The sequence below is a fragment of the Scyliorhinus torazame genome, chromosome 10, assembly GCF_047496885.1.
Source record: "Scyliorhinus torazame isolate Kashiwa2021f chromosome 10, sScyTor2.1, whole genome shotgun sequence".
Classification (NCBI taxonomy): domain Eukaryota; kingdom Metazoa; phylum Chordata; class Chondrichthyes; order Carcharhiniformes; family Scyliorhinidae; genus Scyliorhinus; species Scyliorhinus torazame.
The window spans coordinates 14,506,424-14,578,512 of NC_092716.1; positions in this window are offsets into that span (position 1 = coordinate 14,506,424).

The following is a 72,089-nucleotide window of genomic DNA, read 5'->3' on the forward strand; positions in this document are numbered from 1 at the left end:
GCGTCCACTTTTTTCATGAAATGAACTTGCCGAGCTGTAATTATACCCTTCTCCTGGCGCTGCCTTAGTTTTGTGTCAATTGCTGCTCAGCCTGTCCTCAGGAGACACGCATTGTTCCAACCGACCTAAATTTCTGTAAGTTTTGCTTTTCAATCACAGGATATACAAGCTAATGGTCCAGGATGTGATGAGAATTTCACAGTACATTTAATAGCGCTTGTTGTTATTAATGTGGAAGGCACGCAGCAATTGGTAGCAAGGTGCGAGACATCACACACAAATTGTCCACTTTTGTAATCCTCGTCAAAAACTGCGAGTCGCACTCAACCTACCCATGGGTTTCAAGGCATACAAATTAAAACCACGGCAGACATTTAGGGCTAGCACTTAAACCTCATCATTAAAAGGGTCCTTATGTTTCCTGCAATGCCGCTGAATCACTCTGGCTGAGCAAAAGCTGGGTCAATTAAAGATAACTGAGATGTGTGTCTTTACAAATGGTTTTCTGAATTATTTCTGTGACTCTGCTTGAATTATCCACTAATCCACCCCACCTGACCGAAAGATTATACCTGTGTTGACTGCTTAGGAGTGAGTGGGTGGCATGATTGCACAGTGGTTAGCACTGCTGTCTCGTAGCACCAGGGAGCCGGGTTTGATTCCGACCTCGGGTGGCTGTCTGTGTGGAGTTTGCGCATTTTTCCTGTGTTTGCGTGGGTTTTCTCCGGGTGCTCTGGTTTCCAACCACGGTCCAGAGGTGTGCAGGTTCGGTGGATTGGCCATGCTAAATTGCCTCTTAGTGTCTAAAGATGTGCAGGTTAGGTGGATTGGCCGTGTTAAATTGCCTCTTATGTCCAAAGATGTGCAGCTAAGGTGGAATGGCCATGCTGAATTACATAAGAACTAGGAACAGGAGTAGGCCATCTGGCCCCTCGAGCCTGCTCCGCCATTTAATGAGATCATGGCTGATCTTTGTGGACTCAGCTCCACTCTCCGGCCCGTACACCATATCCCCGAATCCCTTTATTCTTTAGAAAGGCATCTATCTTTTTCTTAAAAACGTTTAAAGAAGGAACCTCAACTGCTTCACTGGGCAAGGAATTCCAGAGATTCACAACCCTTTGGGAGAAGACGTTCCTCCTACACTCCGTCCTAAATCTACCTCCCCTTATTTTGAGGCTATGCCCCCTAGTTCTGCTTTCCCCGACCAGTGGAAACAACCTGCCCGCATCTATCCTATCTATTCCCTTCATAATTTTATATGTCTCAATAAGATCCCCCTGCATCCTTCTAAACTCCAATGAGTACAGTCCCAGTCGACTCAACCTCTCGTCATAATCTAATCCCCTCAACTCTGGGATCAACCTAGTGAATCTCCTCTGCACTCCCTCCAGTGCCAATATGTCCTTTCTCAGGTAAGGAGACCAAAACTGAACACAATACTCCAGATGCGGCCTCACCAACACCCTATACAATTGCAGCATAACCTCACTAGTCTTGAACTCCATCCCTCTAGCAATGAAAGACAAAACTCGATTAGCCTTCTTAATCACCTGTTGCACCTGCACACCAACTTTTTGCAACTCGTGCACAAGCACACCCAGGTCCCTCTGCACAGCAGCATGTTTTAACATCTTACCGTTTAAATAATAATCCATTCTGCTGTTATTCCTCCCAAAATTGATAGTCTCACACTTGGTAACATTGAATTCCATCTGCCAGACCCGAGCCCATTCACCTAACCTATCCAAATCCTTCTGCAGACTTCCGGTATCCTCTGCCCTTTTTGCTTTACCACTCATCTTAGTGTCGTCTGCAAATTTGACACATTGCACTTGGTCCCCAACTCCAAATCATCTATGTAAATTGTGAACAACTGCGGGCCCAACACTGATCCTTGAGGGACCCCACTAGTTACAGGTTGCCAACCAGAGCAACACCCATTTATCCCCACTCTCTGCTTTCTGTTAGTTAACCAATCCTCTACCCATGCTACCACTTTACCCTCAATGCCATGCATCTTTAGTTTATGCAGCAACCTTTTGTGTGGCACCGTGTCAAAAACTTTCTGGAAATCCAGATATACCACATCCATTGGCTCCCCGTTATCTACTGCACTGGTAAAGTCCTCAAGAAATTCTACCAAATTAGTCAGACACGACCTACCCTTTGTGAACCCATGCTGCGTCTGCCCAATGGGACAATTTCCCTCCAGGTGCCCCGCTATTTCCTCCTTAATGATAGATTCCAGCATTTTCCCTACAACCGAAGATAAGCTTACTGGCCTATAATTACCCGCTTTCTGCTGACCTCCTTCTTTAAACAGTGGTGTCACGTTTGCTACTTTCCAATCCTCTGGGACCACCCCAGAGTCTAGTGAATTTTGATAAATTATCACTAGTGCATTTACAATTTCCCTAGCCATCTCTTTGAACACTCTGGGATGCATCCCATCAGGGCCAGGAGACATGTCTACCTTTAGCCCCATTAGCTTGCCCAATACTGCCTCCTTAGTGATTACAATCATCTCAAGGTCCTCACCTATCATATCCTGATTTCCATCAGTCACTGGCATGTTATTTGTGTCCTCCACTGTGAAGACTGACCCAAAAAACCTGTTAGGCTCCTCAGCCATTTCCCCGTCTCCTATTATTAAATCTCCCTTCTCATCTTCCAAAGGACCAATATTTACCTCAGCCACTCTTTTTTGTCTTATATATTTGCAGAAGCTTTTACTATCTGCTTGTATGTTCTGAGCCAGTTTACTTTCATAGTCTACCTTACTCTTCTTTATGGCTTTTTTCGTAACTTTCTGTTGTCCCCTAAAGACTTCCCAGTCCTCTAGTCTCCCACTAATTTTTGCCACTTTGTATGTTTTTTCCTTCAATTTGATACTCTCCTTCACCTCCTTAGATATCCACGGTCGATTTTTCCCCTTTCTACCATCTTTCTTTTTTGTCGGTATGAACCTTTTCTGAACACTGTGAAAGATCGCTCGGAAGGTTCTCCACTGTTCCTCAACTGCTTCACCATGAAGTATTTTCTCCCAGTCTGCCTTAGCTAGTTCTTCTCTCATCCCATTGTAATTGCCTTTGTTTAAGCACAAAACACTAGTGTTTGATTTTACCTTGTCATCCTCCAACTGTATTTTAAATTCCACCATATTGTGGTCGCTCCTTCCAAGAGGATCCCGAACTATGAGATCATTAATCAATCCTGCCTCATTACACAGGACCAGATCTAGGACTGCTTGTTCCCTTGTAGGTTCCATTACATACTGTTCCAGGAAATTATCCCAGGCACATTCTATAAACTCCTCCTCAAGGCTGCCTTTACCAACCTGGTTAAACCAATCGATATGCAGATTAAAATCTCCCATGATAACCGCTGTACCATTTCTACATGCATCCGTTATTTCTTTGCTTATTGCCTGCCCTACCATCCTATTACTATTTGGTGGCCTGCAGACGACTCCTATCAGTGACCTTTTCGCCTTACTATTCCTGATTTCCACCCAAATTGATTCAACCTTGTCCTCCATAGCACCAATATCATCCCTTACAATTGCCCGGATGCCATCCTTAAACAACAAAGCTACACCACCGCCCTTACCGTCCATTCTGTCCTTTCGTATAGTCTGATACCCTTGGATATTTAACTCCCAGTCGTGACCATCTTTTAACCATGTTTCAGTAATGGCCACTAAATCACAGTCATTCACGATGATTTGCGCCATCAACTCATTTACCTTATTTCGTATACTACGAGCATTCAGGTAAAGTACACTTATGCTGTTTTTTATGTCTTTGTTATGAATCCTAACACCTTGATCAATAACTTTTCGCAATTTATTTTTCCTCTTACCCTTTCTCCTAATTTTCCTTGTCTTTGAACCATATCTCTACATAATAACCTGTCACGTAACCTGCTGCCTTGATCTCCATTAACCATTATACTGTCCATAGCTTTACACTTCCCTTCCCCTCTTAGTGTCCAAAGATGTGCAGGTTAGGTGGATTGGCTGTGTTAAATTGCCTCTTATGTCCAAACATGTGCAGCTAAGTTGGAATGGCCATGCTGAATTGCCTCTTAGTGTCCAAAGGTGAGGTGGGTTTGGGGATGGGGCGGGGGATTGGGTCGAGCTAGGGTACTCTTTCGGAAGGTCGGTGCTGACTTGATGGGCTGAATGGCCTCCTTGTGCTCTATAGGGATTCTATGAGTTGGGGCAATGGGTCAATGTTTCCTGGTCTCCTTTCATGGCATTGCTGAAGGTCGGTGAAGGATCGGTATCGATGGTTAAGGGTTTTTGCGTCATGGGCTACGGCATTATGGTTGCAGTCGTAGATTTGAAATCCCTGGTGAAAATTCTCGGGATTCATGATGGCAGACGAGGAATACATGTAGATAGTCATTTTCACATGTGCATAATACGCGGGAGAGATTACAGGGTTCCTGTGATCCAATGGTTCAATCCTGGAGCATTTCACATGGAGTTTGAATTCTCCCCTTAATGATTCCAAATATTCCCAACACAGGTAAACCCGATAGGAAAGGCATCCTGAAAGCTTATCCAGACCCAGTGGATGAATGAGTATAAATGTGAGTGTGAATGCAATTTGGAACAATTGTCCACATGGACGGCATACCCTTTAACCTGGTACTGCCACTGAAAGATCATTGACCCAAAAATGTAATAATAATCTTTATTGGGACACAAGTAGGCTTATATTAACACTGCAATGAAGTTACTGTGAAAATACCCTAGCCGCCACACTCCGATGCCTATTCGGGTACACTGAAGGAGAATTCAAAATGTCCAATTCACCAACAAGCACGTCTTTCGGGACTTGTGGGAGGAAACCGGAACACTAAGGCTAACTTTTGCCTTAGTTTAATCACCTTTGCTCTTGAGTCGCCAGGTATCTTTATGATACCGCCACGTGGTTCAAGTCCGAGTAATGATCAATAATCCAATACACCGCTTAGTAAGATTTAAATCAAAGCACATTTATTATACACAGTAATCACTACTCATGTACAAATTCTACGTCTAAGCTACTTCTACGATTAACAGGCCAATACTTAACTTGGAACTGGCCCACCAGGTCAGGGAAACAAATGGCCTTTCGTTCGGGTTCTGAGCCTGCGGGATTCGAAGTTGGTACAGATTGGTAGGTAGGAGTGCCTATCTCGTAGCGAGCGTTGAAGTAAGACTTACTGGATATCAGCGGCGGCTGAACCGGCCACTGTCAAGGGTTGGTTCGCGTTGCTGAGTGACCCGGTCAAGAAGAACAATTTGAACTTGGGCTTGATTCTTATAGTCCCCAGGGGCTTCCCGCCTTTCGGGGCGGACCCTGTACCTGGTCCCAAGCGATTGGACTTTGTCCCAATCACTTGGTTCGATTTTCTCCAATGCTGGAGCGGTTCCCTGTTCGATGGGCGGTCCTGAGGTGGTCGTTCGCCTCCCTTTGTGTCGGCTTCTGCTGGCGCCAAAGAGTCTGGTTTGGCTTTGTGTGTCTAAATGTTGCTTATTGTTCCCGGGGATTGCTCAATAATATGCAGATGGCTGGTGTTTTATTATGCTGATGGTTGCTGGTATCGATCTTGTCTGGCCTTTCCAGAGGTAAATACACACTCAACCTGCAGCTGCTCGTTTGTGTCCTGTTGGCTGACTTTCCCATCAGCCTTTGCCGTTCGCCATTTTAAATCAGGAGTTAGCAATTCTAAATCGGGTGTTAGCCATTTTAACTGGCTACACAGGAGAAAACCCACGCAGACATGGGGAGAACGTGCAGACTCCGCACAGACAGTGACCCAAGACGGGAATCGAACCCGGGTCCCTGGAGCTGTGAAGCAGCAGTGCTAGCCACTGTACGACTATCCACAGATGCTGCCAGGCCTGCTGAGAATTTCCAGAATGCTCTTTGGGCAGCCTCTTAAGTGACAGCTGACCACTGGTATTTTTGACTTGACCTTGAACCTTATTAAAGGCATTAAAATTTGAGCTATAGCATTAAAATAAAAGATCCAGAAGTTCAGGATGCAAGGCCCATAGCTTCAAATTAACTTTGGTCTCAAAATCACATTGATAATTTTAAAACTTAAGACATAGGTAAGGAGCAGGCCAAACATTTGACCAGGAAATATGATTGATGTTTAAAATCATGACGGGGGGGCGGTTAGAGTAATTAAAACCATTTCCAGTGGCTGAACGGGGCAATGACCAGTGGGCCCTTCACTGTCCACCCTTCATAGGCATGAGGCCCCTCAGGTCCTGACCCTTGGCAGTACCACCCTGGTGCATGGTGTTGCTAACTTTCCGGTTGGTTCAATTGCTCTGTTTTATTACCTTTGCTCTCGAGTCGCCAGGTATCTTTATACCGCCATGAGGTTCAAGTCCAAGTAATGATCAATAACTCAATACACCGATTAGTAAGATTCAAATCAAAGCACATTTATTACACACAGTAATCGCTACTCATGCACAAATTCTACGTCTAAGCTACTTCTATAACTAACAGGCCTATACTTAACTTCGCACTGGTCCACCAGGTCAGGGGAACAAATGGCCTTTCGTTCGGGTTCTGAGTCTGCGGGATTCGAAGTTGGTACGGATTGGTAGCTAGGAGCGCCTATCTCGTAGCGAGCGTTGAATTAAGACTTACTTCTTTCGGTGGTCACTGCGCCGGTCACGGTCAAGGTTGGTTCGCGTTGCTGGGTGACCCGGGCAGGACGAAGAGAGCGAGTTGAACTTGGGGCTTAATTCTTATAGTCCCCAGGGGCTTCCCCCCTTTAAGGGTGGACCCTGTACCTGGTTCTAGGTGATTGGACTTCGTTCCAATCGCTTGGTTCGATTTCTCCAATACTGGAGCAGTTCCCTGATCGGTGGGTGGCCTTGAGGTGTTCGTTAACCTCTTTTGTGTTGGCTCCTGCTGGCGCCGGGGAGTCTGGCTTAGTTTTGAGTGTCCCAAATGTTGCTATTGTTCCTGGGGATTGCTCATCAGTATGTAGATGGCTGCTACATTGTTATGCTGATGGTCGCTGGTATCGATGCAGTCTGGGCTTTTCAGAGTTAAATACACAGTAAACCTGCACCTGCTGGTTTCTGCTTGTGTTGGCTGACTTTCCCATCAGCCTTTGCTGTTGGCCATTTTAAATCGGGAGTTGGCCAATTTAGGTGGCTACACTTGGGCAACCTGGCACTGCCACCCCAGCAACCTGTAAGGCCCCTTCCAACTTGGCAGTGCCACCCTGGTGCTGGTGCCATGGTGCCAGGCTGCCAGTACCAAGGTGCCCGGATGTCAGAGGTAGAGCCAGGCGGCCACCCTGTCCTGTCCCCGGCCACACAGGGGTCTCTAGTGGCCTGGGAACCCCCTCCTCCCCGCAGCTGCCTTTGCGCCTGATGCACATTTGTGTGAACCAGTACTAAACAACTGGTCGAGACCCTGGCGCGAACCCCGTTTTCGGCCGAACACCCGATTCTCCATCCGACTGCAGTCCGCATTGCCGGCATCTTAGGGAGGATAATCCAGCCCACTGTTTCCTACATCTCAACGACATCCAAAAACCCTTCTCCTGTTGATTTTTTCTTCGAACGTGTGAGCAAATTCTGAGATGAAAGTAAAATGCTTCTTGGGTGTAAGACATGCATTTCCCCCCTCCCAGGTATACACAGGGAAATGAGTTAAAACTGAAGACCAGTGTGAGGCAGTGGCAGAGCAAAGGAAACACTGAGTAAGAAGGACCTCTTTCTGAAAAGAGAGTGCCTTTGAGAAACACAAAGAGAAGCAAGGAACAGGACAGAGTTCTCAGAATCCTGTTGGAAAAGCAGGATTTCTCTCTGTCTCTCTCTCACTGACACAAGTATTATATAATAATAATCGCTTATTATCACAAGTAGGCTTCGATGAAGTTACTGTGAAAAGCCCCAAGTCGCCACATTCCGGCGCCTGTTCGGGGAGCCCGGTACGGGAATTGAACCCGCGCTGCTGGCGTTGTTCTGCATTGCAAGCCAGCTATTTAGCCCACTGTGCTAAACCAGCCCCAAGAGTCAGAAAATGCTGGGCAATCTCAGCAGGTCTGACAGCATCTGTGGTGAGAGAACAGAGGTGATGCTTTTGTATCTGGATGACTGTCAATGAGTCTGGAGTCACCCTGATTCGAAACATGAACCCCCTTCTCTCTCCACAGATGCTGTCAGACCTGCTGAGATTGTCCAGCATTTTCTGTTTTTGTTTCAGGTTCCCACATCCGCAGTAGTTTGCTTTTATGTTATAACAGGGGGCGGGATTCTCCCAACGGGAGTCTAAGTGCCGACGCCGGAGTAAAAACCGGAGTGTTTTACTCCGGCGTCGGTGCCCGTTCCCAGACCCCTATTCTCCCCCCTACGTGGGGCTAGCAGGGGTGTTGCGCGATTTACGGAGGCGGGGCCTCGACGCGGCGTCAGAGACCCGGCGCCGCATAAAAGACACGGCGCCTTGGGTCCTGCGCATGCGCAGTTGGGCCGGTGCCAACTAGCCAAGTGCCCCAAGCGTTCGCGAAGAGTCCCCGCCGTTTGCGGCGATTCTCCGAACGGCCAGGCGCGATTCGCACGGCGCTGGTTTCGGGGGGGTGGGAGAATCGCGTGTGGGGGTCGGGGCGGCGTGAGCGCCCCGGCGATTCTCCCACCCGGCGGGGGGGGGGGGGGAGAATACCGCCCAGGGTGTCATCTCCAGCATATTGCAAAAGTAAACCAAGCCAACAAGTGTCCCCAACAGTCTGCGAAACCGCCAAAGTTGACTCCAGAGTTCTCCTGAAATCACCTGACTAATGGCCGCAATGTGCCAACATCTATTCCTCATTCATGTATTCTATTTAACTTTTATTTGGACTCAACTTTTTTATTTCTGATCTGTGTGTGTGTGCATTTTGTGGTTTTTATTATTTTTCCTTAGGTTTTAACAACTAATAAACTTATTTTGTTTCTCAAGCAATCCTGGTTGGATTGGCTGCTTATTAAAAAGTACATTAATTTGGACTGGGAAAGAAACCTTTGTTGTGACTCGCCAAGGAGGTTGGAAGAAAGAGGGGAGTTAGCTAAATCCACTGTAAATGGTTGTAATAGAACGCATTTCCATGGAAACCCAGGTGAAGCTCAAGCCTTGTGCTCAGATTAAGAGCTGAGCGTAGTCGGCGACCGAATTCTCTTTTCCCGTGGGTTTCCCGACGGAGTGGGGTGGCTTCAATGGGAGATATCAGAGACAGGCGGCAGGGGTACAGAAACCCGCCACCGGCGAAAGGCGCGCCACCGAGAGACCCGCGGCTGGGGGACCGGAGAATCCCTCCCAGTGGTGTTCAGTCAATTTCAAGAACCTCTGCAGTGCGTATGTTGTCGGTGGAGCCACAGTGCGATGAGGAGGTTGTTCCATGATTTTGACCGGCGACAGTGAAGAAACCGCGAGATCATTTCAGGTCAGGCTTGTATGTGACTTGGAGGGGAACCTGCAGGTGGCGATATTCCAGTGTGCCTGCGGCCCTCGTTCATTGAGACCGTAAAGGTCAATGGGTTTGGAAGGTGCTGTCAAAGGAGCCTTGGTGGCTGATTTGCCGTGTATTTCCAACACGCACATCAAAGGGGAGGCGGTGGCGTAGTGGTATTGTCACTGGACTAGTACTGCTCTGGTTCCAGGTTCAAATCCCACCCCTGCAGATGGTGAAATTTGAAATCAATGGAAAAAAAAAATCTTGAATTAAAATTCTAATGATGACCATGAAACCATTGTCGTAAACAGAACCTTAGTTAGGCCACACTTGGAGTATAGTGTTCAATTCTGGTTGCCACACTACCAGAAGGATGTGGAGGCTTTAGAGAGGGTGCAGAAGAGATTTACCAGGATGTTGCCTGGTATGGAGGGCATTAGGAATGAGGAGCGTTTGAATAAACTCGGTTTGTTCTCACTGGAACGACGGAGGTTGAGGGGCGACCTGATAGAGGTCTACAAAATTATGAGGGGCATAGACAGAGTGGATAGTCAGAGGCTTTTCCCCAGGGTAGAGGGGTCAATTACTAGGGGGCATAGGTTTAAGGTGCGAGGGGCAAGGTTTAGAGGAGATGTACGAGGCAAGTTTTTTACACAGAGGGTAGTGGGTGCCTGGAACTCGCTGCCGGAGAAGGTGGTGGGAGCAGGGACGATAGTGACATTTAAGGAGCATCTTGACAAATACATGAATAGGATGGGAATAGAGGGATACGGACTCAGGAAGTGTAGAAGATTGTAGTTTAGCCGGGCAGCATGGTCGGCACGGGCTTGGAGGGCCGAAGGGCCTGTTCCTGTGCTGTACATCTCTTTGTTCTTTGTTCGTTTGTAAAAACCCATCTGGTTCACTAATCTCCTTGAGTGAAGGAAATCTTCCACACTTACCTGCTCTGGCAGAGATGTGTCTCCAGTCCCACAGCAACGTGATTAACTCTTAACTGTCTTTCAAGGGCAATTAGGGATGGTCCAAAAATGCTGGCATAGCCTGGGGCGCCCACGTCTCACGAACGAATAAAGCAAAATAAAGTGCAACGCAACCATATATGCAATGTGATAAAACTTCCCAGTTCACCAAAAGCTTGATCAAAAAGACAAGTTTTAAAGAGCACCTTAACAGGAGCAGAGAGTGCAGCAGGTTCAAGAGGGAATTCACTAGTTTGCGGCCGAGATAACTAATGTCGGCAATGGAGGGGTGGAGAAAATCAAAATTGCGCCAGAGACTGGCTGACACAGACCACATTCACGCACTTGTTTTTTGATGTGATGTTGCACAGGATGGATTAGCTAGCGACCTTTTGCAAAAGTATGAATCAAGTTAGCCTGCAATCCTTTTGTTCCCGATTGGCTTCACTGGAAACAATTATCGGAAGGAATGCAAAATAGGCTTCTGCCTCGCTATCACTTGTTTTCTCCTGTCTTCTAGACTGAGGATCAACCCCAGTGATTTGCAGTTTGAGCATGTGCTATGCAGCGAGATTGGAAATTTCAAACAGATTCGGGATTGAAAATGAACATCGGAACAGTGTGCGTTACAAGTTTCTGCAACACTGGAGCAATGCGGATTTTATTGTCCTGCCAAAGCCGCATTTATGCAGCCAGGCTCGCAACACACATTTGCTATATATATATATATATATATATATATAAAATCGAGAAAGATGATAATTGGGGAAACTGGCTTGGAGTTAGCGAGCACAATGCAGCAAAGGACCTGAATCAACGCACGCAGACACCGTTGAAATGATATGATTACTGAAGCCCGCTGGGCTAATGAATGCATCATTACTGATTTTAATTCAATTGTCAGACAAAATTAGCAGAAAGAAAAATACACAAAAACAAGTTAAATTTAACTGCGGTCCTTTACAACTGCTCTTGGAAAGAATGCAATGTGGTTCATTTCTTATCTTCTCGGTCCATTCCTCAGTCTGTCACTGCCGGTTTCTGAAGTCAGATACCTACTGTCATGACATGAGGAACAATTAAGGTTGATAAAGTGGTGCGACAATGTTGGAGATGTTTGGATTTCCGTCTTGCCCACTCAGGTGACTTTATTCTGAATCGGAGCAACAAGTTATCCCCAGCACCTTCACCATTGCAATCAGCACCATAAAAAAACAGGTCACCTGGAAATTATCATATCGATTTGTGTGGGAGCTTACTGTGTCCAAATCAGCTTCCACATCTAATGTTATGTTATTCGTAAAGAGTTAGAAGCTAATTGTTACAGGAATAGATAGCCTGGGGTATCACACATTAGCACATGGCTGGAGTGCAGGAGCGAGTAAAGGTGGCCGGAACTTTTCCGCCGCCGAAGTCAATGGCCATTTGCATTGATCGCAGGCCGAGCTGCTGGTGATCCCGCCAGCGGGGGTGGGGGTGGGGTGGGGTGGGGGTCGGGGTGTCACCTTCAGTGGGACCAGAAGATCCTGCCAACAAAAAGGGCTGGAAAATCCCAGCTAACGGATCACAGCATCAGCTCACAGGAAGAGCAGCAATGAATACACTCGACGGAGACGGACAAGACTAGAAGACAGAAAGGGGAATAAGAAAGGTGATGGGCAGAGAAATCAATGGCCAGAATCAAACAGGCTCCGAGCAAAAAATACTGGGAACAAGACAAGGCGTGTTAAAAAGACAAGCCTTAAGGCTTTTTCTTAACGCGCAGAGCATTCGCAATAAAGTAGATGAATTAGTCGCTCAAATACTTGCAAACGGGTACGATATAGTCGGGATTACGGAGGCATGGCTGTACAGTAACCAGGGGTGAAAACTGAACGTCGAGGGACATTTCGTATTGAGGAAGGACAGGCAAAAAAGAAAAGGAGATGGGGTTACATTGCTGGGTAAAGAGGAAATTAATGCAATATTAAGGAAGGATATTACCTCCAACGATGTGGAATCCGTATGGGTAGAGCTGAGATACAACAAAGGGCAAAAAACACTATTGGGAGTTGTATAAATGCCCCCAAACTGTCGTGGTGATGTTGGGGATGTTATTAAGCATGAAATTAGAGACACATGAGATAAAGGAACATCTGTAATTATGGGAGACTTATATCTGCATATAGATTGGGCAAATCAAATTAGTAACATAACAATATCATAGAGGATGAATGCATTACCTCACATTTATCCAATTTAAACTCCATCTGCCATTCATCAGCACACTGGCCCAATTGATCAAGATCCTGTTGCAATCCTAGGTAACCTTCTTAACTATCCACGATGTCACCAATCTTAGTGTCACCTGCAAACTTACTAACCATGCCTCCTGCATTCTCATTCAAATCATTTATGTATATAACAAATATTAGTGGGCCCAGCACCGATCTCTGAGGCACACCATTGATCACAAACATCCAGATTGAAAAACAACCCTCCATAATCACCCTTTAGCTTCAGTCGCCAATTTTGGATCCAATTGGCCACTTCACCCTGGATTCCGTGATATTTAACCGTTTGCAACAACCGACCATGTGGTACCTTGTCAAAGGCTTTGTTAAAGTTCATGTAGACAACATCGACCTCATTGCATCATCTACCTTCTTGGTTACCCCTTCAAAAAGCTCAATCAAATTTGTGAGAAATGACTTTCCCCTTACAAAGCTGTTCTGACTTTCCCTAATTAGCCCTTGCCTATCTAAATGCCTGTAGATTCTGTCCCTCAGAATACCTTGTAACAACTTACCCACTACAGAAGTAAGGCTCGCCGGTCTGTAGTTCCCAGGCTTATCCCTACAACCCTTCTTAAACAAGGGCACAACATTTGCTACCCTCCAATCTTCAGGCACCTCTCCTATAAAGAACAAAGAACAAAGAAATGTACAGCACAGGAACAGGCCCTTCGGCCCTCCAAGCCCGTACTGACCATGCTGTCCGACTAAACTTCAATCTTCTACATTTCCTGGGTCCGTATCCCTCTATTCCCATCCTATTCATGTATTTGTCAAGATGCCCCTTAAATGTCACTATCGTCCCTGCTTCCACCACCTCCTCCGGTAGCGATTTCCAGGCACCCACTACCTTCTGTGTAAAAAACTTGCCTCGTACATCTACTCTAAACCTTGCCCCTCTCACCTTAAACCTATGCCCCCTAGTAATTGACCCCTCTACCCTGGGGAAAAGCCTCTGACTATCCATTCTGTCTATGCCCCTCATAATTTTGTAGACCTCTATCAGGTCACCCCTCAACCTCCGTCGTTCCAGTGAGAACAAACCGAGTTTTTTCAACCGCTCCTCATAGCTAATGCCCTCCATACCAGGCAACATTCTGGTAAATCTCTTCTGCACCCTCTCTAAAGCCTCCACATCCTTCTGGTAGTGTGACGACCAGAATTGAACACTATACTCCAAGTGTGGCCTAACTAAGGTTCTATACAGCTGCAACATGACTTGCCAATTCTTATACTCAATGCCCCGGCCAATGAAGGCAAGCATGCCATATGCCTTCTTGGCTACCTTCTCCACCTCCTTTCAGTGACCTGTGGATCTCTCTGACTTTCAATACTCTTGAGGTTTCTACCATTCACTGTATATTCCCTACCTGCATTAGACTTTCCAAAATGCATTACCTCACATTTGTCCGGATTAAACTCCATCTGCCACTGTACCTCGGTACACGTGACAATAAACAAATCCAATCCAATCCAGGTAGGCTCACACTGCAATGAAGTTACTGTGAAAAGCCCCTAGTCGCCACATTCCGGCACCTGTTTGGGTACACAGAGGGAGAATTCAGAATGTCCAAATTACCTAACAGCACGTCTTTGGGGACTTGTGGGAGGAAACCGGAGCACCCGGAGGAAACCCACGCAGCCACGGGGAGAACATACAGACTAAGCACAGACAGTGACCCAGCCGGGAATCAAACCTGGGACAGTGCTAACCACTGTGCTACCATGCTGCCCACTGACCTGACTGCTTACAGAACATGTAACCATCAAACCAATGGCTTTTGCTCAACCTTAAACCTTAATTGTGCAGGCTATTTTCTTTCACACCTCAATATGAATTGGATTGAAAAAACTAAATGCATGACTTCTACAAAATTCCTAAAACTGCTTTTTCAGCGTTGGTGTGTTCCCGAAAATGTTGTGACTCCGGCTTGACTATCATAGTAGGGGTCGACGGAGAGGTGGGGTAGGGAGAGAGAGTGAGAAGAGGCGGAGGGAGACAACGGGTTTGAGTTGATCTATCAAAGATAGACTCGCAATTGAGCTCAATGGCCTTTTTTCTAACCATCTTTATGTTACCAACACTATACATATCGATGCAATAATGGGTTGAGTCATCTTCAACCCAATGAGGGACTATAAACATTGTTCTAATGCGACACAGCCATCTGGTACTTCATAGAAAAGTATGCAGAGCTTAGTGTTTTTATTAAATCTGATGGTGTACTGAAGATGGTTTGTGAATGGTTTGTAATTAAGATACTGCACAAATGAGAAGCCTACACAGTGTGACAGCTGTTGATAGAATTTATAATTGTTGAAAAGTGAGTGGAAATGATGTCAGACGATGGAAAATTACAGGATTACTGTCACTTCATTATTAGGCACCGAAGTATGGAAATTAAGGTTTTTGTCAGTTAAACATCAAGCTCCTCTCAACACACCAAATGGAATACAAAAACATGTTGTATTATTTATTTAAAAGGCATGTTTTATTGTAATGCTGTGCTACATGAGTTTAAATCAAAGAATAGCAAAGGACAGAAAGAGGTCATTCAGCACAGATTCTGAACGACTCTTTTGAAGTTGCAATCACCCACTCTTTCTCTTTATTCCCATCATTTTTTTTCTCTTTCAAGGATCTATCCATTTTCCTTTCGAAAGTTAGCTGTACCCACCAACCCTTTCAGACAGTGCATTCCAAATCCTGAATACTCACAGCACAAAATTATCTACCCGTGTTCACTCTGGATTTCTTCCCCATCACATTAAATCTGTGCCGTCTGGTTTTTGACCCAGCCACTGGCAATAGTTTCTCTTCATTCACTCTGCCTAAGTGCTGTTAGGGAAGGAGTCCCAGGATGTTGCCCCCGCGACAGTGAAGGAGCGGTGATATATTTCCAAGTCAGGGAGGTGAGTGACTTGGATGGGAACCTCCAGGTGATGGGTTTCCCAGGTGTCTGCTGCTCTTGCCCTTCTAGATGTTAGTATTTGGGTGTTTGGAAGGTGCTGCCCACGGGATCTTGGTGAGTTACTGCAGTGCATCTTGCAGATCGTACACAAGGCTGCCACTGTTCGCCGGTGGTGGAGGGTTTGAATGTTTGTGGAAGGGGGAGCAATCAAGCAGGCTGCTTTGTCCTGAATGGTGTTGAGCTTCTTGAGTGTTGTTGGAGCTGCACTCATCCAGGTAAGTGGAGCATATTCCATTACACTCCTGACTTGCGCCTTGCAGATGGTGGACAGGCTTTGGGGGGGTCAGGAGGTGAGTTACTCGCCATAGAATTCCTAGCCTTTGATCTGCCCTGGTAGCCACAGCATTAATATGACTAGCCCAGTTCAGTTTCTGATCTATGGTAACCCCCAGGATGTTGACAACTAACATTCGCTCCAGTCTGAATCTGATTCACCTCGCCTTCCTGAACGCACTGGAACTCCGAAGGAACCTTTTTGACACATTCTGTAGCTTCAGCTATCTCCATCACTTTACCCAGGAAAAACTTTGTTTCAGCTTATAACTTTCTTTGGATATTGAGGTTGTTAATAACACAAAAAAGATGATTGCATAGATGCAAGATGATGAGTCCCTGTGAAATAATGTTTGATCATTTCACGAAGCCTGACTACAAATGCAGAAACTGTCCCTCTTGGGGCCCTGATGTCTGAATTAAATTTATGCCGTTGCAGTATGATGGTGGGTCTGGGGTTGTAATGCTCTGTCACTCTTGTGACTATCTGATCAAACAGCTTGGTGTCTGGGGCTTCTGGGGATGTTACATTTCTAATGAGGTTGTAAGTCTTGGGTCTGCATTTCATCAGTCAGATGAACCTTTGCTTGTCTTCCCCAGTAATCTCATTCGCTGTGAAAACGTACCGAAGCCTCTCAATGTTTTGGCCCCAGTTTGTAAAAAGAATCAAATTTCTCTTTTTGTGACATGTTTCTCCCTCACTGAGACTGTGAAGGCAGCTTCTCCCCTCTTCTTTGGAGGTCTCCGATGGTCTTTCCCCCTCAATTTTGCAGCTTGCTACCGTTGCGAATTTATTCTTGTCGCCAAGGTAATAGCGCGAGCTATCAGCCAGCAGCCTTCTTGAACAGCAACAAGTGATTTATCGGAACTAATAGGGCTAAACTATGTGCAGGAGCAGCAGTTGGAAAACAGGGGCAGAATTCTCCATCCATTCACGGCAACGGGATTCTCCGGTCTCGCAGACGGTGAATGGGAGATTTGGCTGAGCTTCAAATTCATCGTCCTTGCAAGCAGCAGTAGTGAGGCGAACTCACAATGGAGAATTCCTTCCCAGGTCTTCAATCCTTGACTCCTCGGTCCACACTGATTGCGGGGCCCACACTATATCCCCATTGGCTAGAGTTTGCAAGCTCCCATGTGATGGGCCCTGGGTGGGACGCATGCCCCGTGATTGATCACCCTTAAAGGGGCCGTTCTACAACAGAACTGTTCCATTAAATCTCTTCTATACCCCCTCCAAGGCCTTCCACTCCTCCCTGGTGGGAACATAAACCCAGTAATCCTAAACCAGCCACGTTGCAGGATGGGTTACAAGAGGTTTTTATCAACTCGGGTGGCAACAGGTGAGCCAATAAAACTCATTAAAGAAAGCCTTTATGTGACATCTTTCCACACCCTAATATCTTTAAGAACAGCTGAATTACTTTTGATTTATGGTCACTCTTCTTATACAGGTGACCAGATTTATCCCCAACTTAATTAGATGGTCAGTTAACCTTTTTATCAGGGTAAAAGCAAATGACTGCGGATGCTGGAATCTGAGACAAAACAGAAAATGCTGGACAATCTCAGCAGGTCTGACAGCCTCTGTGGAGAGAGACGGGAGCTAACGTTTCGAGTCTGGGTGACTCTTTGCAAAGCTTTGCCTTATGCTGTCTGACCTGCTGAGATTGTCAAGAAATTACTGTTTTTGTTTCTTTTTCAAGGGTCATGGATGCTAAGGAAGAAAGATTGGGGTCAGGATTCTCCGAAATGGAGGCACAGTGTTCGCACCGTCGTGAACGCCGTCGAGCTTCACGACGGCGCGACATGGCCCCTATCCTGACCGATTCAGGGCTCGATAATGGGCTAGGAGCGGCGCCGCGTCATTTACGTGCGCCAGACCCTGGCGGCGTGAAAAGGTGGCGTCGCATACATGATGCGGCCAGCGCCGCATAACTGGCGTCACCCACGCATGCGGGGGTTGGCCGGCGCCAACCCGCGCATGCGTGGTTGCCATCCTCTCCGAGTCCGCCCCGCAAGAAGATGTCAGACGGATCTTGCGGGGCTGCGGAACAAAGGAGGTCCTCCTTCAGAGAGGACGGCCCGACGATCGGTGGGCACCGATCGCGGGCCACATCCCATTTGAGGCCCCCCCCGGTGCAGGATCCCCCCCCCCGCCGCAGGCCGCCCCCCCCCCCAGCATTCCCATGCTGTTCCCGCCGGCAGCAACCAGGGGCGTCATTCTCCGACCCCCCGCCGGGTCGGAGAATGGCCGTTGGCCGCCGTGAATCCCGCCCCCGCCCCCGCCGAAGTCTCCGGTACCAGAGATTGGGCGGGGGCAGGAATCGGGCCGCGCCGGTTGGCGGGACCCCCCGCTCAATTCTCCGGCCCGGATGGGCCAAAGTCCCGCCCAGAAATTGCCTGTCCCGCCGGCGTAAATCAAAGCTGGTATTTACCGGAGGGACCAGGCGGCGTGGGCAGGCTCCGGGGTCCTGGGGGGGGCGCGGGGCGATCTGACCCCGGGGGGTGCCCCCACGGTGGCCTGGCCCGCGATCGGGGCCCACTGATCCGCGGGCGGGCCTGTGCCGTGGGGGCACACTTTCCCTTCCGCCTCCGCTACGGCCTCCACCATGGCGGAGGCGGAAGAGACTCTCCCCACTGCGCATGCGCGGGAAACTGTCAGCGGCCGCTGATGCTCTCACGCATGCGCCGCATTTCCACGCCAGCTGGCGGGGCACCAAACGCCATTTCCGCCAGCTGGCGGGGCAACAAACGCCATTTCCGCCAGCTGGCGGGGCGTAAATCCCTCCGGCGTCGGCCTAGCCCCTCAATGTTGGGGCTCGGCCCCCAAAGATGCGGAGCATTCCGCACCTTTGGGCCGGCGCGATGCCTGTCTGATTGGCGCCGTTTCTGGCTCCAGTCGGCGGACATTGCGCCGTTGGGGGAGAATTTCATAGATTATCATAGAATTATCATAGAATTTACAGTGCAGAAGGAGGCCATTCGGCCCATCGAGTCTGCACCGGCTCTTGGAAAGAGCACCCTACCCAAGGTCAACACCGCCACCCTATCGCCATAACCCAGTAACCCCATCCAACACTAAGGGCAATTTTGGACACTAAGGGCAATTTATCGTGGCCAATCCACCTAACCTGCACATCTTTGGACTGTGGGAGGAAACCGGAGCACCCGGAGGAAACACACGCACACACGGGGAGGATGTGCAGACTCCGCACAGACAGTGACCCAAGCTGGAATCGAACCTGGGACCCTGGAGCTGTGAAGCAATTGTGCTATCCACAAGGCTACCGTGCTGCCCCTCAATTTCGCCCCAGGTGTGGACGGCGCCGGGGGGAACCTGCCATTTTGGGCTTGCCGCTCGGCCCATCTGGGCCTGAGAATAGCAGGGGTGCCGGAGAATCGCCATTTTGTGTGTCTCGGGCGATTCTCCGGCCTGCGCCGCGCGGAACTCGCGGGGCCATTCTCGCCGCTTGGGAGAATCGCGGGAGGGCATCGGACCGGCGTCGCGGGAAAATCTGGCGACCCAGGCGATTCTCCCAAACGGCGCAGGAGCGGAGAATCGCGCCCTGGGTGAGAGAACCATTATAAAATAGCCGCTATCAACTTAGTTGTTCATTGTTCACTTTGCTGAACTTTCCCTTCGACTCAACTCAATGGAAAGGAAATATCAAGCAGGGCTATAATGGTCTGATATTATATTTCATCGGTCCAATTTAAAATGACCCTTCTCTGTCTTCAAATCCTGCCCTCTTTCTGCGGCAACCCCATCCCATGGATGAGGGATAAAGCTTCAGACTGTGTCCGCCTGCTCTTGTTGATCGAAAAATCAGGTGGACGCAGTCTGCAGATCAATGAGTCATCCCCATGAGTGGGTGCAGTGGGCTGGTGGTGTTACTGTGGATGGTTCACGGAATGGAAGATGCGGTGCCTCTTTTGAGAGCACGTGAGTATTATATTAAATGCCCAGAGAGGGATAATGTTTGACTCCTTGTACCCTTTGACTGGTTAAAACAGGAAAAACACACCCAGACAATAGATCCCTCAATGCTGTAAAGATTGAAGGTATTGCAAATACACAGCAGCTCTGTTAACATTAAAAAGCTGAAAAGGTGGATTAATGTGGTTTTGTGAAGACTCTTTGTCACAATTGAAAACTGAAAGATAAGTCCCAGCAAGACGTTTTCTTATCTATTAGCTTTAATGAAAGATCTCCAGCCAATAATAAAACCTAACCCTTCTCTTTTCAGATGCTAATAGACACATGTAAGCCAATCTCAAACGCATAGGCTGTCTTAGTGTTGAATGTTCTTGAACAGCATCCTGCAGCTTGCAAATATTTTCCAAGTGATCTGTTCCCTTACCAAACAATTAAATTCTACCTGATCTGAGGATCCGCTTACTAAACAACAATCAGGCCTCGCAATCTTAAAGAGGCATCTAAGGCCCATCTTAGCAGCAGGATAATGCGTTGCGAATTACTCGATGCAACCTTTCTGTCCTCGTAACATAGAATATCGTTCCATTTACCATAAATAACAGGGAGACAAAAATAAACAAAGCTGCTCCAATGAAAAGTCCAACTCCAGAAAGAAAACCACACAATACTGTCAAGCCTAATAAAACTGAAGATCCTCCACTAAACATTGTCATGCGCTGCTGAAAAGATCTTGCTTGGGAAAGGTGAGCATTACCCCTTTAACTTGGAATAAATAAAACACGAGTATCTTCTTTCCTATGCATCCCAAAAGCACAGTTCCAAAAAAAAAAATTATTACCCAAGGACTCTGAAAAATGTAGTGTTGCAGTTATGCTACGGCAAACGATTTCAATCAAAGGCAGGATATGCAAAGTTATGCAAATTTGCTTAGTCCCTCAAAGCTGTACCCTGTAAATCAAACAATCTGAGTATCCAAACACTCAGTGGAATACAAATTACCTAACATTTTGCAACACTGCTCCGTTCATTGTGAGCATTGACATTTCTCTCTACTTTCATTGTCTGATACAATACTGAAATATTGTTGTTTACTAGTCTTACAACTTGCAAAAAACTGTTGGACATAACCTGCTCTCAACTTCCGCAGTAAGGTCCCCATCTCTAAACATGGTATTGCAGCCGAGCTGCTTGAGCTTCCTCAATGCAACGCAGCCTCGATCGCTAAATTCCTATGTGCACCCACCACCAACAACCTGACCCACATCGACGCTGCAACCAAGAAAGCGCAACAGCGCCTATACTTCCTCGGGAAACTAAGGAAATTCAGTATGTCCATATTGACTCTTACCAATTTTTACAGATGCACCATAGAAAGCATTCTATCTGGCTGCATTACAGCCTGGTCTGGCAACTGCTCGGCCTAAGACCGTAAGAAACTACAGAGAGTCGTAAACACAGCCCAGTCCACCACACAAACCTACCTCCCATCCATTGACTCTGTCTACACCTCCTGCTGCCTTGGGAAAGCAGGCAGCATAATCAAAGACACCCTCCTACCCGGGTTATTCTCTCTTCAAACCTCTTCCATCGAGCAGGAGATACAAAAGTCTGAGAGCACTCACTAACAGATTCAAAAATAACTTCTTCCCCGCTGTTACCAGACTCCTGATTGACCCTCTTATGGACTGAACTGATCTCTTCACACATCTTCTGTACTTAGTAGTAATACACTATCCGTATGTTCACCCAATGCCTGTGTCTATGTATTTACATTGTGTATTTATCGACTGTCCTATGTTTTTTCATGTCTGGAATGATCTGACTGGTCTATACACAGAACAATACTTTTCACTGTACCTCGGTACATGTGACAATAAAACAAATCAATCCAAATCTCGTTTATTCTGAAGAATCAAAATCACTCCCCCTTGCCTGGAACAGTTTTGAGGTGAATGGACTCTATCCCTAACTCACTGCCCCCAGGGTTTAACAGCCAGTGTTTGAGCGGTGTTATTAGCTTTCCATCAGGATCCCTGTGTGGTGATCCTTCACACCACAAACAGGAGAAAGAACTTTCCTTTCTAAGGCGTTGATTGAGACGAAGGATAAAGTGCGACAGTCGGCCACGACAGCTTTGAGGTGGAACAAGCCAGTGCTGCGGTCGTAAGGAGTTGAGGGTGTCCGTTCGGTGACGCATGGATATCACGATGCAGCGAGAGCAGCAGATAGCGGAACTCTGAACGTCTAGGACATACCTGTCACCATGGGTGGAATTTAAGTTGGAATCAACATCGAATCAGATGGAGTCTTATTGGGGCAGGAGATGTAGCTGGGGTTTTGGTAGAAGCCTGACTAAACACGTGAAGAGAAATAGAAAGAAATGGAGGTGGACAAGGTAAAATGGAATTCTGCCTGGAGGATGGGCAGAATGCCTTCAAGATGGGCAATCCTGGGAGAGAAACGGGCAGTAGCGCCAGTAGAGGGATAAACAGAGCTTATGGGCTGGAGTTTTGTTTATGGACAAGAAAATGGGCCCTTTTATATTCTCAGCCCAGCAATCTTGGCTTACTTTTTCGTGCCATGGTGCAGTGCGGGAGGAGAGTGGGTGTGGAGCCAAGACGGTTAGAAGGCCTGCCTCAGTTCTCAGGGACAGCAGTCCAACAAACCACTGTCCCCTAATTCTCACCCCCCCCCCCCATGCCCACCCATATCCTTCATGCCTCTTTCACACCATTTATATCCCCACGCCCCTCCATTCCCTCCAAACTCCCCGTGTCTCTTCCATGCCCCCTCATTCCCCATGCCCCTGTCATTAGCCCTACACTCCCTGATGCTCCTCTTTCCCCCTCCATTCATTATCACACTCCCCATGGCCTCATGTATCTTCCATAGTAACTGGGCCTACCTCAGAATGTCTTTGAAATGGATATCAAAAAAATTCGAACATTCCAATAGATTTGTCATTCAAACAAACTTCATACAGAAACAAATTATCATCTGTAAAAGTCGTCTAAAAAAATCCCCTCAAATTCGTTGAAAAAAAGTTATTCATTTACCACATCAAAGATAGGTAATCCTTTAATAACCTCTTAAAACTGTCAATTAAATCAACTTTCCTGTTGAGATAAGTGATCGAGCATGTTACAATCTCTGTCGAGACTGACGACTTTTAAAAAGAGATCTGAGCTTCCAGTTATTAGCTGAATGACCCAACAAGACTTCACGTTTTAAAACTTCCTCTGGAATAAATGACTGAACAAATACTATCTAAACACTATTTTTGTTTTGTAGCAGAATCCAGAGCGTCCCACCCACCCACTTAATCAAGCACCACCTGTCAAACCTGTGGCAGAGTCTGCGGATCCAGGATCGGACTATTCAGCCACCGCTGAACCCACCTTCCCGGAGTGAAAGCAAGTCATCCTCGACCCTAAGGGACTGCCCGAGAACATCTAGGCCACAGAATCACAGGAACCGTTCAAACCAGGATTCTTTAATACACTACTGCAGCAGTAAAACACACTCTCACCCTTCCTAAACCAAATACCCACAATCTGAAATTCCGACATTCATCTCAGGGATCTCACCTGAATTAACAAATTTGGGGAATTTCACTTGGTCGTAACAGATGCAGAGGGATCTGGGTGTTCTAGTTTATGAATCACAAAAGCTTAGTGTACAGATACAGCAAGTAATTAGGAAACGTGATGGAACCTTATCATTTAATGCTAGGTGAATTGAATACAAAGTTAAGGAGGTTGTGTTCAGGTCTACAGGCCTTTGGTGTTACCACATCTGGAGCACTGTGTACAGTATTGAGCTCCTTATTTGAGGAAAGATGGACAAGTATTGGAAGCAGTTTAGAGAAGGTTTGCTCGACAAACACCTGTAATGGGCAGGTTGTCTTATGAGGAAAGGTAGGATACATTCAGCTTGTATCCGATAGGGTTTCCAAGCGTAAGAGGCAACTTGATTGAAACCTTTAAGATCCTGAGTGGTCTTGACAGGGTAGATGTGGAAAGGGTGTTTTCTCTTGTGGGAGAACCTTGAACTGGCAGACATTGTGTAATTCCTGAACTCAACAGCTACATACAGCTCTTGTGCTCTGCCTGAGATCCCGGGGATAACTCCCGTTCTCCGGCCACATGGCCTCTTCTGTGGCCGTGTCATCCTGATCTCACGTGACCACTCGGTTTGCATCTTTCCCGCTTTGATGGGACACCTGGCGGTATGAGATGCAACAGTGTGCATCATAGCAAAATATGTACAGACCAATACATAACAGACAATCAAACAAACCGACAATGCAAACTATTAACATATACATATTGAGGCAACTGGTGCCTAGCCTATCGCGTCTCCCTCTCTCCTTACTGGAAAGCAAGTTGAACGTCAAAAGTCAGTTCATGGCTAAGTAGTAATAAATTCCTGGAACATGGTGCCCGGCCTGCCTGCGCCCTGAGCGTGTGATTACACAGGTAGATGGTGTTGTAGTCTACCTGTGTCCGGCGTCCTCACTGGTAGAAACACTGGACATTCCATCTACGTGTTCGTCAGGTGCAGGAGTAATTGCGTTGATCTCTGTAGGAGTTTGCGCGTGTGTTGGTGAAGTCAGTTGGTGCGGCATGCCGGGTGACTGGATTGCTGTGTTATCTGTGGGTGCTGGTTCTGCTACTTGCAGAAGGTGATGGTAATTGCGTACAGAGTGGTACCACCTGAGGCTACCATGTAGCTGTTTGGTTGTGGGGCATTACTGTGTAGCACTGCCAGCTGGTCATGGCCACTTGCTGTCGAATCTCGGCTGTTTGAGCTGGTGTTAGAGGGTCGGTCGGGGCTGTGGGCATCTTGTCTTGATCATCATGCGTTCCGCTTCCCAATCTGCATTGCAGGATAGCCTCATTCACGTTGTTTTCAAGTGTGGGCTGCAGCAGATCCAGGGCAGTGGGAATCACGGTCCCAGGGCACCTGGACAAAGGTCATTGTGCTAACAAGGGAGCGATTTTACAGGCTAAGGAGTGTACATTCCTCTAGAAAATGTTGGGCTGAGCAAACGGCCGGTTCTGCCAAACCGTTTGACTGTGGATATAAGTGGTTGCTCTTGATACGCTCAAAGTCGCATGTGTGTGCAAAGCCCTGGAATTCAGTGGGGACTAATTGGAAGGGTTGTGTGTCATGAGCCTCTGTGGGATGTTATATCTGGTGAAGTGTCTCTTAGGCTTAATGATGGCTGTGTTACTCGGCATGTTTGACAGGTAGTCGAGTTCTAACCACCTGGAATACAAATCAATTCAGACTAAATGTTGTTTACCATTCCATTTAAAGATGTCAGCTGCTGGATTGCCCCTGGGAGGTCCGGGACCGGGACCTCGTGGAGATGGGACAGTGATTTTGCTTGGTGTGGCCTGAGTGCATTATATCTGGAGATTTCCCTTTCCATGTCTGCGTACACATTATGATTCCTTGGACCGGTATTTGGTTGCTTCCAATCAGAATGTCCTTGGTGTAGGATTACGGTTCCAAGGTGTTAAAGAGGAGATGAGGATTGCCATATCAGATCAGTCAAGATCTCATTGAATAGCGGAGCAGACCCGATGGGCCGAATGGCCTACCTTCTGCTCCAATGTCTTCAAGTCTCTGGTCTTACAAAAATAAAACACTGAAGGATTGGGAAAACATGCCACTGTCTATTTTAAAGAAAAAAAGTAACTGAAAACACTTCTTCATAGATCATAGAATTTACAGTGCAGAAGGAGGCCATTCGGCTCATCGAGTCTGCACCGGCCCTTGGAAGAACACCTTCACCCCATCCCCGTAACCCAGCAACCCCACCGAACCTTTATGGACATTATGGGCAATTTAGCATGGCCAATACACCTAACCTGCACATCTTTGGACTGTGGGAGGAAACCGGAGCACCCGGAGGAAACCCACGCAGACACGAGAAGAAAGTGCAAACTCCGCACAGACAGTGACCCAAGCCGGGAATCGAACCTGGGACCCTGGAGCTGTGAAGCAACTGTGCTAACTACTGTGCTACCGTGCCCGCCGTGCTACCGTGCCAGACAACTGGCGAGAGGAAATCAGTGCAGTTTGACTCTATCTCTCTTGTCCCTAACACTTGTCTCCAAGTTTGCTAAAAGATGCCTTTGGGAAAAATGATCATTCCCTATCTTGCAAAGCCTTCTCGAATCTAAATGTTCCAAAGGTCGATCAATTAATGCATCTCTCACATTATCTTCCGTCGCCTCGCCCCAAAGCTCTGGAATACCCTCTCCACACTTCTCTCCCTCACTAGCTCACCTTTCTCCTTTAGGAGACTTATTAAACTCGACCTCTTTGGCCAACCTTGTGATTATCTGACTAATTTATCCTTAGTTGTCTCGGTGCCACATAATGGTTTACAATGCTGCGGTAAAGCGCCGCGGGATCTATTGTTACATGAAAGGAGATATATAAATTTAAGTTGTTGCTGCAAAGACAGGCACAAATTAACAAGCTACAGCAAAGTAAGTGCATGATGGCGAACAGGACCAAATATCTTCGAATGTCTAAGCATCGCCATGACTCTTTTTAAAATTAGTAATATGCAATTAAGCAATGTCAAACATGTTAGAAACGATCAGAGATTTTTTTTGTACTTAATTATTTACGTGGAGTAGACATCTGGGAATACACCACACTCAAGTGATTTGAAAGACTGACACCCGCATTTGCATTGAAGAGACTTGAATGTACATTTCCTTTTGTGCTGTTTCTTTTTTCATTTGGTGTTGGATCTTGTTCTCAGGGGGAGCTATCTGAATTCAAAGTGAGTTGCAATTATTTATTCTTAAATGTCCGGGCATTATAAATAAAACAGTGCGCGCACCAACCTGCAGCGAGACAAGTGTATAACTCACAAAGTGACTCAGTAAGTAATGTAGTTGGGAGAAGGGAAATGGTAAAGTGGAGAGTGATCGATCAGTGCGTTGGGCGAGACTTTAGCAGACACTGTTGAATGTGAAGTGCAGTAAGAAGTCTTACAACACCTGATGAAGAAGATGCGCTCCGAAAGCTAGTGATTCCAAAAAACCTGTTGGACTTTAATCTGGTGTTGTAAGACTTCTTACTGTGCCCACCCCAGTCCAACGCCGGCATCTCCACATCAATGTGAACTGGTGTGAGGTCAACCACATTGGATCTAAAGACGGACCAGGATATTTTCCAAATGGCTAACATAATGACAGGGATTATTTATTTATTTATTCTAACACTTACTTTAACGGCACTGTATTGCACAGGGGTCGAAGTTATGCCACAGTTGTACAAAGCTTTGGTTTGGCAGTATCTGGCATAACTGTGTTCTGCTCCAGGGCACTGCGCCTCAAGAAGGAGATATTGGATCTTGGAGAAGGCGCGGCACAGATTCACCAGAATGATACCAGGTGAAAAAAATTCCATTGTGAGCCATAGATTTCATAGACCAGGTTGCATTCCATTGAGTGGAGCTAATTAAGGAATGAACTAATTGAGGTGTTTAAGATTATTGAAGGCATTGGGGTGCAGATGGAGGGAAGTCATTTCATCTGATGACGGAGTCCAAAACAAGACTGCATTGGGCAGGGGTTAGCACTGCTGCCTCATAGCTGCAGGATCCCGGGTTCAGTTCCGGCCTCGGGTGACTGTCTGTGAGGAGTTTGCACTTTCTCCCTGTGACTGCGTGGGTTTCCTCCGGGTGCTCCGGTTTCCTCCCACAGTCCAAAGACGTGTAGGTTAGTTGATTGGCCACGATAAATTGTCCCTTAGTGTCCAAAAGGTTAGGTGGGGTTACTGGGTTACGGGGATAGGGTGGAGGCGTGGGCTTAAATATGGTACCCTTCCCAAGGGCCGGTGCAGACTCGATGGGCCAAATGGCCTCCTTCTGCACTGTAAATTCTATGATTCTATAATTTTATGAACTTAAAGCTGGGGCTGTTCACCCATGATGTCAAGAAGCACTCCTTCACAAAAAGGGTAGTAGAAATGTGGAACTTTCTCTCCTAAAAAACTGCTGAGGCTGGTGTGGGTTTGATTGAAAGTGTCAAAAGTGAGAATGTAAGGCAAGAATTAAGCTATATTGAACCAAGTTCAAGGCACAAATCAGCCATGGTCTAACTGAATCATGGAACAGGCTTGAGGGGGCCAAATAGCCTACTCGTGTTGCTATGCTTATATGTTCCTAGGTGGCAGAATGTTACCTAACCTACACCTCTTTGGACACTCAGCGACAATTGATCATGGCCAATCCACCTCGCCCGCACATCTTTGGACTGTGGGAGGAAATCGGAGCACCCGGAGGAAACCCACGCAGACACGGGGAGAGAGTGAAAGCTCCACACAGACAGTCACCCAAGGCTGCAATCAAACCCTGGTCCTGGCTCTGTGAGGCAGCAGTGCTAACCACTGAGCCACCGTGCTGTTTTTTGATATGATCCCTCTCTGCTTTGACCATTTGCAGAACAAAGTGAATGAGACTTGCTGCCTTGGTGATCTGTACTTTTCTTGGGCGATTTTGTTAAATGCAAAGGTGGAATCAGGTGATTGCAGACATTCAATATTCCACCACGGGAAATTGTCTGCTGCCGTTCACAGATGAAACTCTTGTATAAAGAATTCCTTGATGAGTGAGGTGTGGCAGGAAGGCCATTGCCCACAGAAACATAGCAAAGCATTGGAATCTTTATTAATGCAAGCTGTTGCTGTTGTTATTGCACCTTTAATGTAGTAAAATGGTCACAAAACTTATATCACTGGGACCCAGTCAGACAAAAAATTGATTCTGAGTTAAGGAAGTAGATACTAAGTCAGGTGACCAAATGTATTCTCAAAGGAGTAAGTTTTAAGAAGTGTCTTGAGGGAAAAAAAAGGTGTGGGACATGATTTTCCCACCGTATTGTGCTCGGTGCAGATCCAGTTACGCCCAGAACATTGGAGGAGTGGCCTAAAACGAGCTTCCAAATGGAAGCTGTCAATCATTGATATAAATGAAAGCCTTGCAGATCAAAGATCTGAGGAGGTTTAAACCTAACTGGTGTGATTTCCTCTTTCTCGGAATTGCCAGGTGCAGATTCCTCTCCTGAGCCAGCAGGTGTACTGCGCAGGTAAGTTTTAAAGCAGGGATTTTTTTTTTTACTGATGCTGTCTGAACTGCTCTCAACTTCCAGGCAGGGGTCTCTGTAATGGGGGGCTCCCAGGCAGGGGTCTCTGTAATGGGGGGCTCCCAGGCAGGGGTCTCTGTAATGGTGGGCTCCCAGGCAGGGGTCTCTGTAATGGTGGGCTCCCAGGCATAGGTCTCTGTAATGGTGGGCTCCCAGGCAGGGGCCTCAGTAATGGGGGGCTCCCAGGCAGGGGTCTCTGTAATGGGGGGCTCCCAGGCAGGGGTCTCTGTAATGGGCGGCTCCCAGGCAGGGGTCTCTGTAATGGGGGGCTTCCAGGCAGTGGTCTCTGTAATGGGGGGCTTCCAGGCAGGGGTCTCTGTCATGGGGGATTCCTGATGGGGGTCGTCCATGTGGGGGGGTCTCTGGTGGCGTCTCTCATATGGGGGTCTCTGGTGGGGTCTTACTTGTGGGGAGTCTCTGGTGGGGGTCTTTCTTATCAAGGCGTCTCTGGTGTGGGTGTCTCTTATGGGGGATCTCTTGTGGGGGGTCTCTCTTATGGGGGATCTCTGGTGGGGGTCTCTCTTATGGGGATCTCTGCTGGGGGTGTCTCTTATGGGGATATCTTGTGGGGGTCTCTCTTATGGGGGATTTCTCGTGGGGGTCTCTCTTATAGGGGATCTCTGGTGGCGGTGTCTCTTATGGGGGATCTCTCGTGGGGTTCTCTCTTATGGGGGATCTCTGCTGGGGTCTCTGTAATGTGGGTTGTCTGGTGGCAGTCTCTGGTGGGGGTTCCTATAATGGGGTCTCTGATTGGGGGGATCGGTCAGGGGTAGGTCACCCTTATACTGTATGGGGTCACCCATGAAATCCCGTGGTTGGGGGAGGAAGGGGCACAACTGCTGGACCTCGCTATCTGGCTACCGGCTCAAAATAGCGGTGCGATAGCTGGATTTGTGAGGGAATCCCTCGCAATCCCCACCATACATAAGTTTGCATGGTGAGGGATAGTGAATCACTTCCAGATTTGCTCTCCCAGCGTGAGTGCAAGTCAGTGAGGACTTATCTCCAGTGGGAGAACATAGCATGCAGGTGCAGCAGGCGGTAAAGAAGACTCATCGTATATTGACCTTCATTGCGAGAGGTTTCGAGTACAGGAGCAGGGATGTGTTGATGCAATTGTACAGGGCCTTGGTGAGGCCACACCGAGAATATTATGTGCAGTTTTGGTCTCCTTCTCTGAGGAAGGATGTTCTTGCTCTCGAGGGAGTGCAGCGAAGATTTACCGGACTGATTCCAGGGTCGGCGGGACTGTCATATGAGGAGAGATTGACTAGGTTAGGATTGTTCTCGTTGGAATTCAGAAGAATGAGGGGGATCTCACAGACACTTATAAAATTCTAACAGGACGAGACTGGTTAGATGCTGGGAAGATGTTCCCGATGGTGGGTGTGTCCAGAACCAGGGGCGGAATTCTCCGGTATCGGCGCGATGTCCGCCGACTGGCGCCCAAAATGGCGCAAATCAGTCGGGCATCGCGCCGCCCCAAAGGTGCGGAATGCTCCGCATCTTTGGGGGCCAAGCCCCAACCTTAAGGGGCTAGGTCGGCGCCGGACGAATATCCGCCCCGCCAGCTGGCGGAAAAGGCCTTTGGTGCCCCGCCAGCTGGCGCGGAAATGACATCTCCGGGCGGCGCATGCGCGGGAGCGTTAGCGGCCGCTGACGGCATTCCCGCGCATGCGCAGTGGAGGGAGTCTCTTCCGCCTCCGCCATGGTGGAGACCGTGGCGAAGGCGGAAGGAAAAGAGTGCCCCCACGGCACAGGCCCGCCCGCGGATCGGTGGGCCCCGTTCGTGGTCCAGGCCACCGTGGGGGCACCCCCAGGGGCCAGATCGCCCCGCGCCCTCCCCAGGACCCCGGAGCCCGCCCGCGCCGCCTTGTCCAGCCGGTAAGGTAGGTGGTTTAATCTACGCCGGCGGGACAGGCATTTTAGCGGCGGGACTGATCCTATCTTTTATGTATCGATGTAAATGGAGAATTCTGGCCCTGATATTCGTTTTGATGTGTAAATATTTGCCAGAACAGCAGGATGAACTCCCTGGATCTTCTTTGAAGTAATTCCCTGGGATCTTTTCCATCCACCTAACACAATCTCGGCCCTTGTGGAAACATCAGTTGCCGCCAGTCGGAAGATCCAACTGATTTTTACCAGAATAAGAGGTCACAACCGGTTTTAATTAAAATAACCAGAGGTTATAACTGGACACCAGCTAATCCTGGAACCAGTTGACGTTTTTACTTCTTTAACTATATACAATTGGAATACCTGGCAAGGAGATTGGAAAACCCCTTGTGGGCCACTGTTGAGGTTCTGAGTCTCCTGTGCAAGGAGGGTGGTCAGGCACTGGTTTGCTTTTGTATCCAGGCGGCAACCTTCCGTCTTCAGAACCTGCAGCGATACCTCTGCATTGAGCCCCTTCTTAGATAGTATGCCCTGGCGATGTATTTGTTTGCCATGTGCACGGCCTGAACAATGACGTGCAGCTCCTGTTCATAGACCTGCATCCTCACTGTCCATGCTCCTCATAATCTTGCACACCTCGATCCGGTCGCCCCTCAGTCTTCTCTGCTCCAGCGAAAACAACGCAAGTCTATCCAACCTCTCTTCATAACTTAAATGTTCCATCCCAGGCAACATTCTGGTGAATCACCTCGGCATCCCCTCCAGTGCAATCACAGCCTCCTTATAATGTGGCGACCAGAATTGCACGCAGTCCTCTAGCTGTAGGCCTCACCAAAGTTATCTACATAACCTCCCTGCTTTTATAATCTATGCCTCGATTGTAAAAGGCAAGTGTCCCATAGGCTTGCCCTTCTGCCTTCAGAGATCTATGGACAAACACTCCAAGGTCCCTTTGTTCCTCGGAACTTCCCAATGTCAGGTCATTCATTGAATACTTCATTGTCAAATTATTCCTTCCAAAGCGTATCATCTCACACTTCTCAGGGTTGAATTTCCATCTGCCACTTCTCTGCCCCTTTGACTATCCCGTCTATAACTTTACTGTAACCAAGGTTGCATCGGTTCACGGATTCCCAAGCTGCCTGCACTTTTTGTGGCCCTGTGGAGTTCATGGACCAGGTGTATATAGGTTGCTTTACACTGCATTCCTTTTCAGTTATTTAAAAAACGCGACTGTTACAGTTTTGTTTGCATTTTAGCCCCGTGCTCCTGATCTACACGCACCCGGTCCAAAGGTGGGTGAGGAAGGAAGAGGACCTCCTCTTGAATCTGCCCCGGTGCATGGCCAAACTCGCTATCAACAGGTCCAGGCAGCGGGTAACCAATTGGGTCGTCCGACCTGACTGTCTGCCCTTCTACCATGGCTGTGATTTGGGTGCCCCTGGAGAGGGAGTGAGCAAAGAACACTCTCCGTTGACGCCTTCTGTACCAGGTGGGCATCGCGGGGGCTGGAGTTCCTTATCGCATTTTGGTTTGATGTTATAAGTTTCATCTGCGATTTGTTTTTGTTTCAGACAGTATCTCCTTACGGGCTTGTACATTTAATTATTTGTCCCTCAGTTTATTTTATTTAGCTTCGTTGGTTACTTGGTTTGCACCAAAATAGAGGAAAGCTCATTATGATTCCAGTTGTCTTCAACTATAACCATTTGAACCGTACCGCGACCAGCTGGCTTCTCCTGGAACACCCCAACAGACAATCTGTAACCAGCGAGAATTCAGGGGACTCAGGTGCCATGGAGCAGCTTCAATGCTTTTATGAACTGTAAACTGTACCAGTGGAAACCAACTGGCCTGACGTTAAAGACTGCACGAGTCAGGTTAAAAGGCACTGGTGCATCAGTACAAACTTTCACATCAAGTTTGCAAGAGCAGAGGGCGGCACGGTGAGCACTGTTGCCTAACAGCGCCGAGGATCCGGGTTCGATCCCGGACCCGGGTCATTGTCCGTATGAAGGTTGCACACTCTTCCCGTGTCTACGTGGGTCTCACCCCGACCATCCAAAAGATGTGTAAGAGAGCTGGACTGGCCACGCTAAATTGCCCCTTAATTGGAAAAAAAGTAATTGGATGCTCCAAATTTATTGAACAAAAATAAGTTTGCAAGAGCAGAATGACACTTATCTCCTCTCCCCACCTCACAGATATGAGTGCGTTACACCAATACAAGTTTATTAATGCTGTGCATTCAACCATTTCAAGACTTTTGAGGGCAGTCACACAAAGGGTCACATAATTGCCAAACGCTGAACTGTTTTACATTGAAAGCTCCTCAGCATCGAGAGAAAATAAACTCAAAGAAGTTTTTTCTGAGTGAGCGCATGATGAATAGCCACTTTGGGAGTAGCCACTGCCATAAGTAACTTTGTTGCCATGATATAGTGTCAATTATAACTCAGTGATAGCCACCCAAAGCATTAGGAGCTAACCTCACATTCTCCGATAACTCCTGTCAAGAATGGACAATAGTAAAACCTACATCAGCATCAATTTAGAACATTAGTTGAACAAGTGGCAGATACCAGCGAAAAAACAAGAAAAGTACAGTAATCCGCAAACAGGAGTGGGGATGTTTGCGGACGACTGCACAATGTTCAGCACCATTCGTGACTCCTCACATAATGAAGCAGTCCCTGTCCGAATGCCGCAAGACCTGGACAATATCCAGGCTTGGACAAGTGGCAAGTTATATTCGTGCCATACAAGTGCCAGGCAATGGCCATCTCCTACAAGAGAGGATCTAACCATCGCACCTTGACATTCAATGGCATATCAGTGTTGAATCCCCGACAATCAACATCCTGGGGGTTACCATTGATCAGAAACTGAACTGGACTAGCCACATTAATACTGTGGCTACCAGGGCAGGTCAAAGGCTAGGAATCCTGTGGCGGGGAACTCACCTGGCCCTCCAAAGCCTGGCCCACCATCTACAAGGCAAAAGTCAGGAGTGTAATGAAATACTCTCCACTTGCCTGGATGAGTGCAGCTCCAACAACACTCAAGAAGCTCAACACCATCCAGGAAAAAGCAACTGTGTGATTACTCCCCCTTCCACAAACATTCAAACCCTCCCCCACCGACGAACAGTGGCAGCCATGTGCACCATCTACAAGATGCACTGCATTAACACACCAAGGTTCCGAAGACAACACCTTCCAAACCCACAACCACTACCATTTAGAAGGACAAGAGCAGCAGATACCTGGGAAGCCCACCACCTGGAGGTTCCCCTGCAAGTCACTCGGCACCCTGACTTGGAAGTATATCGCCATTCCTTCACTGTCGTTGAGTCAAAATCTTGGAACTCACTCCCTAACAGCACAGTTGGAGTACCTGTACCTGAAGGACTGTAGCGATTCAAGAAGGCAACTCACCGCCACCTTCTGAAGGGCAACTTGGGATGGGCAACAAATGCTGGCCTGACCAGCGGCGCCCACATCCTGTACGACTGAACATTGGAAATTAACAAATACAACTAATGAACATAAGAAATGATGAACATTGAAAATAAACATAAAAATAAAATGGGGGAAGATAACCCTTTGCTGCCCTTTCCCTCTGCGGGCCATCGGTTCTCTTTCATCGGAAATTGCCATCTCCTGCCCACCCCGCTACTTGCCTCACCCTCCCCAGTATTGAATGCCTCCTTCACGCTCCCCGTTGCCATTGCTGCTGGGAGGACAGGGAGCAGCAGGAGAGAAGGTGTTATGGGCCAGGGTTTAGAGAACCCCAAAGTGTATCATGGAGTTCACCTGACCCACAACATTTAATAGGTTGTGGTATGGGGAGCACGCGGCCCACTCTACAGGTGTGGTACAGCAGAAATGGAAAAGTATTTTTTCAAGCAAAACAATGTTTATTCTATGAACTTAAGTTAACCTTTTTAAAACATACATCTTAGCAACCATTACTTCAAATACAACCCCCAAAGACTACGACACTAAGTAATCCTTTAAGCTTTCCTTTTAACATCCATATGACTTAAAAAACAAAACCTTTAACAGTAGCACATCAGGGGCGAAATTCTCCTACCCGCCCCGCCACATTTCTGCGCCGACCGGCCGGCGGGAGTCTCCGTAACACCGGCCGGTCAATGGGGTTTCCCATTGTGGGGCACCCCCACGCCGTCGGGAAACCCCCGGGCGATGGCAGAACAAAGACTCCCGCCGGCGGAGAATGACGCCCCTGGTTAAAGTCACTACTGAAAACATTTGTAAATCTGAATTCACCAAATGATCAAGAGATAGTCTTTTCATGGCAGAGAGATCAACAGTACACCTGCTCTGTCTGGCTTCAGCTCCAACACTGAAAACGAAACTAAAACACACCCTGCAGCAAACAGCCTAAAACAAAAGTAAGAAGCGAACAGACAGCCCAGCTCCACCCCCTCTCTGACATCACTGCAGTAATAAACACCCATTTCTTAAAGGTACTCTCACTACAGATATTTATGTACACACCCATTTATAAACACCCATTTCTTAAAGGTGCTCTCACATGACACTCCCCAGTATTGAATGCCTCCTTCACGCTCCCTGTTGCCATTCCTGCTGGGAGGACAGGAAGCAGAAGGAGAGAAGGTGTTATGGGCCAGGGTTTAGAAAACCCCAAAGTGTATCATGGAGTTCACCTGACCCACAACTTTTAATAGATTGTGGTATGGGGAGCACACGGCCCACTCTACAGGTGGGGTGCAGCAGAAATTTAAAAAGTAATTTTTAAAGCAAAACAACGTTTATTCTATGAACTCAGTTAACTTTTTAAAAACATACAGTGAACATCTTAGCAACCATCAATTCAAATACACCCCCCAAAGAATACAACACTCTAAGTAATCCTTAAACTTTCCTTTTAACATCCATAAGACAAAAATCCTTTTTACAGAAGTACATCAGGTTTAAATTCTCTACTGAGAGCAGTTATCACTCTGAATTCACCAAATGATCTACAGATAGTCTTTAAATGGCAGATAAATCGAAATTACACCTCCTTTGGCTGGCTTCAGCTCCAACACTAAAACGAAACCAAACAAAACAGACACACCCAAGCTTTTCCTCAAAGCGAAACTAAAAAGTCGAGCCAGAGCTCAGCTCCACCTACACTCTGACATCACTGCAGCCACTTGAGCAGCCAAACATTTCTTAAAGTGACATTCCCATGACAAAGGTGCCAAATGCCAGGGTGGGTGGGAATGGCCAGACCAGAGAGTGGGAAGGAAGCATTCAGAACGGGGGAGGGCAGGAGCAGGCCATTCCTGGCAGGCGTGTCAGAGGCGGCCACTGTCGGGGAGCAGGATAAAGACACTGCAGTAGCCCCCAGGTTGCCTGAAGCCAGGGCAGGGAGCAATGTGGGAGGCAGAATGATGCTGGAGGAGGCCCTGCCCACTACACCCCGATTGGTCAGCTTTAGCAAGAAACACTTTCTGATTAGCCACAGTGTTTGTCAATCAGCAGTGTGTCCCAGCTCCTGGCGGGTTGCACTCTGAGTGAAGGAGGATTTGACAGTTTTACAAGGGTCAGATCTGAGGCTATGAATATGCAGTAATATCACTGATATTAACATTCGTATAATGGAAGTGATTTAACGGAAATGAAACAGAATCCCATGTCGGGAGCATTTAGCCGGGTGTTTCCCAGCGGTGGTATCGCCGAGAATGACCCTGCTACTCAATGGGACTCTGCTTTGTTTCTGGGCCTCGGAGAGGAACGCTCCGTTGAGGCCACATTTCGTCCCATTTCCGGTGCAGGAAGAGATCAGACGACATTTTTAAATGGTGCCCCAATCTCTAGACTCTCCTCCATGGCCTTCGGAACCCCAACACACCAACTCGCCAATTAGGGGGTCTTTGAGTCCCCCTGCACCGCACCTCATAAGGGCCGGGCTTCATTAGGTCTGATTCCCAGCACAGCCAAAATGCCATCTAGGCACCTTGGCACTGCCAGCCTGGCACACTGACACTGCCCCTTCCAGCCTGGCAGTGTCACCTGGGCATCCTGGCATGGCCATGGTATGGTGGCACCCAGTTGGCACAGCCAGGGTGCCAGGTGACATGGTCAGTATGCCAGCCTGGCAGTGCCACAGTGCCCGGGTAGCAGCTAGGTGCCAGGTTACCACCCTTCCCAGAGCTCGATCACCCAGAGCCCTTGATTACCTGAGAGACCCCCCAATTGGCAGTATGTTTGTGGAAACGAGTGCCACACAGTGCCCGGCGGGGGTCTCCGAGACAAGGTCATCAGGTCCCAGCGCTGGGTTGACCTGGCATAGACATATTCATGTGAGACTAACTGCTCACTTCCATATGCAAATCTGGATCCCGACCTCAATGGGCAGCATCCAGATCGCAACGCCTCGTGATACCACATTAGATCTCGCAAGGCATGGCGAGGCTTGTAAATCTCATTCGCCTCGCCGCGTCCCGAGTCGGAACACGATACGGCCGAAAGATTGTGCCGAGATCTTTGCTCTTTCTTTTTACTTAATTCTCAATGCCAGCCAGGGTGTGCCTGAATCAACAGTAAGCCTGTAGAATTTTACATAATCCCACCAGCAACATTAATCTCTGTACAGAGCAAAGGATCCCTTCAAACAGCGATTAACTTCAGAAGATGGGCCGAGATGGGCTGAATGGCCTCCTTCTACACTGTAGGGATTTTATGATACGATGTTATTTGAGGCTAATGCAGCTCTGGCTAGTCAGAAACAGATGATCATGTGAATTGGATATGTGTAATGGATTCCCAACACTGATATAAATGATGCAAATTATTTTTTATTGTCTTCCTGGGTGAGGTGATATCACTTCGGGCAGCCTCGATTTTTGTGCATTCAAATTTTTTTAAAAATTAATTAATTTGGGTGTCCCTAATTGCCCTCAAACTGAGTAGCTTGCTGGGCCATTTCAGAGGAGGGCAGTTGAGAGTCAATTGCATCGCTGTGTGCGTTTGGAATCACGCAGAGGCCAGACCCGGTAAAGATGGCAGATTTCCTCTCTTGAAGGACATTAGTGAACCAGATGGGTTTCATGGCAATTGGCAATGGTTTTATGGACATCATTGTACTTCCAGGTTGTTTTTTTCAATTAATTCAAATTTTGCTTTCTGCCCATGATGGGAATTGAACCCAGGACCCCAGAGCATTACTCTGGGTCACTGGACTAATAATCTGGACAATATCACTACACCACCATCTCCCCTAAAGTCTCCTAAGCCCCCAGCGTAAAAGAACTATGCTGAGAAGAAGAATGAATGATTTTAGTTTCACCTTGTCACATGAACCTGTTGAAAGATTTGACTGGGGGCAAAGTTTGACAGACTTTGAAAAAGGATTATTATTGAAAAAGCATGATTAACCTGTGCTCATTGGACGTAATAGATTCCAAGTCGATGATACCTACTAATTTACATGATTTGAGTGCACAGCCAGCATTAAGTGTTCTCTTGATTGGCTGTACAAATTAGCAGGGGGCCCTGAATCAATTCTTAATGCTTAAAGCTGTGCTGCCGGTTTAGTTCAGTTGGCCGGACAGCAAGGCTAACAGCGCGGGTTCAATTCCTGTACCGGCTGAGGTTATTCATGAAGGCCCCAACCTCTCCCCTCACCTGTGGTGCGCGGTTTAAAACCGGCCCGCGCTGTTTAAAACCGGCCCGCGCTGTTTAAAACCGGCCCGCGCTGTTTAAAGTCGGCCTGCACTGTTTAAAGTCGGCCGGCACCGTTTAAAGTCGGCCTACACTGTTTAAAACCGGCCCGCGCTGTTTAAAACTGGCCTGCACTGTTTAAAGTCGGCCGGCACCATTTAAAACTGGCTCGCACTGTTTAAAGCTGGCCTGCATGGTACAAAACCGGCCTGCAAGGTTTAAAGCCGGCCTGCGCTGTTTAAATTGGCTCACCCTGTTTAAAGCCGGCCTGCACTGTTTAAAGCCGGCCTGCGCTGTTTAAAGCCTGCCTGCACGGTTTAAAGCCAGCCCGCACTGTGTGAAGACTGCCTACGCTGTTTAAAGCCGGCCCACACCGTTTAAAGCCACCCGACCATGTATAAAGCCGGCCAGCGCTGTTCAAACCCGACCTGCACTGTTTAAAGTCGGCCTGCACTGTTTAAATCGGTTTGCGCTGTTTAAAGCCGGCCTGCAATGTTTAAATAGGCTCGCGCTTTTAAAGCTGGCCCGCGCTGTTAAAGCCAGCCTGCGCTGTTTAAAGCTGGCACGCACTGTTTAAAACTGGCCTGCGCAGTTTAAAGCCGGCCTGCGCTGTTTAAAGCTGGCACGCACTGTTTAAAACCGGCCTGCAGTGCTTAAAGCTGGCACGCACTGTTTAAAACCAGCCTGCGCTGTTTAAAGCTGGCACACACTGTTTTAAACCGGCCTGCGCAGTTCAAAGCCGGCCTGCGCTGTTTAAAGCTGGCACACACTGTTTAAAACTGACCTACACTGTTTAAAGCTGGCACACACTGTTTAAAACCGGCCTGCACAGTTTAAAGCCGGCCTGCGCTGTTTAAAGCTGGCCGACACTGTTTAAAACCGGCCTGCAGTGCTTAAAGCTGGCCTGCACTGTTTAAAACCAGCCTGCAGTGTTTAAAACTGGCCTGCATTGTTTGAAGCCTGCCGACACTGTTGAAAACTGGCCCGCACTGTTTAAAACCGGCACGCACTGTTTAAAACCGGCACGCACTGTTTAAAACCGGCACGCACTGTTTAAAACCGGCACGCACTGTTTAAAACCGGCACGCACTGTTTAAAACCGGCACGCACTGTTTAAAACCGGCACGCGCTGTTTAAAGCCGGCCTGCGCTGTTTAAAACGGCTCACCCTGTTTAAAGCCTGCCTGCACGGTTTAAAGCCAGCCCGCACTGTTTAAAGCCGGCCCACACTGGTGAAAGCCGGCCTGCCCTGTTTAAAGCCGGCCCGCGCTGTTTAAAGCTGGTCTGCGCTGTTTAAAGCTGGCCTGCGCTGTTTAAAGCTGGCCCGCGCTGTTTAAAGCCGGCCCGCGCTGTTTAAAGCCGGCCCGCGCTGTTTAAAGCCGGTCTGTGCTGTTTAAAGCTGGCCTGCGCTGTTTAAAGCTGGCCTGCGATGTTCAAAGCTGGCCTGTGCTGTTTAAAGCCGGCCTGCACTGTTTAAAGCTGGCCTGCGCTGTTCAAACCTGAGCTGCACTATTTAAAGCCGGCCTGCACTGTTTAAAGCCGGTCTGCGCTGTTTAAAGCCGGCCTGCACTGTTTAAAACCGGCCTGCACTGTTTAAAGCCGGTCTGCGCTGTTTAAAGCCGGCCTGCACTGTTTAAAGCCGGCCTGCACTGTTTAAAGCCGGCCCGCGATGTTTAAAGCCGGCCCGCGCTGTTTAAAGCCGGCCCGCGCTGTTTAAAGCCGGCCCGCGCTGTTTAAAGCCGGCCCGCGCTGTTTAAAGCCGGTCCGCGCTGTTTAAAGCCGGCCCGCGCTGTTTAAAGCCGGCCCGCACTGCTTAAAGCCGGTCTGCGCTGTTTAAAGCCGGCCTGCGCTGTTTAAAGCCGGCATGCACTGTTTAAAGCCGGTCTGCGCTGTTTAAAGCCGGTCTGCGCTGTTTAAAGACGGTCTGCGCTGTTTAAAGCCGGTCTGCGCTGTTTAAAGCCGGTCTGCGCTGTTTAAAGCCGGTCTGCACTGTTTAAAGCCGGTCTGCACTGTTTAAAGCTGGCCCGCGCTGTTCAAACCCGACCTGCACTGTTTAAAACTGGCCTACTTTTGTAAGGGCCCCGAAGAATCCAGCACGAGTTTTAAGGATACAAAATAATAACGTTTATTTACTATAACAATAAATACATAACAGTAACTTCCCTTGCTAGCTTCTCCTTCCTCCTGGTTCCTGGACTGGCCAGCTTATTTATAGTAGGAGTTTCTCCGCCCCCCTCATTGGGGAAGTTCATACTCCCATAGGATTGTGGGATAGTCATTAGTCCCCAGCCAATCGTGAGTAGGCAGGTTATAACACCTACATTGTTTAAAGCCGGCCGACACGGTTTAAAGCCGGCCGACACGGTTTAAAGCCGGCCGTCACGGTTTAAAACTGGCCCTGCATTGTTTAAAACTGGCCTGCAATGTTGAAATCTGGCAGACACTGTTTAAAACTGGCCTACTTTTGTAAGGGCCCCGAAGAATCCAGCACGAGTTTTAAGGATACAAAATAATAAAGTTTATTTGCTATAACAATATATACATAGCAGTAACTTCCCTTGCTAGCTTCTCCTTCCTCCTGGTTCCTGGACTGGCCAGCTTATTTATAGTAGGAGTTTCTCCGCCCCCCTCATTGGGGAAGTTCATACTCCCATAGGATTGTGGGATAGTCATTAGTCCCCAGCCAATCGTGAGTAGGCAGGTTATAACACCTACATTGTTTAAAACTCGCCTACACTGTTTAAAGTCGGCCTGCACTGTTTAAAACTGGCCGACACTGTTTAAAACTGGCCTACACTGTTTAAAACTGGTCTGCACTGTTTAAAACTGGCCTGCATTGTTTAAAGTCGGCCGACACTGTTTTAAACTGGCCAGCAATGTTTAAAACTGGCCTGCATTGTTTAAAACTGCCCTGCACTGTTTAAAACTGGCCGACACTGTTTAAAACCGGCCGACACCATTTAAAACCGGCCGGCACTGTATAAAGCTGGCCTACACTGTTTAAAACTGGCCGACACAGTTTAATGCTGGCCATCACTGTTTAAAACTGGCCGGCACTGTTTAAAACTGGCCGGCACTGTCTAAAACTGGCCTGCATTGTTTAAAACTGCCCTGCACTGTTTAAAACTGGCCGACACTGTTTAAAGTCGGCCGACACTGTTTAAAACTGGCATGCACTGTTTAAAACTGGCCGACACTGTTTAAAGTCGGCCGACACTGTTTAAAGCTGGCCATCACTGTTTAAAACTGGCCGGCACTGTTTAAAGTCGGCCGACACTGTTTAAAACTGGCCTGCACTGTTTAAAACTGGCCGACACTGTTTAAAACTGGCCGACACTGTTTAAAACTGGCCTGCATTGTTTAAAACTGCCCTGCACTGTTTAAAACTGGCCGACACTGTTTAAAACTGGCCGGCACTGTTTAAAACTGGCCGGCACTTTTTAAAGCCGGCCGGCATTGTTTAAAACTGGTCAACATTGTTTAAAACTGGCCTACTGTTTAAAACTGGCCGACACTGTTTAAAACTGGCCGACACTGTTTAAAACTGGCCTGCATTGTTTAAAACTGCCCTGCACTGTTTAAAACTGGCCGACACTGTTTAAAACTGGCCTGCATTGTTTAAAACTGCCCTGCACTGTTTAAAACTGGCCGACACTGTTTAAAACTGGCCGGCACTGTTTAAAACTGGCCGGCACTTTTTAAAGCCGGCCGGCATTGTTTAAAACTGGTCAACATTGTTTAAAACTGGCCTACATTGTTTAAAACTGGCCTACACTGTTTAAAACTGGCCTCCACTGTTTAAAACTGGCCGACACTGTTTAAAACTGGCCTACATTGTTTAAGGCTGGCCGGCACTGTTTAAAACTGGCCGTCACTGTTTAAAACTGGCCGACACTGTTTAAAACTGGCCGTAACTGTTTAAAACTGGCCGACACTGTTTAAAACTGGCCGACGCTTTTTACAACTGGCCGACACTGTTTAAAGCTGGCCGGCACTGTTTAAAAATGGCCGACACTGTTTAAAACTGGCCGGCACTGTTTAAAACTGGCCTACACTGTTTGAAACTGGCCGACACTGTTTAAAACTGGCCGACACTGTTTAAAACTGGGCTACACTGTTTAAAGTCGGCCGACACTGTTTAAAACTGGCCGGCACTTTTTAAAGCCGGCCGGCATTGTTTAAAACTGGTCAACATTGTTTAAAACTGGCCTACATTGTTTAAAACTGGCCGGCACTGTTTAAAACTGGCCGACACTGTTTAAAACTGGCCGTAACTGTTTAAAACTGGCCGACACTGTTTAAAACTGGCCGACACTGTTTAAAACTGGCCTACACTGTTTAAAACTGGTCTGCACTGTTTAAAACTGGCCTGCATTGTTTAAAGTCGGCCGACACTGTTTTAAACTGGCCAGCAATGTTTAAAACTGGCCTGCATTGTTTAAAACTGCCCTGCACTGTTTAAAACTGGCCGACACTGTTTAAAACCGGCCGACACCATTTAAAACCGGCCGGCACTGTATAAAGCTGGCCTACACTGTTTAAAACTGGCCGACACAGTTTAATGCTGGCCATCACTGTTTAAAACTGGCCGGCACTGTTTAAAACTGGCCAGCACTGTCTAAAACTGGCCTGCATTGTTTAAAACTGCCCTGCACTGTTTAAAACTGGCCGACACTGTTTAAAGTCGGCCGACACTGTTTAAAACTGGCATGCACTGTTTAAAACTGGCCGACACTGTTTAAAGTCGGCCGACACTGTTTAAAGCTGGCCATCACTGTTTAAAACTGGCCGGCACTGTTTAAAGTCGGCCGACACTGTTTAAAACTGGCCTGCACTGTTTAAAACTGGCCGACACTGTTTAAAACTGGCCGACACTGTTTAAAACTGGCCTGCATTGTTTAAAACTGCCCTGCACTGTTTAAAACTGGCCGACACTGTTTAAAACAGGCCGGCACTGTTTAAAACTGGCCGGCACTTTTTAAAGCCGGCCGGCATTGTTTAAAACTGGTCAACATTGTTTAAAACTGGCCTACATTGTTTAAAACTGGCCTACACTGTTTAAAACTGGCCTCCACTGTTTAAAACTGGCCGACACTGTTTAAAACTGGCCTACATTGTTTAAGGCTGGCCGGCACTGTTTAAAACTGGCCGTCACTGTTTAAAACTGGCCGACACTGTTTAAAACTGGCCGTAACTGTTTAAAACTGGCCGACACTGTTTAAAACTGGCCGACACTGTTTAAAACTGGCCGACGCTTTTTACAACTGGCCGACACTGTTTAAAGCTGGCCGGCACTGTTTAAAAATGGCCGACACTGTTTAAAACTGGCCGGCACTGTTTAAAACTGGCCTACACTGTTTAAAACTGGCCGACACTGTTTAAAACTGGCCGACACTGTTTAAAACTGGCCGACACTGTTTAAAACTGGGCTACACTGTTTAAAGTCGGCCGACACTGTTTAAAACTGGCCGGCACTTTTTAAAGCCGGCCGGCATTGTTTAAAACTGGTCAACATTGTTTAAAACTGGCCTACATTGTTTAAAACTGGCCGGCACTGTTTAAAACTGGCCGTCACTGTTTAAAACTGGCCGACACTGTTTAAAACTGGCCGTAACTGTTTAAAACTGGCCGACACTGTTTAAAACTGGCCGACACTGTTGAAAGCTGGTCGGCACTGTTTAAAAATGGCCGAGACTGTTTAAAACTGGCCTACACTGTTTAAAAATGGCCGACACTGTTTAAAACTGACCTACACTGTTTAAAACTGGCCGACACTGTTTAAAACTGGCCGACACTGTTTAAAACTGGCCGACACTGTTTAAAGCTGGCCGACACAGTTTAAAAATGGCCGACACTGTCTAAAGCTGGCCTGCATTGTTTAAAGTTGGACGACACTGTTTAAAACTGGCCTGCATTGTTTGAAGTTGGCCTACACTGTTTAAAGCTGGCCTACACTGTTTAAAGCTGGCCGACACTGTTTAAAGCTGGCCGGCACTGTTTGAAACTGGCCTACACTGTTTATAGCTGGCCGACACTGTTTAAAACTGGCCGACACTGTTTAAAACTGGCCTGCATTGTTTAAAACTGGCCGATACAGTTTATAACTGGCCGGCACTGTTTAAAGCTGGCCGACACTGTTTAAAACTGGCCTACACTGTTTAAAACTGGCCTACATTGTTTAAAGCTGGCCGGCACTGTTTAAAGCTGGCCGATACTGTTTAAAACTGGCCTACACTGTTTAAAGCTGTCCGACACTGTTTAAAACTGGCCTGCACTGTTTAAAACTGGCCGACACTGTTTAAAACTGGCCGACACTGTTTAAAACTGGCCTACACTGTTTAAAACTGGCCTACACTGTTTAAAACTGGCCGACACTGTTTAAAACTGGCCGGCACTGTCTAAAACTGGCCTACACTGTTTAAAACTGGCCGGCACTGTTTAAAACTGGCCGGCACTGTTTAAAACTGGCCGACACTGTATTCAACTGGCCGACACTGTCTAAATCTGGCCGACACTGTTTACAACTGGCCGACACTGTCTAAAACAGGCCTACACTGTCGAAAACTGGCCTACACGGTTTAAAACTGGCCGGCACTGTTTAAAACTGGCCTACGTTGTTTACAACTGGCCGACACTGTTTAAAGCTGGCCGATACTGTTTAAAGCTGGCCGATACTGTTTAAAACTGGCCTGCACTGTTTAAAACTGGCCGACACTGTTTAAAACAGGCCTGCACTGTTTAAAGGTGGCCTGCACTGTTTCCAGCTGGCCGACACTGTTTAAAACTGGCCGACACTGTTTAAAACTGGCCGATACTTTTAAAGCTGGCCGACACTGTTTAAAGCCAGCCTGCGCTGTTTAAAGCTGGCACGCACTGTTTAAAACTGGCCTGCGCAGTTTAAAGCCGGCCTGCGCTGTTTAAAGCTTGCACGCACAGTTTAAAACCAGCCTGCGCTGTTTAAAGCTGGCACACACTGTTTAAAACCGGCCTGCGCAGTTCAAAGCCGGCCTGCGCTGTTTGAAGCTGGCACACACTGTTTAAAACTGGCCTACACTGTTTAAAGCTGGCACACACTGTTTAAAACCGGCCTGCACAGTTTAAAGCCGGCCTGCGCTGTTTAAAGCTGGCCGACACTGTTTAAAACCGGCCTGCAGTACTTAAAGCTGGCCTGCACTGTTTAAAACCAGCCTGCAGTGTTTAAAACTGGCCTGCATTGTTTGAAGCCTGCCGACACTGTTGAAAACTGGCCCGCACTGTTTAAAACCGGCACGCACTGTTTAAAACCGGCACGCACTGTTTAAAACCGGCACGCGCTGTTTAAAGCCGGCCTGCGCTGTTTAAAACCGGCCCGCACTGTTTAAAGCCGGCCTGCGCTGTTTAAAACGGCTCACCCTGTTTAAAGCCTGCCTGCACGGTTTAAAGCCAGCCCGCACTGTTTAAAGCCGGCCCACACTGGTGAAAGCCGGCCCGCGCTGTTTAAAGCTGGTCTGCGCTGTTTAAAGCTGGCCTGCGCTGTTTAAAGCTGGCCCGCGCTGTTTAAAGCTGGCCCGCGCTGTTTAAAGCCGGCCCGCGCTGTTTAAAGCCGGTCTGTGCTCATTAAAGCCGGCCTGCACTGTTTAAAGCTGGCCTGCGCTGTTCAAACCTGAGCTGCACTATTTAAAGCCGGTCTGCGCTGTTTAAAGCCGGCCTGCACTGTTTAAAGCCGGCCTGCACTGTTTAAAGCCGGTCTGCGCTGTTTAAAACTGGCCCGCGCTGTTTAAAGCCGGCCCGCGCTGTTTAAAGCCGGTCTGCGCTGTTTAAAGCCGGCCTGCATTATTTAAAGCCGGCCTGCGCTGTTTAAAGCCGGCCCGCGCTGTTTAAAGCCGGCCTGCGCTGTTTAAAGCCGGTCTGCGCTGTTTAAAGCCGGCCTGCACTGTTTAAAGCCGGCCTGCACTGTTTAAAGCTGGCCGGCGCTGTTCAAACCCGACCTGCACTGTTTAAAGCCGGTCTGCGCTGTTTAAAGCCGGCATGCGCTGTTTAAAGATGGCCTGCGCTGTTTAAAGATGGCCTGCGCTGTTTAAAGCTGGCCTGCGCTGTTTAAAGCCGGCCCGCGCTGTTTAAAGCCGGCCCGCGCTGTTTAAAGCCGGCATGCACTGTTTAAAGCCGGCTTGCGCTGTTTAAAGCCGGTCTGCACTGTTTAAAGCCAGCCCGCACTGTTTAAAGCCGGTCTGCGCTGTTCAAAGCCGGCCCGCACTGTTTAAAGCTGGCCTGCGCTGTTTAAAGCCGGTCTGCGCTGTTTAAAGCCGGCATGCACTGTTTAAAGCCGGTCTGCGCTGTTTAAAGCCGGCCTGCGCTGTTTAAAGCCGGTCTGCGCTGTTTAAAGCTGGTCTGCACTGTTTAAAGCCGGTCCGCGCTGTTTAAAGCCGGTCTGCGCTGTTTAAAGCCGGTCTGCACTGTTTAAAGCCGGTCTGCGCTGTTCAAACCCGACCTGCACTGTTTAAAGCCGGCCTGCACTGTTTAAAGCCGGTCTGCGCTGTTTAAAGCCGGTCTGCGCTGTTCAAAGCCGGCCTGCACTGTTTAAAGCCGGTCTGCGCTGTTTAAAGCCGGCATGCCCTGTTTAAAGCCGGCCCGCGCTGTTCAAACACGGCCCGCGCTGTTCAAACCCGTCTGCACTGTTTAAAGCCGGCCCGCACTGTTTAAAGCCGGTCTGCGCTGCTTAAAGCCGGCATGCACTGTTTAAAGCTGGCCCGCGCTGTTCAAACACGGCACGCGCTGTTCAAAGCCGGCCCGCACTGTTTAAAACTGGTCCGTGCTGTTCAAACCCGACCTGCATAGCTTAAAGCTGGCACACACTGTTTAAAACTGACCTGCAGTGTTTAAAACTGGTCCGTGCTGTTTAAAGCCAGCCTGTGCTGTTTCAAACCGGCCCGCACTGTTTAAAACTGGTCCGCGCTGTTTAAAGCCCGCTTGTGCTGTTTAAAACCAGCCTGCGCTGTTTAAAACCGGCCTGCAGTGTTTAAAGCTGGTCTGCACTGTTTAAAGCTGGCGCTCATTGTTTAAAGCAAACCTGCAGTGTTTAAACCTGCGCTGTATAAAGCCGGCCTGCACGGTATAAAACCGGTCTGCACTGCTTAAAATGTGCCTCCACTGTTTAAAGCCGGCCTGCACTGTTTAAAACAGGCTTATAATGTTTAAAACTGGCCGACACTGTTTAAAGCTGGCCTGCACGGTTTAAAGCTGGCCTGCACGGTTTAAAGCCGGCCTGCGCTGCTTAAAATGTGCCTCCACTGTTTAAAACAGGCTTATAATGTTTAAAACTGGCCGACACTGTTTAAAACTGGCCTACACTGTTTAAAGCCGGCCGGCACTGTTTAAAACCGGCCGACACTGTTTAAAACCGGCCGACACTGTTTAAAACCGGCCGACACTGTTTCAAACTGGCCGACACTGTTTCAAACTGGCCGACACTGTTTAAAACTGGCCGACACTGTTTAAAACTGGCCTACTTTTGTAAGGGCCCCGAAGAATCCAGCACGAGTTTTAAGGATACAAAATAATAACGTTTATTTACTATAACAATATTATACATAACAGTAACTTCCCTTGCTAGCTTCTCCTTCCTCCTGGTTCCTGGACTGGCCAGCTTATTTATAGTAGGAGTTTCTCCGCCCCCCTCATTGGGGAAGTTCATACTCCCATCGGATTGTGGGATAGTCATTAGTCCCCAGCCAATCGTGAGTAGGCAGGTTATAACACCTACATTGTTTAAAACTGGCCTACACTGTTTAAAGTCGGCCGACATTGTTTAAAACTGGCCGGCACTGTTTAAAACCGGCCTGCACTGTTTAAAGCTGGCCGGCACTGTTTAAAACTGGCCTACACTGTTTAAAACTGGCCGACACTGTTTAAAACTGGCCTGCACTGTTTTAAACTGGCCAACACTCTTTAATGCTGGCAGACATTGCTTAAAGCTGGCCAACACTGTATAAAACTGGACGACACTGTTTAAAACTGGCCGACACTGTTTAAAACTGGCCGGCACTGTTTAAAACTGGCCTGCACGGTTTAAAACTGGTCTGCACTGTTTAAAACTGGCCTGCATTGTTTAAAGTCGGCCGACACTGTTTTAAACTGGCCAGCAATGTTTAAAACCGGCCGGCAATGTTTAAAACCGGCCTACACTGTATAAAACCGGCCGACACCATTTAAAACCGGCCGGCACTGTATAAAGCTGGCCTACACTGTTTAAAACTGGCCGACACAGTTCAAAGCTGGCTGGCACTGTTTAAAACTGGCCTACACTGTTTAAAACTGGCCTACATTGTTTAAAGCTGGCCATCACTGTTTAAAACTGGCCGGCACTGTTTAAAACTGGCCGGCACTGTCTAAAACTGGCCTGCATTGTTTAAAACTGCCCTGCACTGTTTAAAACTGGCCGACACTGTTTAAAGTCGGCCGACACTGTTTAAAGCTGGCCATCACTGTTTAAAACTGGCCGGCACTGTTTAAAGTCGGCCGACACTGTTTAAAGCTGGCCATCACTTTTTAAAACCGGCCGGCACTGTTTAAAGTCGGCCGACACTGTTTAAAACTGGCCGTCACTGTTTAAAACTGGCCGACACTGTTTAAAACTGGCCGACACTGTTTAAAACTGGCCTGCATTGTTTAAAACTGCCCTGCACTGTTTAAAACTGGCCGACACTGTTTAAAACTGGCCGGCACTGTTTAAAACTGGCCGGCACTTTTTAAAGCCGGCCGGCATTGTTTAAAACTGGTCAACATTGTTTAAAACTGGCCTACACTGTTTAAAACTGGCCTACACTGTTTAAAACTGGCCTCCACTGTTTAAAACTGGCCGACACTGTTTAAAACTGGCCTACATTGTTTAAGGCTGGCCGGCACTGTTTAAAACTGGCCGTCACTGTTTAAAACTGGCCGACACTGTTTAAAACTGGCCGTAACTGTTTAAAACTGGCCGACACTGTTTAAAACTGGCCGACACTGTTTAAAACTGGCCGACACTGTTTAAAACTGGCCGACGCTGTTTAAAGCTGGCCGGCACTGTTTAAAAATGGCCGACACTGTTTAAAACTGGCCGACACTGTTGAAAGCTGGTCGGCACTGTTTAAAAATGGCCGACACTGTTTAAAACTGGCCTACACTGTTTAAAACTGGCCTGCACTGTTTAAAACTGGCCGACACTGTTTAAAACTGGCTGACACTGTTGAAAGCTGGTCGGCACTGTTTAAAAATGGCCGACACTGTTTAAAACTGACCTACACTGTTTAAAACTGGCCGACACTGTTTAAAACTGGCCTACGCTGTTTAAAACTGGCCGACACTGTTTAAACATGGCCTGCACGGTTTAAAACTGGTCTGCACTGTTTAAAACTGGCCTGCATTGTTTAAAGTCGGCCGACACTGTTTAAAACTGGCCGGCACTTTTTAAAGCCGGCCGGCATTGTTTAAAACTGGTCAACATTGTTTAAAACTGGCCTACATTGTTTAAAACTGGCCTACACTGTTTAAAACTGGCCGACACTGTTTAAAACTGGCCTACATTGTTTAAGGCTGGCCGGCACTGTTTAAAACTGGCCGTCACTGTTTAAAACTGGCCGACGCTGTTTAAAACTGGCCGTAACTGTTTAAAACTGGCCGACACTGTTTAAAACTGGCCGACACTGTTGAAAGCTGGTCGGCACTGTTTAAAAATGGCCGACACTGTTTAAAACTGACCTACACTGTTTAAAACTGGCCGACACTGTTTAAAACTGGCCTACACTGTTTAAAACTGGCCTGCACTGTTTGAAACTGGCCTACACTGTTTATAGCTGGCCGACACTGTTTAAAGCTGGCCGGCACTGTTTGAAACTGGCCTGCATTGTTTAAAGTTGGCCTATACTGTTTAAAACTGGCCTACACTGTTTATAGCTGGCCGACACTGTTTAAAGCTGGCCGGCACTGTTTGAAACTGGCCTACACTGTTTATAGCTGGCCGACACTGTTTAAAACTGGCCGACACTGTTTAAAGCTGGCCTGCATTGTTTAAAACTGGCCGATACAGTTTAAAACTGGCCGGCACTGTTTAAAGCTGGCCGACACTGTTTAAAACTGGCCTACACTGTTTAAAACTGGCCGACACTGTTTAAAACTGGCCGGCACTGTCTAAAACTGGCTTACACTGTTTAAAGCCGGCCGACACTGTTTAAAACTGGCCTACACTGTTTAAAGCTGTACCACACTGTTTAAAACTGGCCTGCACTGTTTAAAACTGGCCTACACTGTTTAAAACTGGCCGACACTGTTTAAAACTGGCCGACACTGTTTAAAACTGGCCTACACTGTTTAAAACTGGCCTACACTGTTTAAAACTGGCCGACACTGTTTAAAACTAGCCGACACTGTTTAAAACTGGCCGACACTGTTTAAAACTGGCCGGCACTGTCTAAAACTGGCCTACACTGTTTAAAACTGGCCGGCACTGTTTAAAACTGGCCGATACTGTTTAGAACTGGCCGACACTGTATTCAACTGGCCGATACTGTCTAAATCTGGCCGACACTGTTTACAACTGGCCGACACTGTCTAAAACAGGCCTACACTGTCGAAAACTGGCCTACACGGTTTAAAACTGGCCGGCACTGTTTAAAACTGGCCTACGTTGTTTACAACTGGCCGACACTGTTTAAAGCTGGTTGACACTGTTTAAAACCGGCCTGCACTGTTTAAAACCGGCCTGCACTGTTTAAAACCGGCCGGCACTGTTTAAAACTGGCCTGCACTGTTTAAAACTGGCCGGCACTGTTTAAAACTGGCCTACGTTGTTTACAACTGGCCGACACTGTTTAAAGCTGGCCGATACTGTTTAAAACTGGCCTGCACTGTTTAAAACTGGCCTACGTTGTTTACAACTGGCCGACACTGTTTAAAGGTGGCCGACACTGTTTAAAACCGGCCTGCACTGTTTAAAACTGGCCGGCACTGTTTAAAACTGGCCTACGTTGTTTACAACTGGCCGACACTGTTTAAAGCTGGCCGATACTGTTTAAAACTGGCCTGCACTGTTTAAAACTGGCCGACACTGTTTAAAACCGGCCTGCACTGCTTAAAGGTGGCCTGCACTGTTTAAAGCTGGCCGATACTTTTTAAAACTGGCCTGCACTGTTTAAAACCGGCCGGCACTGTTTAAAACCGGCCTGCACTGTTTAAAGGTGGCCTGCACTGTTTAAAGCTGGCCTACACTGTTTAAAACTGGCCGATACTTTTTAAAGCTGGCCGACACTGTTTAAAGCCAGCCTGCGCTGTTTAAAGCTGGCACGCACTGTTTAAAACCGGCCTGCGCAGTTCAAAGCCGGCCTGCGCTGTTTGAAGCTGGCACACACTGTTTAAAACTGGCCTACTCTGTTTAAAGCTGGCACACACTGTTTAAAACCGGCCTGCACAGTTTAAAGCCGGCCTGCGCTGTTTAAAGCTGGCCGACACTGTTTAAAACCGGCCTGCACTGTTTAAAACCAGCCTGCAGTGTTTAAAACTGGCCTGCATTGTTTGAAGCCTGCCGACACTGTTGAAAACTGGCCCGCACTGTTTAAAACCGGCACGCACTGTTTAAAACCGGCACGCACTGTTTAAAACCGGCACGCGCTGTTTAAAGCCGGCCTGCGCTGTTTAAAACCGGCCCGCACTGTTTAAAGCCGGCCTGCGCTGTTTAAAATGGCTCACCCTGTTTAAAGCCTGCCTGCACGGTTTAAAGCCAGCCCGCACTGTTTAAAGCCGGCCCACACTGGTGAAAGCCGGCCTGCCCTGTTTAAAGCCGGCCCGCGCTGTTTAAAGCTGGTCTGCGCTGTTTAAAGCTGGCCCGCGCTGTTTAAAGCCGGCCCGCGCTGTTTAAAGCCGGCCCGCGCTGTTTAAAGCCGGTCTGTGCTGATTAAAGCTGGCCTGCGCTGTTCAAAGCTGGCCTGTGCTGTTTAAAGCCGGCCTGCACTGTTTAAAGCTGGCCTGCGCTGTTCAAACCTGAGCTGCACTATTTAAAGCCGGCCTGCACTGTTTAAAGCCGGCATGCACTGTTTAAAGCCGGCTGGCGCTGTTTAAAGCCGGTCTGCGCTGTTTAAAGCCGGCATGCACTGTCTAAAGCCGGCTGGCGCTGTTTAAAGCCGGCCTGCACTGTTTAAAGCCGGCCTGCACTGTTTAAAGCCGGCCTGCGCTGTTTAAAGCCGGCCTGCACTGTTTAAAACTGGCCTGCACTGTTTAAAGCCGGTCTGCGCTGTTTAAAGCCGGTCTGCGCTGTTTAAAGCCGGCCTGCACTGTTTAAAGCTGGCCCGCGCTGTTTAAAGCTGGCCCGCGCTGTTTAAAGCCGGTCTGCGCTGTTTAAAGCCGGCCTGCACTATTTAAAGCCGGCCTGCGCTGTTTAAAGCCGGCCTGCGCTGTTTAAAGCCGGCCTGCACTGTTTAAAGCTGGCATGCACTGTTTAAAGCCGGCTGGCGCTGTTTAAAGCTGGCTGGCGCTGCTAAAGCCGGCTGGCGCTGTTTAAAGTCGGCCTGCACTGTTTAAAGCCGGCCTGCACTGTTTAAAGCCGGCCTGCACTGTTTAAAGCCGGCCCGCGCTGTTTAAAGCCGGCCCGCGCTGTTCAAACCCGACCTGCACTGTTTAAAGCCGGTCTGCGCTGTTTAAAGCCGGCATGCACTGTTTAAAGCCGGCCCGCGCTGTTCAAACACGGCCCGCGCTGTTCAAAGCCGGCCTGCGCTGTTTAAAGCTGGCCTGCGCTGTTTAAAGCTGGCCTGCGCTGTTTAAAGCTGGCCTGCGCTGTTTAAAGCTGGCCTGCGCTGTTTAAAGCCGGCCCGCGCTGTTTAAAGCCGGCCCGCGCTGTTTAAAGCCGGCCCGCGCTGTTTAAAGCCGGCCCGCGCTGTTTAAAGCTGGCCTGCGCTGTTCAAACCTGAGCTGCACTGTTTAAAGCCGGCATGCACTGTTTAAAGTCGGCTTGCGCTGTTTAAAGCCGGTCTGCACTGTTTAAAGCCGGCCCGCACTGTTTAAAGCCGGTCTGCGCTGTTCAAAGCCGGCCCGCGCTGTTTAAAGCCGGTCTGCGCTGTTTAAAGCCGGCCTGCACTGTTTAAAGCCGGCCTGCGCTGTTTAAAGCCGGTCTGCGCTGTTTAAAGCCGGTCTGCGCTGTTTAAAGCCGGTCTGCGCTGTTTAAAGCCGGTCTGCACTGTTTAAAGCTGGCCCGCGCTGTTCAAACCCGACCTGCACTGTTTAAAGCCGGCCTGCGCTGTTTAAAGCCGGTCTGCGCTGTTTAAAGCCGGTCTGCACTGTTTAAAGCCGGCCCGCGCTGTTCAAACCCGACCTGCACTGTTTAAAGCCGGCCTGCACTGTTTAAAGCCGGCCTGCACTGTTTAAAACTGGTCCGTGCTGTTCAAACCCGACCTGCATAGCTTAAAGCTGGCACACACTGTTTAAAACCGGCCCGCACTGTTTAAAACTGGGCCGCGCTGTTTAAAGCCAGCCTGTGCTGTTTCATACCGGCCCGCACTGTTTAAAACTGGTCCGCGCTGTTTAAAGCCCGCTTGTGCTGTTTAAAACCAGCCCGCGCTGTTTAAAACCTGCCTGCGCTGTTTAAAACCGGCCTGCAGTGTTTAAAGCTGGTCTGCACTGTTTAAAGCTGGCGCTCATTGTTTAAAGCAAACCTGCAGTGTTTAAACCTGCGCTGTATAAAGCCGGCCTGCACGGTATAAAACCGGTCTGCACTGCTTAAAATGTGCCTCCACTGTTTAAAGCCGGCCTGCACTGTTTAAAACAGGCTTATAATGTTTAAAACTGGCCGACACTGTTTAAAGCTGGCCTGCACGGTTTAAAGCTGGCCTGCACGGTTTAAAGCCGGCCTGCGCTGCTTAAAATGTGCCTCCACTGTTTAAAACAGGCTTATAATGTTTAAAACTGGCCGACACTGTTTAAAACTGGCCGACACTGTTTAAAACTGGCCGACACTGTTGAAAGCTGGTCGGCACTGTTTAAAAATGGCCGACACTGTTTAAAACTGGCCTACACTGTTTAAAACTGGCCTGCACTGTTTAAAACTGGCCGGCACTGTCTAAAACTGGCCTGCATTGTTTAAAACTGCCCTGCACTGTTTAAAACTGGCCGACACTGTTTAAAGTCGGCCGACACTGTTTAAAACTGGCCTGCACTGTTTAAAACTGGCCGACACTGTTTAAAGTCGGCCGACACTGTTTAAAGCTGGCCATCACTTTTTAAAACTGGCCGGCACTGTTTAAAGTCGGCCGACACTGTTTAAAACTGGCCTGCACTGTTTAAAACTGGCCGACACTGTTTAAAACTGGCCGACACTGTTTAAAACTGGCCTGCACTGTTTAAAACTGGCCAACACTCTTTAATGCTGGCAGACATTGCTTAAAGCTGGCCAATGTCATGATATTCAAACACACACATCATGATGGACACACTAACAGGCAAATCAGAGTACACAACACCACAACCAATCACAGACAAGAACACCAACCACATAAAAAGCACGAGCACGACACCTGGAGGTCAGTAGGTCTGGGGAGAAGGAAACAAGAAAGAGCTGTTGAAACACCACAAGCAGGGAGCCCCCCACGTGCAGAGTGCAAAGACCAAGTTGTAAATAGTGAGTTTAAATAAAGAAGCGTTGTACCATATGCAACTGTGTTGGCTCATCTGTGTGTCAGAACACCCAACACCACATGGTACAGGAGTGGATCGATACCTGCCTACCAACCTGCCATTCTGGACATGGACCACACCGGCAAACCGCAGCCGATGCAAGTCACGGGGAACCTAGGCACCAACTGGAAGCTCTACAGGCAGCGATTTGACCTGTACATCCGTGCCACCGAAAAACAGAATGCCTCGGATGACTCGAAGATTGCAATGCTCCTCTTCTACGCAGGCCAGCACCCAACCGATGTCTTTAATTCACTGGTGTTCGAAGAAGGCGAAAACCAGGCCAAATATGACACGGTCATCCTCAAACTGGACCAGCACTTTCAAACTGAAGTAAACAAAACTTTCGAAAGATACATCTTTCAGCAACGCCTGCAAGGTAAGGAGGAGCTTTTTCAACCCTTTTTGACGCACCTCCGGATTCTGGCGCAGTCCTGCGGTTACGGCACCACTACAGAGTCCATGATCAGGGACCAGATTGTTTTTGGCGTTGCCTCTAGTGGCCTACGCCAGCAGCTTCTTAAAATAAAGAGCCTCACCTTAGCGTCTGCTGTGGAAGCCTGTGTCCTCCATGAAAATGCTACCTGCCGTTTTGCCCGATTTCAGGCGTCCGAGTTGGCACGGAGGGGGTCCCCAGCCGTCGAATCGGCAAGCCAGGCCGCCCACGACGTTGAACGCATCCAGGCCGTCGGTTTCTTCCCGCCCCACGGCCCGGACGACAGCGGCCGCTTCCCGCGCTTTTCGCGGTCTCCCGCGCAGGTGCGCGCCAAAAATAACGGCCACAACGAGGGACGCACTGCGCAGGCGCGCCCACCGCAAGATCGCACTGCGCATGCGCAGTGGCGCAACGAACGTCGTGACGTCATGACGTGCAGCAATTGTGGAGGTCTACACTTAAAAGGGCAATGTCCTGCAAAATACCGACAGTGCAACAGATGTGCCATGATAGGCCACTACGCAGCCCGCTGTCGTGCGGCTCAACCCATGGATCCGGCGCATCCTCGACAACCTCGCACACGAGTCAGGACCGTCCAGCCCACGCATCAAGACTTCCAGTTAAGTGATGCAGATGACCAGGATGACTTCCGAGTTGCCGTCATTGATGTCAACAAGGTCAATGCCATCAATCCAGACGATGAGTGGTGTGCCACCCTGACGGTCAACCGATCGCGCGTCGCCTTCCGTCTGGACACCGGCGCATCCGCCAACCTGATTGCTTACTCTGCAGTCCAGGCCATGAAGGTCAAACCACCCATCACACCATCCCGGCTTAAGATGGTTGACTATAACGGGAACGTTATCCCGTCCGTAGGATCTTGCCAGCTACAGGTGACTCACAAGAGGTACACGGCCACACTCCCCTTCGAAGTTGTGGGCTCATCAAAGGACTCGTTACTGGGCGCACAAGCGTGTAAGGTCCTTCACCTGGTACAGCGCATCATGTCTCTCTCTCCAGATGAGATATCCGACTTCCCGGATGCTGAGTTCCACGCGAATCTCCATTCCCTCCTCGCTCACAACCAGGAGGTTTTTGAAGGCATGGGGACATTGCCACACACGTACAAGATTCGACTCAGACCGGACGCCATCCCTGTCGTTCACGCACCTCGCAGGGTTCCTGCGCCTCTCAAAGACCGCCTCAAGGCACAACTGCAGATTCTTCAGGACCAAGGGGTCCTATCCAAGGTCACGGAGCCCACGCCATGGGTCAGCTCCATGGTCTGTGTAAAGAAGCCCTCTGGCGAGCTCCGTATATGTATAGATCCAAAAGATCTGAACAACAACATCATGCGGGAACACTATCCCATCCCGAAACGAGAAGACCTCACCAGCGAGATGGCGCGAGCCAACATATTCACTAAATTGGATGCGTCCAAAGGATTCTGGCAGATCCAACTGGACCCGGCCAGCCGAAGACTATGCACATTCAACACCCCTTTTGGCAGATTCTGCTACAACCGGATGCCATTCGGCATCATTTCGGCATCTGAAGTATTCCACCGCATTATGGAGCAGATGATGGAAGGCATCGAAGGGGTACGTGTATATGTGGACGATATCATCATTTGGTCCACCACTCCGCAGGAACACATGCATCGTCTTCGACGTGTCTTCACCCGCATACGGCAAAATGGCCTGCGTCTCAACCGTGCGAAGTGTGCTTTCGGCCAGACGGAGCTGAAATTCCTCGGGGACCACATCTCAAGGTCCGGGGTCCGTCCCGATGCAGACAAGGTTAGCGCCATCACAGCCATGCCACGACCGGCTGACAAGAAGGCTGTCTTAAGATTCCTGGGCATGGTCAACTTCCTTGGGAAGTTCATTCCCAACCTGGCTTCTCATACAACAAACATGCGCCATCTCGTAAAAAAATCGACGGAATTCAACTGGCACCAGTCGCATCAGCAGGAATGGGAGGAGCTCAAGCACAAACTGGTCACGGCACCAGTGCTGGCCTTCTTTGACGCGACTCGCCCTACAAAGATCTCAACAGACGCCAGCCAATCTGGTATTGGAGCGGTACTCCTGCAAAAAGACAGCACGTCATCATGGGCCCCGGTTGCGTATGCCTCACGAGCCATGACCCCTACCGAACAGCGCTACGCGCAAATCGAAAAAGAATGCCTGGGCTTGTTAACTGGACTGGACAAGTTCCACGACTATGTGTATGGCCTGCCACGATTCACGGTCGAAACTGACCACCGCCCCCTGGTCAACATCATTAACAAAGACCTGAACGACATGACTCCTCGCCTCCAGCGCATCTTACTCAAACTCAGGAGGTACGATTTTGAACTGATCTACACTCCGGGGAAGGAACTCATAGTGGCGGACACTCTTTCCCGAGCAGTGAGCACACCACCAGATGCGGAGGGGTTCGTGCGTCAAATTGAGGCACACGTGACTCTGACAGCAGCAAATATGCCAGCTGATGATCCTTGTCTGGCCCACATACGCGCAGAGACGGCGACTGACCCTCTGCTGCAGCGAGTGATGCGCCACATGACGGAAGGGTGGCTAAAAGGGCAGTGCCCCCAGTTTTATAATGTGCGAGATGATCTCACCAATATAGACGGGGTCCTTATGAAATCGCATAGGATCGTCATTCCACACAGTGTGCGCCAGATGATTCTTCGTCAACTACACGAAGGCCACTTGGGTGTCGAAAAATGCAGACGAAGGGCCCGGGCGGCGGTATATTGGCCGGGTATTAATGAAGACATAGCCAACATGGTGCTCAACTGCACAACCTGTCAGAGGTTTCAGCCGGCGCAACCTCCGGAAACACTTCTACCACACGAGATGGTGACGTCCCCCTGGGCGAAGGTGGGTGTTGACCTATTTCACGCGCTCGGCAGAGATTACATTGTTATTATAGACTACTTCTCAAACTACCCGGAAGTCATGCCTCTCCATGATCTGACGTCGTCCGCAGTCATTGGGGCCTGCAAGGAAACGTTTGCTCGCCATGGCATTCCAAGGACTGTCATGTCAGACAATGGACCTTGTTTTGCCAGCCGTGAATGGTCGTCCTTTGCCGCAGCATATGGTTTCACTCATGTGACATCCAGCCCTCTGCATCCACAATCGAACGGGAAGGCTGAAAAGGGTGTCCACATCGCAAAGCGGCTCCTGTGCAAGGCGGCTGATGCCGGATCGGACTTTAACCTTGCCTTGCTGGCCTATCGATCGGCCCCGTTATCCACGGGCCTCTCGCCAGCGCAGCTACTAATGGGTCGCTCCCTCAGGACGACGGTACCTTCCGTCCTGGCACCGACAACAGACCATGAGGAGGTTCTTCGGGACATGCAACTGCAGCGTGATCGCCAGAAAGGTCGGTACGACACACGAGCGACGGACCTGCCCCCCCTGTCCTCCGGAGACAAAGTACGCGTCCATCAACCGTATGGTGGCTGGTCAGCACCGGCCGAAGTCCTCCGACAAGTGGCTCCCCGCTCGTTCCTGGTTCGCATGCCGGATGGTTCCGTGCGTCGCCGCAATCGGCGCGCCCTTCGCCGACTTCCACGTTCACAGCCACACAACACGCCAGATCCTCAACAGGCTTCCGAGGATGACTTTGTGGAGCTGCCGCACATCACGCCCTTTCCATCGCCACCCATGGCCATGCCTGCACAGCAGCCGGTGGTTCTTGATCCACCCTTAAGGCGGTCAACCCGAATTCGTCGCAAACCCATTAGAATGGACTTATAATACAGTTCATATGTTTAATAAGTTGGACAATTTTACATGATAACCTGTTGTTGTTTATCGTTCCAGCTGTCGTCTGACTGGACAACTGTTCAAAATTTTTTTTCTTCTTCTCTCGTTCGCATTTCTGTTATGTTATGGTACAACTGGATTCATGTGACGCACTCGACATCGCCCCATGTACATAGTTCCGTCATAGACACATGCTGCACACGACACACACACACTCTTAGATGCACTCACGTCACGATCATATTTATTACCACGTAGGCACATATCTTTGTAAAAAGGGGGGATGTCATGATATTCAAACACACACATCATGATGGACACACTAACAGGCAAATCAGAGTACACAACACCACAACCAATCACAGACAAGAACACCAACCACATAAAAAGCACGAGCACGACACCTGGAGGTCAGTAGGTCTGGGGAGAAGGAAGCATGAAAGAGCTGTTGAAACACCACAAGCAGGGAGCCCCCCACGTGCAGAGTGCAAAGACCAAGTTGTAAATAGTGAGTTTAAATAAACAAGCGTTGTACCATATGCAACTGTGTTGGCTCTTCTGTGTGTTAGAACACCCAACACCACAGCCAACACTGTATAAAACTGGACGACACTGTTTAAAACTGGCCTACACTGTTTAAAACTGGCCGACACTGTTTAAAACTGGCCGGCACTGTTTAAAACTTGCCTGCACGGTTTAAAACTGGTCTGCACTGTTTAAAACTGGCCTGCATTGTTTAAAGTCGGCCGACACTGTTTTAAACTGGCCAGCAATGTTTAAAACCGGCCGGCAATGTTTAAAACCGGCCTACACTGTTTAAAACCGGCCGACACCATTTAAAACCGGCCGGCACTGTATAAAGCTGGCCATCACTGTTTAAAACTGGCCGGCACTGTTTAAAACTGGCCGGCACTGTCTAAAACTGGCCTGCATTGTTTAAAACTGCCCTACACTGTTTAAAACTGGCCGACACTGTTTAAAGTCGGCCGACACTGTTTAAAACTGGCCTGCACTGTTTAAAACTGGCCGACACTGTTTAAAGTCGGCCGACACTGTTTAAAGCTGGCCATCACTGTTTAAAACTGGCCGGCACTGTTTAAAGTCGGCCGACACTGTTTAAAACTGGCCTGCACTGTTTAAAACTGGCCGACACTGTTTAAAACTGGCCGACACTGTTTAAAACTGGCCTGCATTGCTTAAAACTGCCCTGCACTGTTTAAAACTGGCCGACACTGTTTAAAACTGGCCGGCACTGTTTAAAACTGGCCGGCACTTTTTAAAGCCGGCCGGCATTGTTTAAAACTGGTCAACATTGTTTAAAACTGGCCTACATTGTTTAAAACTGGCCTACACTGTTTAAAACTGGCCTGCACTGTTTAAAACTGGCCTACACTGTTTAAAACTGGCCGACACTGTTTAAAACTGGCCTACATTGTTTAAGGCTGGCCGGCACTGTTTAAAACTGGCCGTCACTGTTTAAAACTGGCCGTAACTGTTTAAAACTGGCCGACACTGTTTAAAACTGGCCGACACTGTTTAAAACTGGCCGACACTGTTGAAAGCTGGTCGGCACTGTTTAAAAATGGCCGACACTGTTTAAAACTGGCCTACACTGTTTAAAACTGGCCTGCACTGTTTAAAACTGGCCGGCACTGTCTAAAACTGGCCTGCATTGTTTAAAACTGCCCTGCACTGTTTAAAACTGGCCGACACTGTTTAAAGTCGGCCGACACTGTTTAAAACTGGCCTGCACTGTTTAAAACTGGCCGACACTGTTTAAAGTCGGCCGACACTGTTTAAAGCTGGCCATCACTTTTTAAAACTGGCCGGCACTGTTTAAAGTGGCCGACACTGTTTAAAACTGGCCTGCACTGTTTAAAACTGGCCGACACTGTTTAAAAAAGGCCGACACTGTTTAAAACTGGCCTGCATTGTTTAAAACTGCCCTGCACTGTTTAAAACTGGCCGACACTGTTTAAAACTGGCCGGAACTGTTTAAAACTGGCCGGCACTTTTTAAAGCCGGCCGGCATTGTTTAAAACTGGTCAACATTGTTTAAAACTGGCCTACATTGTTTAAAACTGGCCTACACTGTTTAAAACTGGCCTCCACTGTTTAAAACTGGCCGACACTATTTAAAACTGGCCTACATTGTTTAAGGCTGGCCGGCACTGTTTAAAACTGGCCGTCACTGTTTAAAACTGGCCGACACTGTTTAAAACTGGCCGACACTGTTTAAAACTGGCCGACGCTGTTTAAAACTGGCCGACACTGTTTAAAGCTGGCCGGCACTGTTTAAAAATGGCCGACACTGTTTAAAACTGGCCGACACTGTTTAAAACTGGCCGACACTGTTTAAAACTGGCCGTAACTGTTTAAAACTGGCCGGCACTGTTTAAAAATGGCCGACACTGTTTAAAACTGGCCGGCACTGTTTAAAACTGGCCGACACAGTTTAAACTGGCCGTAACTGTTTAAAACTGGCCGACACTGTTTAAAACTGGCCGACACTGTTTAAAACTGGCCGACGCTGTTTAAAACTGGCCGACACTGTTTAAAGCTGGCCGGCACTGTTTGAAAATGGCCGACACTGTTTAAAACTGGCCGGCACTGTTTAAAACTGGCCTACACTGTTTAAAACTGGGCTACACTGTTTAAAACTGGCCTACACTGTTTAAAACTGGGCTACACTGTTTAAAGTCGGCCGACACTGTTTAAAACTGGTCAACATTGTTTAAAACTGGCCTGCACTGTTTAAAACTGGCCTACACTGTTTAAAACTGGCCGACACTGTTTAAAACTGGCCTACATTGTTTAAGGCTGGCCGGCACTGTTTAAAACTGGCCGTCACTGTTTAAAACTGGCCGTAACTGTTTAAAACTGGCCGACACTGTTTAAAACTGGCCGACACTGTTTAAAACTGGCCGACACTGTTGAAAGCTGGTCGGCACTGTTTAAAAATGACCGACACTGTTTAAAACTGGCCTACACTGTTTAAAACTGGCCTGCACTGTTTAAAGCTGGCCGACACTGTTTAAAAATGGTCGACACTGTTTAAAACTGGCCGACACTGTTTAAAACTGGCCGACACTGTTGAAAGCTGGTCGGCACTGTTTAAAAATGGCCGACACTGTTTAAAACTGACCTACACTGTTTAAAACTGGCCGACACTGTTTAAAACTGGCCTACACTGTTTAAAACTGGCCTGCACTGTTTAAAGCTGGCCGACACTGTTTAAAAATGGCCGACACTGTCTAAAGCTGGCCTGCATTGTTTAAAGTTGGACGACACTGTTTAAAACTGGCCTGCATTGTTTAAAGTTGGCCTACACTGTTTAAAACCGGCCTGCACTGTTTAAAGCTGGCCGTCACTGTTTAAAACTGGCCTACACTGTTTAAAACTGGTCGGCACTGTTTAAAGCTGGCCGACACTGTTTAAAGCTGGCCGACACTGTTTAAAACTGGCCGACACTGTTTAAAACTGGCCTGCACTGTTTAAAACTGGCCGACACTGTTTAAAACCGGCCTGCACTGTTTAAAGCTGGCCGATACTGTTTAAAACTGGCCGACACTGTTTAAAACTGGCCTGCACTGTTTAAAACTGGCCAGCACTGTTTAAAGCTGGCCGAAACTGTTTAAAGCTGGCCGATACTGTTTAAAACTGGCCGACACTGTTTAAAACCGGCCTGCACTGTTTAAAGCTGGCCGACACTGTTTAAAACTTGCCTACACTGTTTAAAGTTGGCCTGCATTGTTTAAAACTGGCCGACACTGTTTAAAACTGGCCGGCACTGTTTAAAGCTGGCCGACACTGTTTAAAGCTGGCCGACTCAGTTTAAAACTGGCCTACACTGTTTAAAACTGGCCTACATTGTTTAAAAACGGCCGACACTGTCTAAAGCTGGCCTGCATTGTTTACCGTTGGCCTACACTGTTTTAAACTGGCCTACACTGTTTATAGCTGGCCGACACTGTTTAAAGATGGCCGGCACTGTTTAAAACTGGCCTACACTGTTTATAGCTGGCCTACATTGTTTAAAACTGGCCTACACTGTTGAAAACTGGCCTACACTGTTTAAAACTGGCCGGCACTGTTTAAAACTGGCCTACGTTGTTTAAAACTGGCCGACACTGTTTTAAACTGGCCGACACTGTCTAAAACTGGCCGACACTGCTTAAAACTGGCCGTCACTGTTTAAAGCTGGTCGACACTGTTTAAAACGGCCCACTCTGTTTAAAACTGGCCTGCACTGTTTAAAACTGGCCTGCACTGTTTAAAACTGGCCGATACTGTTTAAAGGTTGCCTGCACTGTTTAAAGCTGGCCTATACTGTTTAAAACTGGCCGACACTGTTTAAAACTGGCCGACACTGTTTAAAACTGGCCTGCCCTGTTTAAAACTGGCCTACACTGTTTAAAACTGGCCGACACTGTTTAAAGCTGGCCTGCATTGTTTAAAACTGGCCGATACTGTTTAAAACTGGCCGGCACTGTTTAAAGCTGGCCGATACTGTTTAAAACTGGCCTTCACTGTTTAAAACCGGCCTGCACTGTTCAAAGCTGGCCGACACTGTTTAAAATGGGCCTACCCTGTTGAAAACTGGCCGGGACTGTTTAAAACTGGCCGGGACTGTTTAAAACTGGCCGATACTGTTTATACCCGGCCGACACTGTTTAAAGCTGGCCGGCACTGTTTGAAAATGGCCGACACTGTTTAAAACTGGCCGGCATTGTTTAAAACTGGTCAACATTGTTTAAAACTGGCCTACATTGTTTAAAACTGGCCTACACTGTTTAAAACTGGCCTCCACTGTTTAAAACTGGCCGACACTATTTAAAACTGGCCTACATTGTTTAAGGCTGGCCGGCACTGTTTAAAACTGGCCGTCACTGTTTAAAACTGGCCGACACTGTTTAAAACTGGCCGACACTGTTTAAAACTGGCCGACGCTGTTTAAAACTGGCCGACACTGTTTAAAGCTGGCCGGCACTGTTTAAAAATGGCCGACACTGTTTAAAACTGGCCGACACTGTTTAAAACTGGCCGACACTGTTTAAAACTGGCCGTAACTGTTTAAAACTGGCCGGCACTGTTTAAAAATGGCCGACACTGTTTAAAACTGGCCGGCACTGTTTAAAACTGGCCGACACAGTTTAAACTGGCCGTAACTGTTTAAAACTGGCCGACACTGTTTAAAACTGGCCGACACTGTTTAAAACTGGCCGACGCTGTTTAAAACTGGCCGACACTGTTTAAAGCTGGCCGGCACTGTTTGAAAATGGCCGACACTGTTTAAAACTGGCCGGCACTGTTTAAAACTGGCCTACACTGTTTAAAACTGGGCTACACTGTTTAAAACTGGCCTACACTGTTTAAAACTGGGCTACACTGTTTAAAGTCGGCCGACACTGTTTAAAACTGGTCAACATTGTTTAAAACTGGCCTGCACTGTTTAAAACTGGCCTACACTGTTTAAAACTGGCCGACACTGTTTAAAACTGGCCTACATTGTTTAAGGCTGGCCGGCACTGTTTAAAACTGGCCGTCACTGTTTAAAACTGGCCGACACTGTTTAAAACTGGCCGTAACTGTTTAAAACTGGCCGACACTGTTTAAAACTGGCCGACACTGTTTAAAACTGGCCGACACTGTTGAAAGCTGGTCGGCACTGTTTAAAAATGGCCGACACTGTTTAAAACTGGCCTACACTGTTTAAAACTGGCCTGCACTGTTTAAAGCTGGCCGACACTGTTTAAAAATGGCCGACACTGTTTAAAACTGGCCGACACTGTTTAAAACTGGCCGACACTGTTGAAAGCTGGTCGGCACTGTTTAAAAATGGCCGACACTGTTTAAAACTGACCTACACTGTTTAAAACTGGCCGACACTGTTTAAAACTGGCCTACACTGTTTAAAACTGGCCTGCACTGTTTAAAGCTGGCCGACACTGTTTAAAAATGGCCGACACTGTCTAAAGCTGGCCTGCATTGTTTAAAGTTGGACGACACTGTTTAAAACTGGCCTGCATTGTTTAAAGTTGGCCTACACTGTTTAAAACCGGCCTGCACTGTTTAAAGCTGGCCGTCACTGTTTAAAACTGGCCTACACTGTTTAAAACTGGTCGGCACTGTTTAAAGCTGGCCGACACTGTTTAAAGCTGGCCGACACTGTTTAAAACTGGCCGACACTGTTTAAAACTGGCCTGCACTGTTTAAAACTGGCCGACACTGTTTAAAACCGGCCTGCACTGTTTAAAGCTGGCCGATACTGTTTAAAACTGGCCGACACTGTTTAAAACTGGCCTGCACTGTTTAAAACTGGCCAGCACTGTTTAAAGCTGGCCGAAACTGTTTAAAGCTGGCCGATACTGTTTAAAACTGGCCGACACTGTTTAAAACCGGCCTGCACTGTTTAAAGCTGGCCGACACTGTTTAAAACTTGCCTACACTGTTTAAAGTTGGCCTGCATTGTTTAAAACTGGCCGACACTGTTTAAAACTGGCCGGCACTGTTTAAAGCTGGCCGACACTGTTTAAAGCTGGCCGACTCAGTTTAAAACTGGCCTACACTGTTTAAAACTGGCCTACATTGTTTAAAAACGGCCGACACTGTCTAAAGCTGGCCTGCATTGTTTACCGTTGGCCTACACTGTTTTAAACTGGCCTACACTGTTTATAGCTGGCCGACACTGTTTAAAGATGGCCGGCACTGTTTAAAACTGGCCTACACTGTTTATAGCTGGCCTACATTGTTTAAAACTGGCCTACACTGTTGAAAACTGGCCTACACTGTTTAAAACTGGCCGGCACTGTTTAAAACTGGCCTACGTTGTTTAAAACTGGCCGACACTGTTTTAAACTGGCCGACACTGTCTAAAACTGGCCGACACTGCTTAAAACTGGCCGTCACTGTTTAAAGCTGGTCGACACTGTTTAAAACGGCCCACTCTGTTTAAAACTGGCCTGCACTGTTTAAAACTGGCCTGCACTGTTTAAAACTGGCCGATACTGTTTAAAGGTTGCCTGCACTGTTTAAAGCTGGCCTATACTGTTTAAAACTGGCCGACACTGTTTAAAACTGGCCGACACTGTTTAAAACTGGCCTGCCCTGTTTAAAACTGGCCTACACTGTTTAAAACTGGCCGACACTGTTTAAAGCTGGCCTGCATTGTTTAAAACTGGCCGATACTGTTTAAAACTGGCCGGCACTGTTTAAAGCTGGCCGATACTGTTTAAAACTGGCCTTCACTGTTTAAAACCGGCCTGCACTGTTCAAAGCTGGCCGACACTGTTTAAAATGGGCCTACCCTGTTGAAAACTGGCCGGGACTGTTTAAAACTGGCCGATACTGTTTATACCCGGCCGACACTGTTTAAAGCTGGCCGACACTGTTTAAAACTGGCCTGCACTGTTTAAAACTGGCCTACAGTGTTTAAAACTGGCCGACACTGTTTAAAACTGGCCGACACTGTTTAAAACTGGCCGGCACTGTCTAACACTGGCCTACACTGTTTAAAACTGGCCGGCACTGTTTAAAACTGGCCGATACTGTTTAAAACTGGCCGACACTTTTTAAAACTGGCCGACACTGTATTCAACTGGCCGACACTGTCTAAAACTGGCCTACATTGTTTAAAACTGGCCGACACTGTCTAAAACTGGCCTACACTGTTGAAAACTGGCCTACACTGTTTAAAACTGGCCGGCACTGTTTAAAACTGGCCTACGTTGTTTAAAACTGGCCGACACTGTTTAAAACTGGCCGACACTGTTTAAAACTGGCCGACACTGTCTAAAACTGGCCTACACTGCTTAAAACTGGCCGTCACTTTTTAAAGCTGGTCGACACTGTTTAAAACTGGCTGACTCTGTTTAAAACTGGCCTGCACTGTTTAAAACTGGCCTACACTGTTTAAAACTGGCCGATACTGTTTAAAATTGGCCTGCACTGTTTAAAGCTGGCCTATACTGTTTAAAGCTGGCCTATACTGTTTAAAACTGGCCGACACTGTTTAAAACTGGCCGACACTGTTTAAAACTGGCCTGCACTGTTTAAAACTGGCCGACACTGTTTAAAACTGGCCGACACTGTTGAAAGCTGGTCGGCACTGTTTAAAAATGGCCGACACTGTTTAAAACTGACCTACACTGTTTAAAACTGGCCGACACTGTTTAAAACTGGCCTACACTGTTTAAAACTGGCCTGCACTGTTTAAAGCTGGCCGACACTGTTTAAAAATGGCCGACACTGTCTAAAGCTGGCCTGCATTGTTTAAAGTTGGACGACACTGTTTAAAACTGGCCTGCATTGTTTAAAGTTGGCCTACACTGTTTAAAACCGGCCTGCACTGTTTAAAGCTGGCCGTCACTGTTTAAAACTGGCCTACACTGTTTAAAACTGGTCGGCACTGTTTAAAGCTGGCCGACACTGTTTAAAGCTGGCCGACACTGTTTAAAACTGGCCGACACTGTTTAAAACTGGCCTGCACTGTTTAAAACTGGCCGACACTGTTTAAAACCGGCCTGCACTGTTTAAAGCTGGCCGATACTGTTTAAAACTGGCCGACACTGTTTAAAACTGGCCTGCACTGTTTAAAACTGGCCAGCACTGTTTAAAGCTGGCCGAAACTGTTTAAAGCTGGCCGATACTGTTTAAAACTGGCCGACACTGTTTAAAACCGGCCTGCACTGTTTAAAGCTGGCCGACACTGTTTAAAACTTGCCTACACTGTTTAAAGTTGGCCTGCATTGTTTAAAACTGGCCGGCACTGTTTAAAGCTGGCCGACACTGTTTAAAGCTGGCCGACTCAGTTTAAAACTGGCCTACACTGTTTAAAACTGGCCTACATTGTTTAAAAACGGCCGACACTGTCTAAAGCTGGCCTGCATTGTTTACCGTTGGCCTACACTGTTTTAAACTGGCCTACACTGTTTATAGCTGGCCGACACTGTTTAAAGATGGCCGGCACTGTTTAAAACTGGCCTACACTGTTTATAGCTGGCCTACATTGTTTAAAACTGGCCTACACTGTTGAAAACTGGCCTACACTGTTTAAAACTGGCCGGCACTGTTTAAAACTGGCCTACGTTGTTTAAAACTGGCCGACACTGTTTTAAACTGGCCGACACTGTCTAAAACTGGCCGACACTGCTTAAAACTGGCCGTCACTGTTTAAAGCTGGTCGACACTGTTTAAAACGGCCCACTCTGTTTAAAACTGGCCTGCACTGTTTAAAACTGGCCTGCACTGTTTAAAACTGGCCGATACTGTTTAAAGGTTGCCTGCACTGTTTAAAGCTGGCCTATACTGTTTAAAACTGGCCGACACTGTTTAAAACTGGCCGACACTGTTTAAAACTGGCCTGCCCTGTTTAAAACTGGCCTACACTGTTTAAAACTGGCCGACACTGTTTAAAGCTGGCCTGCATTGTTTAAAACTGGCCGATACTGTTTAAAACTGGCCGGCACTGTTTAAAGCTGGCCGATACTGTTTAAAGCTGGCCGATACTGTTTAAAACTGGCCTTCACTGTTTAAAACCGGCCTGCACTGTTCAAAGCTGGCCGACACTGTTTAAAATGGGCCTACCCTGTTGAAAACTGGCCGGGACTGTTTAAAACTGGCCGATACTGTTTATACCCGGCCGACACTGTTTAAAGCTGGCCGGCACTGTTTGAAAATGGCCGACACTGTTTAAAACTGGCCGGCATTGTTTAAAACTGGTCAACATTGTTTAAAACTGGCCTACATTGTTTAAAACTGGCCTACACTGTTTAAAACTGGCCTCCACTGTTTAAAACTGGCCGACACTATTTAAAACTGGCCTACATTGTTTAAGGCTGGCCGGCACTGTTTAAAACTGGCCGTCACTGTTTAAAACTGGCCGACACTGTTTAAAACTGGCCGACACTGTTTAAAACTGGCCGACGCTGTTTAAAACTGGCCGACACTGTTTAAAGCTGGCCGGCACTGTTTAAAAATGGCCGACACTGTTTAAAACTGGCCGACACTGTTTAAAACTGGCCGACACTGTTTAAAACTGGCCGTAACTGTTTAAAACTGGCCGGCACTGTTTAAAAATGGCCGACACTGTTTAAAACTGGCCGGCACTGTTTAAAACTGGCCGACACAGTTTAAACTGGCCGTAACTGTTTAAAACTGGCCGACACTGTTTAAAACTGGCCGACACTGTTTAAAACTGGCCGACGCTGTTTAAAACTGGCCGACACTGTTTAAAGCTGGCCGGCACTGTTTGAAAATGGCCGACACTGTTTAAAACTGGCCGGCACTGTTTAAAACTGGCCTACACTGTTTAAAACTGGGCTACACTGTTTAAAACTGGCCTACACTGTTTAAAACTGGGCTACACTGTTTAAAGTCGGCCGACACTGTTTAAAACTGGTCAACATTGTTTAAAACTGGCCTGCACTGTTTAAAACTGGCCTACACTGTTTAAAACTGGCCGACACTGTTTAAAACTGGCCTACATTGTTTAAGGCTGGCCGGCACTGTTTAAAACTGGCCGTCACTGTTTAAAACTGGCCGACACTGTTTAAAACTGGCCGTAACTGTTTAAAACTGGCCGACACTGTTTAAAACTGGCCGACACTGTTTAAAACTGGCCGACACTGTTGAAAGCTGGTCGGCACTGTTTAAAAATGGCCGACACTGTTTAAAACTGGCCTACACTGTTTAAAACTGGCCTGCACTGTTTAAAGCTGGCCGACACTGTTTAAAAATGGCCGACACTGTTTAAAACTGGCCGACACTGTTTAAAACTGGCCGACACTGTTGAAAGCTGGTCGGCACTGTTTAAAAATGGCCGACACTGTTTAAAACTGACCTACACTGTTTAAAACTGGCCGACACTGTTTAAAACTGGCCTACACTGTTTAAAACTGGCCTGCACTGTTTAAAGCTGGCCGACACTGTTTAAAAATGGCCGACACTGTCTAAAGCTGGCCTGCATTGTTTAAAGTTGGACGACACTGTTTAAAACTGGCCTGCATTGTTTAAAGTTGGCCTACACTGTTTAAAACCGGCCTGCACTGTTTAAAGCTGGCCGTCACTGTTTAAAACTGGCCTACACTGTTTAAAACTGGTCGGCACTGTTTAAAGCTGGCCGACACTGTTTAAAGCTGGCCGACACTGTTTAAAACTGGCCGACACTGTTTAAAACTGGCCTGCACTGTTTAAAACTGGCCGACACTGTTTAAAACCGGCCTGCACTGTTTAAAGCTGGCCGATACTGTTTAAAACTGGCCGACACTGTTTAAAACTGGCCTGCACTGTTTAAAACTGGCCAGCACTGTTTAAAGCTGGCCGAAACTGTTTAAAGCTGGCCGATACTGTTTAAAACTGGCCGACACTGTTTAAAACCGGCCTGCACTGTTTAAAGCTGGCCGACACTGTTTAAAACTTGCCTACACTGTTTAAAGTTGGCCTGCATTGTTTAAAACTGGCCGACACTGTTTAAAACTGGCCGGCACTGTTTAAAGCTGGCCGACACTGTTTAAAGCTGGCCGACTCAGTTTAAAACTGGCCTACACTGTTTAAAACTGGCCTACATTGTTTAAAAACGGCCGACACTGTCTAAAGCTGGCCTGCATTGTTTACCGTTGGCCTACACTGTTTTAAACTGGCCTACACTGTTTATAGCTGGCCGACACTGTTTAAAGATGGCCGGCACTGTTTAAAACTGGCCTACACTGTTTATAGCTGGCCTACATTGTTTAAAACTGGCCTACACTGTTGAAAACTGGCCTACACTGTTTAAAACTGGCCGGCACTGTTTAAAACTGGCCTACGTTGTTTAAAACTGGCCGACACTGTTTTAAACTGGCCGACACTGTCTAAAACTGGCCGACACTGCTTAAAACTGGCCGTCACTGTTTAAAGCTGGTCGACACTGTTTAAAACGGCCCACTCTGTTTAAAACTGGCCTGCACTGTTTAAAACTGGCCTGCACTGTTTAAAACTGGCCGATACTGTTTAAAGGTTGCCTGCACTGTTTAAAGCTGGCCTATACTGTTTAAAACTGGCCGACACTGTTTAAAACTGGCCGACACTGTTTAAAACTGGCCTGCCCTGTTTAAAACTGGCCTACACTGTTTAAAACTGGCCGACACTGTTTAAAGCTGGCCTGCATTGTTTAAAACTGGCCGATACTGTTTAAAACTGGCCGGCACTGTTTAAAGCTGGCCGATACTGTTTAAAACTGGCCTTCACTGTTTAAAACCGGCCTGCACTGTTCAAAGCTGGCCGACACTGTTTAAAATGGGCCTACCCTGTTGAAAACTGGCCGGGACTGTTTAAAACTGGCCGATACTGTTTATACCCGGCCGACACTGTTTAAAGCTGGCCGACACTGTTTAAAACTGGCCTGCACTGTTTAAAACTGGCCTACAGTGTTTAAAACTGGCCGACACTGTTTAAAACTGGCCGACACTGTTTAAAACTGGCCGGCACTGTCTAACACTGGCCTACACTGTTTAAAACTGGCCGGCACTGTTTAAAACTGGCCGATACTGTTTAAAACTGGCCGACACTTTTT